Raw genomic sequence first — 71,850 nt, 5'->3', positions numbered from 1 at the left:
GGAAGTGACATTTGAGCTAGACCTGACTGAAGAATCCTGCTAGGTAAACAGAAGGAGAGGAGAGCTTTCCAGAAAGGGCGAAACAGCCAGCGCACATGCCCTGAGGGGGAAAGAACTTGGCACTTTTGAAGAAACAAGTCCTGGTGTCTGGAGCCGCCGAGAGTGGTGGGAGATGAAGCTGGGGAGATGTCTGGGCCTGAGCAAAAGTGAGTCGGGAGCCAAGTGAGGAGGTTGGATCTGGTTCCACGTGTGGCAGGAGGCACTGAAGGATTCCCAGCAGTGGGATGAAGTGATCAGATTCAAGTGTTTAAAAGATTGCCCTGAATTCTGTGTAGGAAAGCAGGAAAGGAAGCAGGGAGACAAATAAGAGGCTGTTGCATTGTCCGAGCCTGTTAGGGGCTGCAGTGTGTTCCCCCAAAATTCATATCTTGAAGTCCTAATCCCCAGGACCTCAGAATGTGACTGTACAGAAATAGGGTCATGGCAGATGTAATTAGTTAAGTTTAGATGACGTCACACTGGAGCAGGGTGGGCCCTAATCCAACAAGAGTGATGTCCTTCAAAGGGGAAATTTGGACACAGACGTGCACACAGGGAGAATGCCATCTGAAGAAGGTAGACGTTGGGCTGATGCTTCTACAAGTGAAGGCATGCCAAAGACTGTCAGAAAACCACCCTGAGCAAGGGGACAGCCATGAACAGATCCTCCCATACAGCCCTCAGAGGGCACCAACCCTGCCAACACCTTGATCTCAGACTTCTAGCCTCCAGACTGCGAGACTACATTTCTGTTGCTTAAGCCACCCATTTTGTGGTTCTTTGTTACAGCAGCCCCAGAAAATTAATACAAGGCCAGAGACAAGGGTGACTTGGACTGGGGTGATGGCATTGGGATGGTAAAAAAAGCAGATAAATTCAAGATACATTTTTGAAGATGGAAATGACATGTAAATATCCTATTGGGTTAGACATAGATTAAAATGGAAAGAGAGGCATCAAAGAGGAAATCATTGAAATTGTGTATCAAGCACTCCGTCCAATGCTTTCCCCGGTTATTGCCCCATTTCATCTCCGCGATAAGTCCCGTGGGTCCATCGGGTCCCCTGGGCAGCAGACCTGAGATGGAATTAGGCATACAAGAGGTTTATTGGGGGCTGATGCCTGTGAAAGATAAAAAGGGAGGGAAGCAGGATTGACAGGGAAAGGACTTGGATACAGATCTGACAGTGTTCAGCCAACCCAGCCCAGCCCGATGCGCAGCTCCAGAGCGAAGATTCCCCGTCATAAGAGTCCTGCCCTGGACAGAAACAGACTGGCCCAAGTATTCCCACCGTGCTTGGTCCTTGGCTGAGGGCTACCTAGAAAGAGCGAGGCCTCTGTTCGCAAGTGAAGGCAGATCCTGAGGCTCTAACAGCTCAGGGCTGCCAGCCACATTCACTCCCTGCAGTGAAACAGCAAATTCTTGAAGGGAGACCCAAGCAGTGCACCGTGCCCTGTAAGGTAGGATTTTTAGCCATATCTTACAAACTAGGAAACAGAGGCTCAAAAATCATACTTTGAAACTTTGCTTTGAATGAGACAGTGTAGACTCTGGCTCCCATCCTCTGATGGCATGGTCTCCGTCAGGTTCAGGTTAGTACTTGGGGCAGACAAGTACTCGTGGCTCACTCAGCATGCTCCTAGCTTCCTCTCTGTGCTGTAGTGGATGAAGAGCTAACAACTGCATTTCTCAGAGTCCTTTGCAGCTGGGGCACAAGTGTGTGACCTGGTTCAGCCCGTCTGATAAGTCTAGACTTGGAGGTGGCAGTGTTCAGAGGGAGGTGGGCTGCTGATGGATGAGGGAGGGCTCTGTGGCAGAGGCTTCCGGTCCCCACCACCACAGTGTTTTTTCTAGAACAATCCTTGATCTGACTGATTGTTTCTCCCAACTGTGTTTTTTCTTTTCCCAAGTCTGGATCTCCAAACCCCCTGGAGGTTTGCAAACTATCTAATATCCCTTAACAAATCCCCTTCTGTTTAATGAGGAAGAGGGGCCTCTGTTGACGGCAACTGAGAATCTCCAGTGAGGTGGTGCTGGAGGGCACAGTAGGCTATAAGGGCACAGAGGCCCCTCTCAGCAGGGAAATGGAACTTAGATCCAAACACATTTTCCAAGCCCTGGCACACTTGAGTGTGGCATTTCTCCCAAATGAATTAAATACATTTTGGCCTTTGCAGCAGATAAACATATCTAAAAAATCAAATACACACCTGGCAGGCAGTGTCTTGGTTAAGAGTCTAAATACTTTCAGATCTGCCAGAAATTGCCTTGACAGAGCCAGGATTTTTTTCCAGCTCTGTGGAAATTAACTTCAACATCTCTTAACAAAGCAAAATAATAGTTTGCTATTATTTTGAGTGACTTAGCTACAATACAGAAAAGCTGCACACAAGATATTTTTTATTCAAGACCCTTTAACAAACATCCCTTTTCAGTCTTTGATGTAAATCAGAGAACATGTATGATATTCTCCTCCCTACCTGTCCACCAAAAGCAAATCCCAGGTAATTTTCCTTAAGTGATTTTCCAACCTATGTAGCAGCCGGGAGCATCAAGGACGGACCTGCGAGCCGAGCCCGTCACAGCGAGGACTTCTTCCTGTGCAGGTGCAGATGCTGTGTGGAACAGTGATAAAGCAACGAGAGGGCAAGACACGCTGAGTGGGAGAACCCGGGCTGCCACCCATCGCTGAGCCTCTACGGCCTCCTCTCCAACACCCCCTCACAGGGTCATTGTCAGGACTCCACTGAAAAACTGACAAAGGAGGAAGCTAAGACGAGACAGTCTGGAAGGCCACCAAATTGAGGCCAAGAGGAGGTTCAGAGGCCATGCCTTCCTGCAGCAGCCATCCGAGCAGAACCAGGCCCAGCACACCTGTAGGACCACACCACCCCCAGGGCGTCCTGAGGACATCCCGGGAACAAAAGTGCTACCCCTGAGGCCTCGTGATGAAAAGTCCCACTCCAGTGGGGCTATAGCAGTAACATTTCCTGCCTCCCCAGAAGCTGGTCTCAAAATCCTATCTGCTCATTTGATGAAAAACTGCAGCATATTAGCACAATGGAAGGCTACTCAGCAATAATAAGGATGAAAGACTCATACGTGCAGCACGTGGGTGGAGCTCACATGCATTGTGTTGAGCCAAAGAAGCCAGACACAAAAGACTAATATATATGACCCCATTTATTTGACATTCTAGAAGAGGCTAAACTAATTTATAGTTACAGAAAGTAGGTTAGTGTTGTCAGGGGTGAGGACTTCCTGCAAAGGGGTGCAAAGGAAAATTTTAAGGGCAACGGAAGCTTTCTATATCTTGATTGTGGTGGTAGATACACAGGTGTACACATTTGTCAAAGGTCAATGAGCGACACAACTTCCCGTGAGCTGTGTATTTTATTTTTTATAAATTATTCCTCAATCAAGTCAACCCAAAATCCCTATCAGGATGACTGGGACATTCTTTGTGAAAACTTCTTTTTTATTTGTTCCTCCCAAATACATGCCCCTTCACCTCTCTGAGGGTATAGATAGTTCTGCTGCCAACGAAATCTGAATTATAGTTATCCTTACCACAAAATGTTGGGTTAATCTTTTTCTGAAAAAATATGTAGGTTCTGCCATTTACTTTCTGTGTGACATTAAGCACAACGTTTCACTTCTCTGAGACTCAGTTTCCACGTGTGTGACATGGAAACAGTGTTACAGATAGGGTTATACAGCACAGCTTACATGAACATGCTTAGCCCAGAGCTGGGCATATGATGTGTGCTCAATATATTGGTTTTCTTTCCCCATTCCATCAGCTAGGATTCTTCTGATTGCAAATAACAGACAATCTGGCTCAACTTACTTAAGCAAAGGGGAGTTCGTTGGCTGGATAGCTGAAGAGGACGGAGCTTGCAATGGCTTTAGGGAAGGCTGGACCCAGAGGCGTGGGGTCCATACCAAGCCCTAGACTTCCCTCCTTCCATCTCCTCTGCCGCATCAGCCCCCTCCTCTGTCTCCACGCGGTCCACCCCCCAGCACTCCGGTCACTCCCGTTGTGCCTCCAGAGCCCTACAGCTCACGGTCTCACATCCATCCTCCCAGACGCACTCTCTCTGCCCCAAACTGGGACACACGCCTAACCCCCAGCCGAGAACTGCAGCGGGGGGATGCAACATGCCGCTAGGTTTAGGCCAAGCCTAAACCTGGAGATGAAATCTGGCTCAACCCCTCCTGAACCAAATGACTGCTACAAGATTGGGTAGAGGTAACTGCTCCAAGTCAGAGTGCTCTCTGCAGAGGAAGGGGCATAATGGATGTTGAGAAGCTATTGAGAAACGTCCACTGAATGCATTCTGTCAGTCAGGGTCTCAATCAGGAAAACAGAAACTACACACGTTATTTTAACAGAGAGTATTTAATCTAAGGAATTGTTCAAACAGGTATTAGAACACTGGAATGACAAAAGGGGACACTAAGCCATCCAGGTGTAGTGACTGCAGGAACTAGCTACCACCCCTGATGCCTGGGGAATGAGGGAAGTGGCTGGTTCATTAAGTCGTAGAGACTTGGGGAAGAGAGTGCTCCTTGGCAGGTGTGAGAGTCTCAGGGAGAGGGCTCATGGGTCTCGGACCCAGAACTCTGAGGAGGAGCACCCCGTCTGCCAGTACTGGTGTCTCTGAAGGGTGCAGTGAGGCTGAGTCTGGGAGTGTGGAAAAACTTGGCTCTTGGGATGAAGAAGCAAGGCTGGGGTGATGCCGTAAAGAATAGGAAGCAAACTGGAAGGGACATGTCCCTCCTTCCTCCATCAGTCTCCCACCTCCCCCTAAGCCTCCACTGGCAGAGCCTATGTTAGAGCCAGCTGGCAATGCAGAGATGTGGTTTGCAGAGGCCTAGAATCATAGAGTGTGGAAAATTGGGTTTAGTGCAGACAGACAATTACTCAATAACTAGCACGCAAACCATTCACTTGATCAGGGTATCAGTGGGGACACTTTGGCTGAAAGCAATAGAAAGTTCCAACTTAATTAAGCTAATTAAGTTGCTTGGTTAAACAATGAGAAAATTTTCTTACTCACCAAAAAAGAAATTCCCAGGAAGAACAGCTCTAGGGTTGTTTAATTCAACTGTTCAATATTGCCATCAAGAACAAAGGTTCTTTCAATCTTTCCTCTCTGCCATCTTTAGAACACAGCTTTATCGTCAGCTAGTTCTCCTCATGACAACAAGATGGCTGCCACAATTCCAGACATTACACAGCCATTACAAATCCAGACATAGAAAAAAGTACTCTGTGAAAAATCTCTTTTTAGAACAAGAAAACTTTTCACAGAAGCCTCCCAGCAGATTTCCTCTCATATCTCGTTGGCCAGAACAGGGTTACATGGCCATATGAAACCAACCATTGACAAGGAAACAAACTGAAACAGCAAATATTGGCTTGGAGTAGTCAAAACCTATTCCTGGGTGATGTGTGGGGAGAGTAGATAGTTAAATAAAATTGACACTTGAGCCAGAGGTGTGGGTTAAATGTTTAACAACTAGTGGTCTGAAAAAAAAAAAAAAATATATATATATATATATGATAAGTTTATTATAAATATACTGATACAAAGGATGTGTAGAACAAAATTTACAAACAACAATAAATTATACAACACTCTTTATTATCAGTTTCCTATAGGCAACTGATTCTCATAAGATGCTTCATTGATTTTCACCGAACTCTTGTATTCTTAGCCAAACTATGATTGCAATTGATCAACAAGTTTAGTTCTGACACAATATATAGGGTAACACAAAAGTGAAATCACAAAGAAGTACGTTTGAACTTCACTCAGCCAATAACGTGAGCAACTTCCATAACTGAACTAAGCCTCTATCTCAAGCTCCTATTTCACTGAGGTGGTTGAAAGTTTATCTTGGTTAGTTAAAAGTTCACCTACTTTTCCATTTTCTTGGGGTTGCATCTAAGTTCCGAGCCACGGTGGGAGGGCCCATTGATCCTTCGTTAATTCAAAGAGGTTGCTATTTACACATTCACATATCCCTATGTAAATATCAATGTTCACATATCCCCCATTCCTATCTGCCAGGACATGTTGGGTCTACCAGCTCTGTTTCCATAACCCATACTTGAGAGCCTGAGAACCTCAATGAAGCTAAGACCCCATCTCTCTAGACTCATTATAGAGTCTGCCAGGGAAGCAGGAGAAAGGCTCTCTCTTCCTGGAACATATTAATATCTGGATTTTGAACACTTTCTCCCTTCTCTCCTCTTCCTTCAGCCTGATGAAATCATTCCCAGTCTGAGGAAGGAGAAAATCCCTACACCCTTAAACCCCTGACCCACAGTTCAGTAGATAGCGTAGTGAAAACTGGCTCACTCTTCGGAGAAAAATTAAGTTGAATCCCTATCTCACACCATATACAAAAGTAGATTCTAGATGAATTAAATGCCTAAATATGAAGCATAAACTACACAAATAAAGAATTAAATATTGGAGAATGTCTTTACAATCTAGCATTGGGGCAGACCTTCTGAAACAAGATAGACCTTCTGAAACGAGACAGACCTTCCGAAACAAAAGCTCAAAAGATAAGGCAACAACTTGATGGCTTTAATTACAGCAACAATAAAGATTTCTGTTCAGCAAAACACACTGTAGACAAAGTTAACAGAAAGAGAACAGGTTAGAAGAAGATATTTGCAATGTTTACAACAGACATGGAATACTCACAAAGTAACAAAGACAGGAAACCCAATTTTTTTAAAAAAACAAGCAATGAATATGATCCAGCAAGTGCTAATAAATAGATGAGAAGATTCTCCGATTCATTAATAAACAAATAAACAGAAATTAAAACAAAAAGGTGGCACTTTATTCCCATCAGATTGGCAAAGACCAGAGAGAAGAATAGCACCAATTCTTGGTGAGATGTGGAGGAACAGGAACGTTTTTTGCACACTGCTGGTGAGTATGTAGACATTGCCACCATTCTGCAGAGTCCTCTGGCAGTGTTATCTAAATTAAGTGTGCTCGTGTGTGCAGAAATCTCACCCCTCGGTCTCTCCCCAGAGTCTTCATTAACAGGACCATAACTGAGGTATAGGAAGGTGTTCATCACAGAGTTGTTTATAGCATTGAGAAGTGGAAGGCATCCCGGGTGTCATCCTGGGTGGTGGACAAGGAAAATACGGCGGCTCTACTCCAAGGAATTTTTCAGCGGTTAGAAAGAACAAACTAGATATGTACAAAACAATACAAGCAGATCCCAATATTCTATTGGTGAGTGAAAAAGTAAGAAACCAAATCAGAAACCAAACAGCAGAACATCATTTCTGTAATTTAAAAACCATGCACTCAAACCACATCACATGTTCTGCAAAGATACAGAGTAACATGTGAGAGCTGTTGCCTAAGGAGGGGAGGAAAACAAATGGAGAATGAGCATAAAGTGAATAAATAAATATAACGGGATATTTCTTTCAAACATATTATCTCCACTCAACGTCTCTCATCGCCGTAAGGACTCAGATTTGCTGAAGACCAGAGTCTAGAAACCTCCCTCTGTCCTGTAGCAACTTTCCACTGAGGAAACTGGCCCAGAACAGCTTGGTCACTTGAAGGGGAAGGAGGGGAGCAGCAAAAGGAGTTGGGAGAGGAGATCAGTTAACCAGCTAAACAGCTAATCTCTCAGAATATTATCCTACCACAACTGTTTCAGGCTTTTTGGTGAGAGTTTTCAAACCTACAAAAAACAACGAAAAAAAGAAAGTCTATTCCATCGTGCCAGTTTCCTGGGAATTAGATGAGTCTGTTTTAAATGAACCTCAGTGAGGGATGCTACACACAGTTGTACAGTCTGTGCACTGCACAAAAATGCCCCTGGCCAAGGAAGTGAGAGGGAGCTAGAATCCAGCGGGGGCTCTGCTTACAAGCTGGGTCGGTCTCTTTGTGACTCATCTAGCAGAGAGGGTGACCTTTTGTAATCCCTACAAAGGCACTGTACATGCCAGCTGGAGCCCTGAGTCTCAGTCTGATCAACATTCTTACCAGAAACTCACATACCAACTCAAAGGTTCCTCTGCAGCCTCAGCTTTTAGGAGAATCCTGAGGCTGTTTTGTCTGCCTTCCCCTCTACCTGGAATGCTCTTCCCCAAACCTCTGCATGGCTCCTTGCCTCCCTTCATTCAGGTCTCTGCTCCAACGTCACCTCCGTGGAGAGGGCTTCCCTGAACACCCCCTGTAAAATAGCCCGCCATCATCGCCTTGCTCTGTCCTCTTACCCAGCTTTCGTCACTCCACTTCTCACTCCCTGAGACCTTGTACGTCTTGGTTTGTTGTCCGTCTCCACCCTTGGAACGTAAGCCCCATGAGGGGAGGACTCAGTCTCTCGCCCTGATACCCGTCCAGTGCGGGCACAGAGTAGGTCTTCCGTAAATTCATGCTGGATGGATGAATGATCGGACCTGAGGAGCAAGCAGGGCATTGTGTTCTTCTCGGAAGAGTTCAAGTCAGGGAACAGCAAGTGCCTAACCAGAGCAAAAAGAAATGTGAAGTATTATTCCTTCCTCATTTCTGCCCTATTGTGTTAAGATTAATTTGACTAATGAACCAGTTCCTTAAAACCCATAATGGAGTGACTCAGCTTTCTTGGAATAATCAACACTGTATTTAGCCTCCAGGACCCATTTAAGACATAATTGGCTTCCAAGTGATATGTAGCGTTGCTTTATTTTTAAACAAACAGCCAATTCACGATGTGTTTTTCAGATGCCTTGTGCATGAGACACACTGGGCTTTTGCTCCCAAACAAGGATACTTTTAGGATCATTGTCTGCATATCAGAGGAACAGGAGTCCAGGGCCATCTACACGCTGACCGCCACTAAGGGGCGGAGGGCTGGCAACTCCGCAGTCACCGCTGAGATCCTGAGGGAAACCCCTGCGCCTGAGGCCGGGAGGGGCGGCTCTGAGTCAACTGCAGGCGATTCTGATTCTGTCATTTCCTTGGTGTTCGGTCCAGCCCTTTATTGCAGTGGTTCCATCCCTGGCTGCACAGTGAAGCTTTAAAAATCCAGATTCCAGGTCCCACCTTTTAAGTTTCTGGTATAATTTGTCTGCGGTGTGGCCTGGGAAATTGGAAAAAAATGGGAGCTTTTCAAAGCTCCCCAGGTGACATAAGCTGCAGCCTGGGTTGCGAGTCGCTGTTTCACAAGGTCCCTCATAGGACTTGGGCAGAGCAGCAGGAAATCGCACGGGCACCTGCACTCTGCCTGCAGAAGTGCCCTTGGTGTCCCTCTTTGTCCACTTTGCCACTTCAGCCTCTCTGCTTTGCTGGCCCCGGGCCCTGGCCCCGTTCTCTCCCCAACCTCTTCAGTGAAGGAGCCGTGAGAATGCTCCCTCCACCCACCCCTCTCCCAGGCAGAATTCCTGCATGCCCTCTAGCTTTACACCCCCACGCCGTCTGGGTGGGAGAGGGCTGCACCTGCCCCTTCTCCGCCCATCCCCACCCCCTAAGATCTACTGCCAGGACAACCCCCTGCCCATCGCTCCCCACACGGGCCCCAGCTTCTCCACTCACACCCAACTGGTCAGGTGTGACCGACCACATACTGTCACACATACTGTTTCCTCTGCAAAGAATGTCATTTCCAGCCTCTGCATCTCACTTTCTCCTCCTTGTCCCTTGAGCCCTGGTCCATCTATCACCTCTGCCGAGAGCTCTTCTCTGACACAGACCCAGAAGGAGCCCATCGGTCCTTCCTCTGGGCTCCATGACTGCTGCTTAGCCCTCCCGGCCCCTGCCCACGTTGTGCCCTCTGCCTCATGGGACCCTGAGTGTCCTGCTGGCAGGACTGTGTCTAACTCGCCTCAGGGCCTGAGGGACCCTCATGGGCCCCCACCCCACACAGCACCAGAGGACCCGCTGAGTGAGCAAAAAAACGGTTGGGAGAGCAGGGAGGTCTGGAGGTTTGCCTTGCGTTACAGGTGAATCCGTGTTCCGGCTATAAGCAGTAATTTATCATTTTCATTTTTAACCTTCCAAAGTGAAAAATATCAGAATGCAGGTTTTGCATGACAAAGCTTTATGTGCAAGGAGCAAATTAAGGAACAGTGGCCTGAATCCAGACCACAGACATCTTTTGATTGCCTTACCTTGTGTTTAAAGTAATAACTTAGTTATCAGCAGGCAAAAATTAGGAAGTTCTACATATTTTACAAATTTCTGGCTTCTCTCGAAACAAATCAGAAGATGTGGTCACAGAAGCCCACAGTCCCATGGCAACAACTCGCTGGGCTGGGCAGACCCTGCCCCTCTGGTGGGTGCGCCCTCTCCACTTGGCTCAGCCCCACGCCCTCTGCTGCTCCCACCACCACGGCCTGGCTGACCCTTGATGGCCTCTGAGCGCCAACCCCGGGGGCACCAAGCTTGTGCATGGCAATGAACACACACTCCACCATGCCCTGTGGTGTTCAGAGCGTTCAACTCGGAGTCAGTCACAGCAGCTGTGTGGCATTAGGCGCATTACTTCACAACTCTGAGCCTCCTTCCCTGCCTTCCAGCAGCTCCCAGACAAGAAGAGGAGACAGACCAAGATCGCAGAAATATATGTGGTGAAATCAGTGCTTTAACAACATTAATACCAAAGCATGATTAATACCAAAATGTGCACCCAATGGAAGGTACAAGAAAGTGCCCGGGAAATGGAAGGACAGCTTCCAGGAGGAGGTGTCTTTTGAGCCAGGCTTTGAAGGATGTGTAGCAGTTTGTCCAGGAATCAAGACTCTCTGGGGAAAGGCATTCTAGGCAAAGTTTGTGCAAACGCAAAAGAGGAGCAAACAGTGTGACACACTCTGGAAGCAGTGAGCGGCAGATGCGCCTGCAGCGGGGTGTAGGGCAGGAGGGGAAACTGAGTGGAGGTTGAGATCCATACCAAAGAGCCTTGAATGCCATCCCAGGGAGGCTGCACTTTATCGGGAGGGTAAGAAGGGGGTCTCAGGTGGGAGGGACTGAGCTTCCTGTCTGGAAAGATCACTCTGGGGCAGAGCTTATGGGGCAGAGCACATCCACCAAACACTGAGAACTAAGTGCAAAGAAATAACTGCTCTTCTATCCATAAAGAGTTTGTATATGAATGTTCATAGCAGCTTTGCTCATAATAACAGAAGACTGGAAACACCAAATGTCCATCAACTGAGAAATGAACACGAAAAGTTGAGGTCTATTCATATAAAGCAGAATTCTACACAACGAGGAAATCCAACTACAACTAAATCCAACAACATAGATAAATCTCAAAAACATGCTGAAAGAAGCCAGACACACATGCAAAAGTGTCTCCTGCAGGATTCCATTTAGAGGAAGCTCCAGAACAGACAAAACTAATTCGTGAGAGAAATCATAGAAAGCAGGTGATAGAAATCAGGGTAACGTTTGGAGTGGGAGTGTATCGACTGAGAAAGGGCATTCTGGAACTTTCTGGGGTGACTTGGTTCTCCATTATCTGTATGTGCGGGGGGCAGAGCTCATGCCCTCTACAGAAAAGGCCAGATGTCGCCCTGGCACGTGACCTTGGCTCAGCCAATCAGACGCGCCTTCCCGGAGAGTGGGGAATCCATTCTGGTGGCAGCTGCAGCCAGCAGTTCCAGAGCAGGAGTGACTCCTGGGCAAGCCACAGTGTCTGATGGTCAGGGGTGGAGGCCACAGGGTCCTCACCACAGCAGTGCTATGACCCATAACAGGCCATAGCACTGCTGGACCTTCCTGGTAAAGAACTCCCAGTAAACCCATATGTCTCGTTCACTGTCTCCGGGTCTTTTCTTCTGTCTCTCAGCAGGGGTAACTGTGGCAGGCACTGTTCAAGGAGCTGAGAATTCAGTGGAAGATAAGTCAGACAGGATCCTTGCCCTTATAGCTGAAGAGAGAGAGAAAAAACAATTCAACAAATAAATAAACCAGGTAACTTTGGATAGTGACAGTGCAGTAAAAGAGTGATGAATGATAAGGTCCAATATGAGTGGGAGGGGCTACTCCAAACAGGTGGTCAAGGAAAGCTTCTCTGAGGAGGTGACATTTGACCTGACAGGATTCCAGGTACAGGAAATAGCATATGGAAAGGCCCTGAGGTAGGAATAAGTTGGCCTATTCAGGAGTCAGAAAGTTTGGTGATATTAACACGAACAAGGGGGAGAGCAGCATATGGTGAAACTGGAGAAACAGGACAGGACAGGTCATGAGGGTGCATAGGCCATGAGGAAGAGTTCAAACTTTATTCTAAGTAAAACTGGGAGCTGTAGGGGCACTAGCCGGTGGTGCCCCTTTAAGCCACGTGTCCTTTGAGGCTCCTTTCTGGGCTACACTCCAGCACTCATGGTGATAACAGTCCTGGGCTTGGCTAAACCAGGTGTTTCCTCGTGGGAGAGTTACACAGAGAACCTCGTGGTCTGAGGGAACACAGGGGGCCTCCAGGGGGCTCTGGTCCTTGGGGTGCAGGTTATACAGGGACAGTCCCCCTCGGCAAACATGCAGCCTTTGTTCCTCTGCCTACTTAAGCAAGCTTCTCTCAGGGGACAGTTGCGGGTGCACTTCTCCCATCCAGCCGGCCGCCACTGGACCTTCCCTGTAAGGAACTCCCAGTAAAGCCATAAGTCTCGTTCACTGTCTCTGGGTCTTTTCTTCGCCTCTCAGCAGGCTGATCTGTGCACTGCTCGCCCAGCTGGGCTGGTGGCGGAACAGGAGCCATTGAGGATTTTAAAGCAGGGATGACATGATCTGATTCACACCTTCAAAAGATCGGGGATGGATTGTTAGAGACAAGAGTGACAGTGGAGATGTAAAGTGAAGTAGGAGCAGTGAGATGTTTGGTCTTATGTGTCAACTGGGCTAGGCTAGAGGCCCAGTTATTCAATCAAACGCTAGGTGCTGCTGTGAAGGTGTTTTGTTGACGTGGTTAACATCTACAATCAGTTGATTTTACATAAAGAAGACTGTCCTTGATAATGTAGTGGGCCTCATCCAATCAGTTGAAGGCCTTAAGAGCAAAAACTGATTTTCCTGAAGAATTCAGCCTCTCGAGACTGCAGCCTTAACTCCTGTCTGAGTTTCTAGCCTGCTGGCCAGCCCTACAAATTTCAGGCTTGCCAGGCCCCACAATCATGTGAGCCAATTCCTTACCAGAAATCTCTCAATAGATAGATAGATGATAGATAGGTAGGTAGGTAGATAGATAGATAGATAGATAGATAGATAGATAGATAGGTGGGTGGATGGATTGATGGATGGGTGGGTGGATGGATAGAGAGAGAGAGGATAGAGAGAGAGAGATGGATAGAGAGAAAGATAGATGATAGATAGATAGATAGATAGATAGATAGATAGATAGATAGATAGATAGATTAAAGATAGATAGATGGATAGATAGACAAATAGGGATAGAGACAAAGACATATTCTATTGGTTCTGTTTCTTTAGTGAACCCTGATGGATATAAGTAGCTAACCCCTCAGGGTTTCTGTGAGGACTAGAGAAGATGTTTGTGAGAGTGACTACTCTGTGCCCAGTTCACAGTGGGCACTCAATTATTACTACTCCCCTACCTTCCTTCTATAAGGTTCTGCTGAGTTGCTGGACCCAGAATCTCCAGATCTTCCCCTCTCCTGAGAAAAACACAAATCAAATGCACCTGAGTGGATAGTGGGAAAAGAGTCCCCTCACCAGGTTGAGTGGACGATGATACGGCCACTCAACGGAAAGTTCTACAGTCATTCAAATGACAAAGGACCCTCCCCCCGTGGTCTGCCCCCACCACGCTCCCCGCCACTCGCCCTGCTTTGTTTATGGATAGGGTTTACCACCACCATGTGCAGTCCTCATTCACTGTTTATTGTCTGTCACCCCCTCCTAGAATGTCAGTTGCACGAGGGCAGGGGTTAAATTTGTTCCTTTCAGTGTAGAATCCCCAGCACCTGCAACAATTACCAATGTATAATTGGTGTCCAATAAGCATTTATTGAATAAAAGCATGAATGAATGAATAATGAAGATTATAATGCAACCCGAGAAAATGTTTATGAAATATAACTTCAACTGAAGAAAGCAGATCATAAAATATGTGCATCATGATTCTAACCACATATTCAGCAAAAAAATATCCTAACTCCACCACATGTCCTGCATCGTGCTGGACACTGGGGATAGAAAGTTGAAGATCAAGTTTCTTATTTTAAAGGGTTCACGGTATAGAGAAAAGACAGGTCAGTAAAACTATGGTTAAATGCCATGAGGGAAGTGCCCGCAGAGATTTATGAAGCGCTGTGGGAGCCGCCACGCTGGAACCCTAATGACAACAGCTCAATCATCAAGGCTCGCAGTGGGACAGGCGCCCTGCCTGTCCTGGCAAATATCTCATCTCGGTCATCTTCACAACAGCCCCGGGGGCAGGCGGTAGCCTTTTCCCTACTTGAGAGAGAGAGAACCCAGGCACAGAGAGGTTAAGGGACTCATTGTTTAGAGACTTACAGCAAATCAGGGCAGAGGTGGGGTCAGAGCCAGGTTGGTCCCTCCGGAGCCCGTGCTCTAAGCACTGGGCCCCATGCTGCCAGGTCTTCCTTACCGAGAGCTGCAGCTGCAACTCACCACAGGACGAACAAAGTTTTGATGGGTTAGAAAAGAAGAGGAAACACTGGAAGGAAGCATGCTAAAAATCGAACAGGAATGTTGCTGTGGAGTGGCGTGGAGTGTGAACATGAACTTTTCTGTACTTTTCAAATTCACATGATTACGTATTTTTTTTACCACTAAAAATAACTTTGTGAATATAATCTGAAATTTAACGATTTCACTAAAAGGTTCATTTAAAAAAATTGATTCTCACTGAATGCCCTGTTCTACCACGAGGAAACCTTCATCTTATGATATATTCAGCAAGATCTTTCTTCAGCTCACTGAACGTGGACTGTGCTCAGAAATGTTCCCCATCTTTGCTGACTTAAGCATTGGTTTGTTTTTGCTGTGCCCTGAAGGGCTCAAAGTCCATATTAAAATGCAAGGGTTTTGCAACCTTTGTCAGTGCAAGCCTAGCAAGAATTCCCAAGCACTCAGTTTTCTTATCAACAAAGCTGAAAAATACTGAAAGATGTTTGTTTAAACCAGTGGTGGGAACACATGCAGACACTTGCTTTTTATTCTTCAATCCTCAGCTCCTTTCTTCTTCCTTTATCTGCCTCTTCTTCCTACTTTTTCAAATTTAGCTGTACTCAACTCAGAAGTCACCACCTCTGTGAACCTCCACAGCCAGTCAGGGGTAGAAATCTAACTCGCAAGAGCTTATACTTAAAAAAAAAAAAAGTGTATGTGGGTGGATTTATTGGCTCCCATAACTGGAAGCCCAGGGACAGATCTCGCTTCAGGACTGGCTGAGCCCAGGGCCTGAAATGATGTCATCCTAACTCTGTCTCTCTTGCATCTTTCAGCTTTGTTTCACTTCTGCAGACTGGGGAAAAGAGCAGCCTGGCAGCCCCTGATCTACCTTCTCCCAGTTTAGCAATCCCAATGGGGGTAGGGGAGGGGATGACTTCTCTTTCTCAGTGTCTACATATAAATTCAGGGCTGGATTCTGTTTGGCCCAGCTTGGGTCACAGACCCACCCCTGTGGCAGGCATGAGAAGATCAAGGCCCATGACAGACCATCTGACCAGCATCAAATGCTGTAAGGGAGGGGAGCACTCCTAAAGAAATTGGAATGCTTGGCAAAAAAAACATAGGTGACAGAATTTTTGAAAAATGATGTCCCCAATTCTTGACCTGTCTGTATATCTACACCTATTTACAATGTCACTATGTAGCTCCTCCCATCAAGAGATAAAGTCTATTTTTCCCTGAATCTGGGCTGGTCTTGTGACTTGGTTTGACCAATAGGATGGAGTAGAAGTGAAAGTATGCCAGTTCCAAGCCTTGGCCTCAAGAGACCTTGAGTCTTTCTGTCTCTCTCTGTCTCTGTGTGTGTCTCTCTCTCACATCTCTCTCCCTCCCACCCCCCTGCCTTTGCCATGTGAACATGTCCAGGTTCACCTGCTGGAGGAATGAGACACGAAACAGAGCCAAGTAGGTCCATTTATCCCAGCTGAGGCCCCAGGCACGTGAGAGAGCTCTACCAAGATCCACAAAGCCACCCATAGCCCACAACTGACCACAGACACGTGAGTAAGCCTTTGTGGGAGATCAAGATTTGGCCACCCTGAAATCTATCTCTTTACCTTGGTTGTTTTCTCTAGAGACATTTGACCTCCCCCACTAACTGCCTAAAGAATTTGACATGGTGGCTCCTTTCTGGAACAGATCTATCACGATGGCTATAAAGATAACGTAGGGTAAATGTTACAATAGGAAAGGCACCAACAAGCCCCTCTTATCAGAAGTTCTGTCTCTCTGGCCACATTCTCTGGATGACCCTGCAAAGAGTTGCCAGACAATCATTTACATTTATAAGGGAAATCTCCATTTGTAAAGGTATCTCCCTCTCTGTTTGGAGAAGAGAGGGGGATGAGCTCATTTCTAGTGACTTGTCAACGTGGAAGGTGAGGCCTTGAGCTACATAATAAACCTTACTCTTGTTTACTGTGCTTTAGTGGTAATCTCCTGTTACTGACTCCCCCCACCGCCAAAATCCTCCTTTGTCATTGGCTGAAAAAGATATTTAAGACGAGAATTTCTGCTATTGTGTTGAGAAACGCAGTGTCCCTGCTTTCTCCCATGTATACATGTTATTAAACTTGGTATTATTTTCTCCTGCTAACCTGTCTTGTTGATTATTTGGCCAGTGGGAAGAACCTTAAGGGAAAGGGCAGGGGGGATTCTCCCTCTTCCCCCGACACCTTGCAGAGCCCAGCTCAGATCGGCAGAACTGCCAGCCAACCTATAGACCCGGGAACAAAAATAAGTGTTTATTGTTGTATACTCCTGGGGTTTTGTGGTTGTGCTGTAGCATTATTGTGGCAGCAGATCACTGATACACTGTCTATCTACTACATGTTTCTTGCATCCCCATTCTGCAGGCAGAGTTTGTTAACCCCTGCTCTCATAACACTTAGTATATAGCTCATATTATACTGTTGCGATTTTTATATTGAATTGTAATCATTTGTTTACATGTCTATCTCCTTGCCAATAAGCTCTTTGAGAAAGGAAACTTTTTTAAATGCTTTTAAGCCAACACTTTGCACAGGGTGTGGCACAGAGCAGGAACTGGTTAACATTCACAGGAGGTCTGAGCACGAGGAGTGCCGCAAAACTGTGAAACCTCTGCTGAGTGCCTAAATTACTAGCCAGGTTCAATATCTTTTCTTACGTACTGGGGCCATTTGTTTTTCCTTCTCGGTGAATTCCCTGTATTCATATTTTTTCTATTGGTTTGTTTCTCTTTCTTATAATTTTTAAATTTCTTTTCTAAGTCCTTATTCTCAGGGAGTTTACTTTTTTATTTCTCCCCATAGGCCCAGTACAGAGTTGTATATTTTAGTTGTAAGTCCTAGTTCTTCTCCGTGAGCCACCGCCACAGCACGGCTACTGACAGATGGGTGGTGTGGTTCCACACCCAGGAACTGAACCCGGGCTGCCAAAGCAGAGCACGCTGAACTTAAACCCATAGGCCACCAGGGCTGGCTCTGTAAATGTTTTTTATATTGTCTGGATATGTTTTCTTTACCAGATACATGTGTTGAAAACATTTCCTCCCAGTCTGTGAATTCTTTCACTTCTATTATGATGTCATTGATGAGCAGGAATTTTTGAGTTTTACTGAGGCTTAACTTTTCAATCTTTCCTTTATATTTTGTACTTTTTGTGTTTATTAAAGAAATGCCTCCTTATTTCAGGGCCGTAAACATACCCTCCTGTATTGTCTGATAAAAATTTGGGAATTTTGTTTTTCATATTTGGGTCTTTAATCCAACTGGAGTTGAGTTTGTGGTATAAGGCAGGGATTCAATGGCCCCAGGATCATTTAATGAATAGTGAACCTTCTCCCTGACCTGGGATGCCAGCTCACAGCAGGTTTTTCTGTGTGCAGGGGCCCTGTCCGGTGTCTCTCTTTGGCTGTACTAAGCTATTTGTTGATCCCTGTACGAAGCACTGCCTCTCATAACAAGTTTTATATTTATAGGGCGAGTCAGTCCACTTTGCTCTTTTTCTTCACAATTGTTTTGGCTATTTCTGGCTCTTTATTTTTCCATATACATTTTACAGTCACCTTGTCAAGTTACATGCACACAGTCTTATACACACTAGAGTTTGTCAGAATTTTGTTTGGAGTTGCATTAAATTTATAGGTTAATTTAGGGAGAATTTACAACTTTAAAAATGGAGTCTTCCTATCCATGAACATAATGTAATTCACCATTAATTAGATTTCATCTGCCTTCACAATATGCCCAGAGGCCAATAGTTCTCACCCCCTCCACTGTTACAAATCTGTGCAGACATCCATCGTCTCTCCTCTGATTGGTTAACCCCGCCTCTTTCCGCCTCCACGTCATCTCCCCTATAGCCTGTTCTCCCCACAGCAGCCAGTGATTCTTTTTAAGACATAAATCGGGTCGTGGCGCTTGTACCACCTAAAATCGTCTTGTAGCGCCAGTGGTGCGCAAGTCCACACTTTGGGAAACTCTGGTTTAAATGAATAAATGAGTGAGTGAGTGAGTGAGTGAGTGAATATGCTGTCTGCATGCAAGCCCCTGGGAAGAAAGAAATGATGAAGGAAGGGGTAGTTCCCTCGGGGAAACCAGAATGGAACACAGCGGCCTTGGCCTGGCCAGAGCCCCGCACCGTGAGCGTGAACTGGGGAGTTCACGACGCAGACGCGGAGCGGGCGAGGAGCCACAAGCCAACGCGCGGGCCCGGGGGCGCGCCGGACAGAGGGGAGGCCGGGCCGGGAGCTCGGCGACGCGCGCCCGCCCAGCCCCGCCGCGCGGCTCCCTGCGCACGGGGGCGCGCTCCGAGGGCGCGCTCCGGGCGGCGGCGCGCGGGGCCGCCGTGGCGGGAGAGGGGCTTCCGGTGGCGGCCGGGGCGGCGCTGAGCGGGGCTGCGAGCGGCGCGGCGGCGGCCGGGGAGCGGTGAGTCGCGGCTGGCGGGCCCGGGAGACGCGCGGGGTCCTGGCGGAGGGCGCGGGCGGGAGCGCGCCGCGGGCGGGCTGCAGGGACACGGGGGCTCAGCGGCCGGAAGCCCCATCGCCACGCCCGGGCCGCCCCGGGCCAGGGGTGCCTGCACGCTGGGCCCCCTGCCGTGCCGCTGCCTGACAGCCCCCCACCTGCGGCGGCCTGACCCCCCCTTCCCTAAGCCCCCGCGGTGGGGTGAGTCTCGGCCCCGACGGGAGGGGGTCGCCCATCCACGCCCCCGCGTGCCCGGCCTTGGTGTCCCCGGTGGCCGCGTGATGAAACTCGCCGCGGGGAGGGCACCCAAGATGGCTGCCGCGGGGACAGGCCACCGCGCGGACGGGCGCGAGCGATTGCTAGGTGGCCAGGTGGCACCGACCCCCAAGGCCCTCACACTCAGCTCTTGTCTTCTCTCAGAGCCCCTGCCCTAGAACTCGCAATCTAAGAGAGAGGCAAGTAATCAGACCTTGCATTTCCGTGCTGTCTTCCTTATCTTGCCCACGTGTCACAAGTCTCTAACCTTCCAGAATGACAATAACCACTATATCTACTAAGTGTGGGCAGGTGATTTAGATCCATTTACTTTTACATTCTTCCAGCCTTGTGAAGTACATGGTTTTGCCTTCCTAATCCTGATGAGAAAGCTGAGGCTCAGAGAGGCTGAGTAACCTGCACAAGGTCACACAGCTGGCCTCTGTAGAGTAAGGCCATCTGAGTCTCAGCTTCCTCAAAGATGTTTTTCTTTCACTGTGTTGTCTAAAGTTGCCCCCCTCACTCACATGTGGTTTGTTACCTTACTCCTGTGTGTTTTCTTTAATACCATTTGTCACCAGTTGAAATTGACTGTGTTTACTTGCTTGTTTTATTCTCTCCTTGTGATCAGGGCCTGTTGGGCTTGCTCGCCTCTCTCTCCTCTGCACCCAGCATGTGCCTGCACCAGGTGGACCCTCAATAAATGATGGTTGAGCGCCTGGATGAAAAAGCCCGGCTCTGAGTGCTGTCAGAGCTTGGGCACGTAACCCCTCCACAGGCCACTGCCTTCTGAACCGCTACGGCACTTTGTACTTTTCCCAAAGCCGTCATCTCGCTTCTGCCTCACCTTTAAGTTTTGACTTGAGTCCCTCTAGACTTTCTCTCCTGCCCATCCCCGGTTCACTGAGCTTCTTGCCTGTTCCGGGCATTGTAATAGATGCAGAGGGGGCATGCAGTGGATAAGGAGGCTTTTGCAGCTCTCACGATGCTGGACTCAGACCTGACATATAAGATATATGAGATGAAGGGGAACTCTTTAGGAGGACGAGTGGATGCTCCGCCAAGAAGTTCTGGGACCTCAAGGAGGTCCTTTCTCCCCTCAGGACTGCAGGTGTCTTGCTTGTAAAAATGGTGGTGTTTGGCGTGGAGGATCTGTCAGTTCCTATCCAGCTCTAATATAAAATGCTCTAAGTATGTATTCGGGGGTTAGATTGAGTGCACAGGCTTTTAAGTCCCACGGGCCTTTAGGAAAGGAGCGATATCCGTGGTTGCAGTTGTCGGAGAGGAACTTGTATAGCAAGGGCTGGCCGTAATTCAGCATCAGCAAAATATTTAGAATGCTCTTAATAGTCTGTAAAAGTTTAATGAAATCCACGTGGATGGGTATAGAAAGGTGTCAACTGGGAGGGAACATCCTGTCTCCCTCCTTGCTTCCTGCAAGAAAGCTGAGAGGCCGATCAAAGCAGCAGTGAGCGTTAGAGCAAGTCCACCATCCAACTTCTTTGCTCTCTGATGGCTTAGAATGAAATAGGCATCGACATCCTGCGATGCAAGCCATTGTAGATGCATTCAGTTGGACTGTAATCATGGGTGGAACCAACCTTCTGCTCGAGGTTAAAGGTAAGAAGTCAGTGGCAGTAATTAGTAGTCATTTAAGAAAAGGAAAAGAAAAGGTTGTTTTAAAAAAAGGTTGTTGTCTAGAAAGTGAAAAATTGTTGTATATTACACTTAATTATACAAAGTTCAAAGTTAAGTTTTTAGTTAACTACTATTAACTTGTAAAATATTTGCATAGACAGTATATCTAATCTTTAGGTCGATTCTTTAAAGTGGTGGTAAAATATTCAACTGAAGATGTCCAAAATACTAGTTTGGTAGTATATGGTCATTTCTACAGGCAGATGCCACCATCTCAAGTGGAAGCCATAGAATTTTTTTAAAAAATGAATAAGGGGCCGGCACAGTGGCTCAAGCGGTTAAGTGCGCGCGCTCCGCTGTGGCAGCCCGGGGTTCGCCGGTTCGGATCCCCGGCGCGCACCAACGCACTGCTTGGCAAGCCATGCTGTGGTGGCATCCCATGTAGAGTGGAGGAAGATGGGCACGGATGTTAGCCCAGGGCCAGTCTTCCTCAGCAAAACAAAAAAAAAGGGGGAGGATTGGCAGATGTTAGCACAGGGCTGATCTCCTCACAAAAAAAAAAAAAAAAAAAAATGAATAAGAACTTTACCCATCCTAAGAAATTGATTAAGAAACGCAAAGTTGATCTTAAGGACTGGAATACGAACAATGATTGTATTGTCAGCTGAGTGTTTTAACGTTAATGGAAGAGTGGGCTCTGCATTGTGGGGTGGGAGATGGGGGTGGGGAGGATGGTGGCAGCAAGACAGGCAGAAGGCACTACTTCCCCACGTCCTCCTGATTCTACACAGGCCCCCTGGAATAGAGGAGGGTGTGCAACAGGGAGCCGTTGCTGAGTGGGAATGCCCTTTGAAAGAATCTAGTTCTCTGCACAGGATTCAGCTTTCTGATTTATCGTTTGAGCTCCTGTGTGGCCAAGCCCATAGGAAAGGAATGCTGAGTGTGCAGGAGCAGCCGAAAGGAGTAAATGCGCGGTGTATGGTGCTGGCCCTTGGCACACACGTCCCCTCTGGCCTCCCCAGGGTCAGCAGTGTGAAATAAAGTGAGGCCCAAACACCCCTTCCAGGCTGTGTCATCTTGGGCGAGGCACTTGATTCTCTGAGCAACTACAAAATAGGGGGCATTTTCTTGGAGGGCTGAAGTGAGGATTTAGCAGTCTGATAATGTACGGAAAGCCCAGCGTCTGGTGCATGATGGGCACTCATTCATGTCCCTCGTCAGTGACTTTGACAGGGTGTTTCACAGCCTGGCCCTGACTAAACAAACCAGGGCAGCCAGGCTCTTAACTCTTTCAAACTGCAGTGGTTTTCATCACCAGCAAGTTTCCAGTTTAGTAACTTAATTCTCATTGTTCATCTTTAGCCAGGGTTAAAGATCTTTGTTACTAGGGTCCTGATAAAGCACATTTTCTGCTAACTTGTTGGAAATTTTGGCAAATTCTTTTTTTCCAATAGTTAAGCATTTCCTTGGCATGTATCTAAAAGTTTGAAATTAAGTTTGTCTTGGAGGAAAGTTATTTTTCTTAGACATTTCTGATCATCCTCTTTGGGGAGCTCTGGCAGCCACGCTCCATTCCCTTCCTCCGCCCAGCCCCTACTCCCACCAGCAATGCCTGCACTTACTCGCAGGACTTCAGCCAGTGAGGACGGGACCTTCCACTCACCGAGAACTGGCTTATTAGTAGCAGTCATTACCTTTGTTTAGCATTTCACAATTAATAAAGGGTAAAAAGCCCTCTTGTACACCTCAGCTTGCTCATCCTGCCAGCTCCTTGAGCCAGCTCTTATCTCCATCTTCCAGATGAGAAAATTGAGGCTCAGAGATGTGAAGTGACTTACCCATCGACGTGCCTAGAAAGGAGGTGACAGAGTCAGGACTCCCGTCCAGATTGCATTTGTTAAGGTCCAGTTCTGATTTCATAGGCTGTCAGGGTACGTACTCAGGGACCAGGCCACAGGGCCAGGAGCCTCCCCCGACAGGAACCACCCAGAAGGAACAGGCCCAGCAACCAGCGAGGATGGCCAAGGAGTCATCTCAATATTTATACTGCCCCCCAGGAGGATAAGCATCGTCCCTTAACTGGTAGGGCCTTTGGTTATTATTTAGTTATAATTTTTATATTCTTTCCAACGTAGTGTTTCCCAAACTCACCTAATCGTGGGCTACCGCTGGTGTACTTCCTCAATATCTGATTCCTGGGCCCCGACACAGCTCTCCTGAATCCGAACCTCCAGGGCAGTGCCTTCCAGGTCACAGCCACCTCTCTGGGCAGTGGGGTTCTGGAGCCAGACGACTCTGCTTCCATTCTGGCGCCATCACTTACTGGAGCAAGGTAGCTGACTGCGCTTGTGAACCGAACTGTTAGGAGGGGTAGATGAGATAATGTAAGGAAAGCTCTGAGAATAAGTGGTTGTTATTAAGTAATATCCTAATTTTGTTGATAAAGATAGAGAAATTTGGAGCAGTGGGCTAATGTCTACAAGGCCACAGAGTCATTTGTGGAGCTGGGATTTGAACTCAGATCTGCTCCCTCCACAAACAGTCTCCCAACCTATGCTCACCCCTTGCCTCGTCCCTCCCGTCCAGAGATTCCCAGTCTCAGGACAGTTCAGGAGGTGCAGCCTGGAGCCAGGAATTCAAGTTCAGCTAACCAGCTGGTTCAGGGAACTTATGTGGAAACTATGCTGATCACCATTGCCTAATTGAAGCAGACTGTTAACCAGCCATGAAGGCTTGTGTGTGGTGGGAGGTGGTCCTGGGCCTAGGAGTCAGGGGATGGGCCTTGTCCTTGCATAGCTGTGCACTGTGTGACATTTAACCGACAGGAAGGCAGTGTTGCCCTCCCGGAATTGTTTATGAAGATTGTGCTGTAATTTAAATAATGACTTGACAAAGATGGAGTTAACTAATATTTCCAATAGGCTGATAGTATTTTGCTTTGTTTGTTTTTTTTTAATTTTATTTATTTATTTTTTTTCCCCAAAGCCCCAGTAGATAGTTGTATGTCATAGATGCACATCCTTCTAGTTGCTGTATGTGGGACGCGGCCTCAGCATGGCCGGAGAAGCGGTGCGTCGGTGCGCGCCCGGGATCCGAACCCGGGCCGCCAGCAGCGGACCGTGCGCACTTAACCGCTAAGCCATGGGGCCGGCCCAGGCTGATAGTATTTTGAATAGAGAATCTGTCGTGGCACTCACTTTGGCTTTAAAAGCTTCTAAATTCTGTGACTGAGTTATTATGAATTTCAAAGCAGGTTACTTCATTGAAATAATGGGTATTTTGACAAGTGTGTACAGATTTGGATACCAGAGTCGTTCATGTCACAGTCTTCAATAAGATTTACCTGGGTCAGTAATCTGATAACTCAGTTGAAGACTTCATCAGCAGAGTTGGGTGACGTCCATGCATAATCTCTGTATAGGAAGGGTGTCTTTAAATGTGTTGGGGGAAAGTTAGGCTGTATGCATTAGAATGTGTTTGTTTTTTAACTTACTGTTTACTGTATGTTGGTTCTTTCCAAACCAGGGCCACGCCAGTGTTGTGTACAGGAAAGGCTTTCTTCAGTGGATATTGAATGCGTAAATTAATCTTGTGTGTGGATGAATGAATAACAAGACTTGGAGAAATTTATTTTGATGAGGCGCCATGTTACTATATTTACCCAAAACCTCCAAGAGATTCAATTATAAGTTTTTCTTTCCTTTCTGTCCCCTTTTATAATGTATCAACGTATATAATATGTAAAATAATCTCTTTAGGAATGACTCATTTAAATGCAGTCTAAGGCTGTAATTAATCATGGTCCCAGATAGCTGACATCCTTAGTAAGTGATTTTGTCTTTAAGTGACAAAGCCTTGACTTTGTTTCTTAGCATAAGTGGTGTCAGTCAAACACAGGAAAAAAACATTTTTTAATCCTACTTTTTTCTCACACCAAAAATATATTTTAATACCTTTAAAAGCTAAGTTTTTCTTTAAAATCATTCATGAAAAAGATTCTTAAGTCAGAATTAACACCTCAATTGGTCAAGCTTTAGGAAGCTACATTATGCTATTTAAATATACAAAGAGACATCTTCTCACCAAGTCATTTCTGCCTCAAGTCTCTGTTGCAGAATCTTACAGCCTCCTTTGCTTCTCTACACCCCCATTCCATCATTTCTTCAGATCATGGAAACTGAATTTGTTGATCATCAGAAATCTGCTGATATGATGTTGTGTAAACCATAACATTTTGCTGTTGACCATATGCAATTATTAAACCAGCTGGTAACTGGTTAGTAAATTCCCCCTCGGGAAGTTCTTCACTTAGGCCCTCTGTGGCTGTCATGTTCCACCATTCCTGTCTCCTTTCATAGCCTCTCTCAATTTCTGAAGAAACTTCACAGGTCCCGCATAACTGTCAAAGCCTCAGACAGACATGGCAAAGAGAAGATCCTCCCCACTGATGTCTTCCGACCCTCTCGATGGCATCTTTCACTTGCTCCGGGTGTTATAAAGCTGATGAACTCACACATTCTTGAACACATTCTTTGCCGTCCTGTGTGGTCTGCCCCTTTGAGGTAGGACGCTGTTCCTTATCCTGCCACACCTGCGATGGGAAGATGTAAAGCTTGTTCTCTGAAACTTGTTTTTGAACCATTGTGGCTTCATGATCATCTGTGCCGTCCCCAGGGTCGTCATGAAACTGTACAACATAATGACTTCCTCCAGTGTACTCTGCAGAAATTCCTAGTTGAGAAGCACTTGTTGTAAATTAGTCACCATCCATCCTCATGAAATACTGTCGGAACTGCGTGGTCAGGGGTGCTTAAGAACGCCTCTCTCAAAAGATGTCTGATCTTGACTGATTTCAACCTTGGTGGGGAGAGGGGGGCAAGTCCAGAGACCGCAAGCCGCCAGATGGCTGTGCTGTTTCCACATAAAGCAGACCGCGGGAAGGCCAAATCCATTCCCTCCCTCCCACCCCAGAGACTTGGCTTCCTTTCCAGGAAGGTGCCTGGGAGGCCCTGGCTCCCCAGCTCGGCTCACTGGTCAGTACTGAGTGTGCGGGCGGACGCCCCCAGAGCGCAGATCCCCGGGAGGCTGCAGGCCCCGCCAAGCCCCGGGCGGGGGGCAGTGTGGAAAGGGACATGCCCTGGGGACCCCCAAGTGGCGGCCAAGGCCATGCGGGTGTCTTCGCCCTGGAGGCCACTGCGGGGTTGGGGCCTTGAGCTGTGACCCTCTCCCTTGGCCGGCTCCCAGTGTGAAATGGAGTGGTCCCAGGGAACTGATGAGAGGGGTCCCTGGCAGCGCCTCAGCACCCGTCGGCTTGCAGCCGCCTGCGCCCTAGCCTGGTGAGCAAAGAGCGGCTCCCTGCCCGCAACCCAGGCGGCCAGGCCCAGGCCAGGCGGGGGGCAGGGAGGGAGGCGAGTGCCCAGGACAGCGTCGGGCACAACGCCTGGCCCCACTGTTTTTAGTGTGGAATAGGACATAAGTTTTTTTTTGTTTTTTTTTTGTGAGGATGATCAGCCCTGAGCTAACATCTGCCAATCCTCCTCTTTTTGCTGAGGAAGACTGGCCCTGGGCTAACACCCCTGCCCATCTTCCTCTGCTTTATATGGGATGCCGCCACAGCATGGCTTGCCAAGCAGTGCGTCAGTGCACGCCCGGGATCCAAACTGGCGAACCCCGGGCCGCCGCAGCGGAGCATGCGCACTTAACTGCTTGCACCACCGGGCCTGCCCCATAAGTTTTGTTTTTTTTTTAAAGTGAGACTGCTTATTATAGAAACTGGTTGACTTATTTGGAGTGGAAAAAGGGAAAAATCTTCGTGCGCCTGAAGGTTCATGTGTGAAAACGCATGTCTAATTGAAACAGGGGAGTCGTGGTTAATAATTAGAACATTCCCTGGTTTGTGATCAGCTGCCTGGGTGAGCATGTTAACATGGCATTCGTGATAACCTTTCTGTTTGTGGAATTGGGGGGAGCTGGGGCGGGGTACCAAGTCTCCTTGGTGTTTCTTATGCCAGCATATGCAGTGCTGTTTGAAATCCCTGAGTAGGGAAAATAGTGCTGTATTAGTTTCCTGTTGCTGCTGTAACAAATTACCACACATTTAGTAACTTAAAGCAACACAGTATCTTATGGTTCTGGGGGTCAGAAGTGTAAAATGGTTCAGTGTTGCTTCTGGAGGCTCTAAGGGGGAATCTGTTTTGTGCTGTTTCCAGCTTCCAGAGGCTGCCCACATCCCTTGGCCCATGTGGCCCTGGGTCATTCCATCCTCTGCTTGTCCTCACACCTACTTCTCTGACTCTGCCTCTCCTACCTGCCTCTTTCTCTTATAGGGACCCTTGTGTTTCCATCAGGCCCACCCTCACAATCCAGGGCAGTTTTCAGTCTCAAGATCTTTAACTTCATCACATCAGCAAAGTGCCTTTGCCCTGTGAGGTAACACATTTACAGTGTGTGGGGATTAAGTTGTGGACATCTCGGGGGGGCCCATCCTTCTCTCTGCCGCATACAAGCCAATCCATATGAGCTTCCAGTGTTGGGGTTTCGGTGGGCGTGGCCTGGAGTCTGAAAATAAGCCGGCTTCCTCCCTTGCTGGGTAAATAAGGGCTGGCTGTGAGTGACATCTCAGAATCTTACTTTCCTCTTCTGTAAAATGTGTGTAGTGTGCATAAAGCACACCGGTGTGAAAACTGAGATAGAATATTCTGCCACTGGCACATAGTAGGAGCTTGCACTCGTAGACAACCATCTAGCCCAATTCCTTGTATCTGATAGAAACTCCAAAAATGTTGTGGTTCCTTTCCCCATCTCTCTTCTCTTTCTCTGCCTGTTAAACAAGAGTCTTCGTGAGGCCTCCACACCATTCTCCTTGCTCACGTGCGCTGCAGAGTCACTGCAGGGTTATCGTGGTCAGAATTCACAGTGTGAGTAGACTTGTTTTTATTAAAAGGAAAAAAGGAGGGCCTCAAAGAGACCAATTCTATACAGCTATTTATTGATATCCTTTGGGGAAAAAAGCCAGCTAAAAGAGAGTAGTCGAGTAGAAAGTGTGACCTGGCAGGTCTGGGAGTCCAGTCCCACTATGGGTCCCCCCAGACTTGCACAGTCACACAGCCTTTCACTTCCCTGTCTGGGCCTCAGTTTCCTCATCTGTGTGGTGAGGTTTAAAATGGTGGCTCATTTTTAAGGTCCTATCCAGCTCTTATGCAGTTAGAACATTTTTATTTTATAAAGTAATCGTATTTTAAAACTAGATCATGTTTGCCATAACTTGAGCTAAATGTTGCTTTATGTTTAACACATTGGAGATAGTTTGTTATTAAAAACTAGAATTCTATGAAAGCTACATTTTAATTTTTTAAAATTATATGCGTTAAGTGTAAAGGAGAGATAGTGATAGTGAGAATTATACTTGAAAGGGAAGGAAGATTACTTGGTGCTCAATTTTGTGAGAAGAGTCGGCCTCTGATGTCCACGGGGAGCAGCGTGGATTGCTCAGGCCTGAGGGGAGGCACGGGCAGTGCAGAGGAAGATGCAGGCAGGGAACAGCTCCCGCTCTCGTGTATTGCCACAGCCCGGTGCCCGGAGAGCTGGAGGGCCAGGCCCAGAGCGCCTGCACAATCGCATGCCCAGCCTTATGCTAGACCTACTGGACGCGACTCTCTAGAAGGGGGCTAGTATTTGTCTTTGTCGGAAGTTCTCCTAGTGATGCTGGTGTGTTCCGTGGGTTAGGAACCACCAGTCTCTGCCAGGCTTTGCAGGAATAAACGGTTCCCCGAGAAGGGGCACTTAACGGGCTGTGCAGTCTCTCCCTACTTGCTGCCGTCAGTGCTTAGAATTGTTAGAATTTGCAAAGATGGCTATCTTTGTAGTGTTCCCACCCCTAGGCCAGCCCCTTGGGAGTTATATTCTGCTCTCTTCACTAGCCCAAAATGGGACTCACCACCTACCAAGGTGTTCTTCCTTTTGGCCAACGAAACTACGATAGACTCCCCTCACCTGCCTTCCGAGACACCACACTCTGCTGATTTCCCACCCCCGGTCGGCCCCTTTGCTCTGACTTAGTCTTTTCTGACCTCTGAACATCAGAGTTCTTGGATCTCTTCTCTGTTTACATTCCCCGCCTCGGTGATCACCCCACCCCATGGCATGGCTTTAGATACAGTTTCTGAGCTGACAACGCCCAGAAGTCTGTGTCCTGATTGACCCTCTCCCCTGAACCTCAGACTCACGTATCCGGCCACCTCCTGGGCGCCTCCACTTGGACGTCTCCTGGACATCTCAGACTTCCTCCGTCCTAACCTGACTCCTGCTTTCTCCCTGAGACTTGCTCCTCCTCCAGTCCACCTCCTGCCACCTCCTTCCTACTGTCCCGGCCTGCGCCACCATCAGCTCTCTCCTGGACTACAGCAGGAGCCTCGCAGTCGCTCTCTCTGCGTCCACTCTCATCTCCCCACTGTATTCTCCACACAGCAGCCAGAGAGATCCTTTTAAATTCTAGTCTTCTGTTCAGAACCTTCCAGTGACTGCCGTTTCCCTCAGAGTAAGATGCAAAGGCCTTACAGCGGCCGCAAGGCCCCAAACAGTCTGACTCCGGCTTAACTCCACCAGTACCTCTCTGACCGCCTCCTCTCCCGTCTCTCTCGCCCTCACTCCACTCCAGCTGTATGCCTTCTTGCTCCTCTTTGAAGATACCAGACACTTTCCTGCCTTAGGATCTTTGCAATATCTGTTCCTTCTGCCTGGAAGGCTCTTCCCCCAGATGCCCATGTGATTCCGCCCCTCACTTCCTTCTGAGCTTGCCCCACTGTTATTTTCTCATGGAGGCCTACCCTGACTACCCCATTTAAAAATGCAATCCGTACTCGTACCTTTCTTATCCTGTTCTGTTATTTTCCCCAAACCATTTATTGCCTTCTAATATAATCAACAGTTGGCTTACCTTTGATGTCTTTCGTTATTGTCTGTCTCCTCCTGCATCCCCAGCATCCCAGTGTCATCTCCACTAGGGCAGGAATTTTTATCTTTGTTCACTGATATAGCCCAAGAATCTGTCACATGGTGGGTGCCCAATAGGTGAGTACTAAAGGGAGCAGCATTTTCTAGACCTGAAAGGAAAAACAAAGCTAAAAGATTTGTCCTGCTAAGAATTTCTTCTATTCTGTGTTCAAACTGTGGTCTACTAGAGGGTATGAATTATATCTTTTATTCGCCCATTCAGAAATGGGAGGGAGTAAGACCAGATTATCTGCATGATTAAATGTAGCATTTATTTGGTGACATTAAGTATAGAAACAAATTGTGAACTGTACACATAAGTGTAAATTCAAGTTATGACCCGTGGACAAGGCCAGTGGGAACCGTTTGTTACAGGTTCACATTGAGATAGGTACAGAAATTGAAAGGAAGCATTTAGAAACTTTCTTAACAATATGATAGAGTCGTATTATATCTGCTGAATCTAATAATAAAAAATCGGGGCTTTTATTTTATATCTAATTTTTTATTTCACTTTTCTCAAAATTCATTTTTAATATATTTTACAAAAATATTGCTTCATGATAGGGATTGGAAATTAGAAAAATCAAAGCAGGTTCTTCACCACGCATAGTCTGAGAAGCGCTAGTCAAATGGACACCAGGGTCGACTTATGAAGTTGGAGTGAAAAAAAGATTGAAAAATTATGAGACCTTCTAAAACTTTATGAGTCGTCTCATAGATTTGCAGATTGTCTTCTCCTGTAGTGGTTTTCAACTTTTTCTTTTCTTTTTTTTTTTTCAAGCAGCAGAACTCTGTCTTCAAATGATCATTGCCACAAAACAGATGTAGATGGCAAATAAAAGCAGACCTGCTCTAGCTGAGTACAAGCTTAGGGGCTCAGAGCCCGCCTACCTGAATCCCCACCCCTCCTGGAGCTCACTGAGAAGCCTCAGCAGAGCCCTAGATCTCTGCTGAATGTCTGAAAATACTGCTCTCCGGGTATGAACTGGAGTTTTGTTTGGCGTTTTGTATGTTTTATAAATAATACATGTGATGGCTTCTCATTTGGAATTTAGACATTTCTCCATACGATGACACAGCTCTTTGATGTACCTTCTATTTATTGTATCCCTGGACTTATTTAACATGCATGATTTTGATGTGTTCTAATTTGAAGTTTAGACGTTTCTCTTATCATAGCCCAATCAACCAAAAACCAGCTGGGACAAACCTATAGTCCAACGAGGTTGTTTATTGGTTTATTGCAACGAGAGAGACCACACGCCAGAGGAACCGGGGGTGTCTCAGCGACAAAGGGGGAGCAGATGGGTCTTTTAGAGCACCTTGGGGAAAGGTGGAGTTCAGGTGAAGTTTAATGAAGCAGTATTTCGATAGACTCGCAGCAGGGCTGGGTGTAAAGGTCTGGACTGTGAGGTGGACCCACAGCCCTGTTTCCTTGGAAACTACAAAATTAAGAAAAATGTGGAATGTTGTGTCCAGAAACTCCCTAATCTGAAACTCCACCCCTGGGTGGGAAGTCCAGGCTCCTCCTCTATGTTAAGAGTGGGATGTTTGCTTCTTTCTGTTCTGGTTTCAAACAGCAAAGTTTCCAACAGTCTGTGATTAGAGACAACAAGGTTTCTCTGAGATAAGAAAGCAGTGGTCACTCACAGAAGGGGTTGTTGTGACACTCCGTAGCTGCATTGTGACCTTGGGAAAAGCGTGGTTTCCCGTTAACTTTGCACCTGGCTTTCTCCATGTGTGTGAGCCCAGCCTGCTTCATGTGTAGTGGGGCTGAGTTTGCCTTGCTCACGCTCACTGACCAGCTGTTTCTCATACACTAGATTCCTCACATCCGTGGGCCCAACATGCTCAATGTTTTTGTGGTTTTGATCAGGTACAAATGACAGGAGTGGCTAGCTCCTGCACCCGACATCTCACCGTTCCTAAGAACTCCTGAAGCACTGAAAAATAACTTAGTGAAACATGACCTGGGAAAGAAAGCTGCTATGAGAACTGGTATTAGAAATGCAGGAAAGGGCAACAGGAAGGAGACAGTGATGGTTTGAAGCCTTCTTGGTGGTCAGATCCTCTGACCTGCTGACACCGTGCAGAGAGATCTGGTCTAAGGCAGTCTCCAGCTATGAGGGGCTGACTCGTAAAGATATAGTGTTACTTATCATGGTGAAAACTGAAAATAACATAAACACTAGAGGTGTTGTATGCCCAAAATGAGAGCTTGGTGCCGTGGGGAATGTTCGTGAAATAGGTGCAAAAAATATCAGGATATTATAGAGCATGGCATCAACTTTATTTTTTTTATTGTATGATAATATGTATAGGAAATGTCTGCAAGGAAATGTACCAAAACATCAACAGTGGTTATTTCAGCATGGCTAAATTATAGAAGATTTTGTTTTTCTTTAGTCTTTATTTCCTATAATCAGCTTATATTATTCAGAATGCTACAATAAGCATGTATTACAACAATACAATGCAGTTCTAAAAATAAGCATGTATTACTCAGAGAAAGAAATCAGTTACTTTTGGAAAAAAGTAAGGGTTCTTAGCTAGAAAATAGGTATTTTATGAGGGAAATTATATGCTGCAGTGTTATTCCTATTCAGGGGATTGTCAGAATGTGTTTTTCCCATTATGTCCCTGTTAGCTTGAAGAACATAATTTTTCATTTTTGATTGGCACTTTATATGCTGAACAAGGCTGAATGAGTCTTTTTTAATTGTAGAATTTTTAGCATTTAAGCCTTTGTTTGCACAATTACTCGCTTCTACTGGTAGAAATAACAAATTTAGTAAACCAGAATGCGGTAGTAGTTTGACGTTGTTTGTTTCACCCAGAAAAGGGGTTTCAAACTTCAGACCTGTTACTGTTGATGTATTTTTAACTTTTTATATTTCTGTTTTTTCTAGAATATTTCTAGATTTCCAAAAGTAAGGAATGATAAAATACTGAGTACTTACAGAGAGAAATATTTGGGAAATTATTGAAATTTGGTTAAGATCAATTGAGATTTATGGACAAAATTCAATTTGGATTTAGATTGTCTTTCTGCCGTTTATAGCAAAATTATTTTTGTAAATAGAAGTGTACATAAATCTTTACTTGAAGATTAGTGTGACTATCAAGTTTCTAACTGTGTAGCAACATGGTAAGTCTTAACTAGACTTGTCTTTTTGACCCTCTCTAGACTGGGACGATGTCTGGAGAACTTCCTCTAAACATTAACATCAAGGAGCCTCGATGGGATCAAAGCACTTTTGTTGGACGAGCCAATCATTTCTTCACTGTAACTGATCCCAGGAATATTTTGTTAACCAACGAGCAACTAGAGAATGCAAGAAGAATAGTACATAACTACAGGTGATGTTAGTGACTCTGCTTTTTGGCTTACGATATTAATAGACTGTCGTGTTAGCCCATTATCTTGAAGCTTTCACTTAGCGATTTCACAACTTTTTTTGCAATGGAATCCTTTTTTACCAAAAAAAAATAAAAAGTAGGAAATAGGAAGACATGTGTTATCCCCCATTGCTGACCATTATTACAGATGTCGAGAATTCGTATAACCTGAAAATGCGCCATCCTTCCATCTCCTAGGTGCTAATCTGTGAGGTCCCCTTTTCCCAACACCCTGCCTCTTACTCCACTGCAACCGCCCCCTGCATCCACAGGCACCGCGGGCATCTTTCTGTCTCTGGATGGAGACAGCATCATACAAAAAGCAAGTTGCTGGGGCTGGCCTGGTGGTGTAGTGGGTAAGTTCGCACGCTCCACTTTGGTGGCCTGGGGTTCAGGGGTTCGGATCCCATGCGTGGACCTACACACCGCTCCTCAAGCCATGCTGTGGCGGCATCCCACATACCAAATAGAGGAAGATTGGCACAGATATTAGCTTATGGACAATCTTCCTCATGAACAAAAAAAAGCAAGTTGCCAAGAATTAGGGTAGGTTGATTGCTTCTGACATAAAGCCCCAATGAATAAACCCCACGGGTAAGAGCTCAGATGGGAAGGATGTTAGTGGTGGTGCCTGTACAGATTTGTAGGTTTAGGACGTGCTCCGTCAGTCAGAGGGCCAGGCGTGAGGTAGGAGAAGAGAGGGACTCTAAGGCAGTGGTCACAAATTTCTAAATCAAAGAATATATAAGAAATATTTCAGGCTTTGTGGACCACAAACAGTTTCTGTCGCATACGCAGTTTTTTGTTTTTGTTTTACAATCCTTCAAAAATGTGAAACCACCCTTAGCTAGTGGGACCTCCGGGCCATAGACAGTAGTGCGCTGGCTCCTGCTCCGGGGGAAGGCCAGCCAGAAGCTGAGAGCTGGGTTAGTGGGAGCTCTGTGCCCAAAAGAGCCGCGACCAATACATGCGAGGCACGTGCTTGACGGCCACGTGGGTAGTTAGGGCGGAACCACGGGCAGTTTGTAAACTCTGTTGTGGAACACTGAGTCTGGCCGATGTGCCTGAAGAGGGAATGCCTGAACAGAACAACAGAACATCAAGGAGCCTTAGGAGAAGGCGCTGAGAACAAGGCAAAGGCAGACAGCAGAGGCCCATGTCCGGAGATCCGGAGAGTAACATCTGTGAATCTGGAACAAAAGCCATAAAAAGAGGAGAGGTTGAGAAGACGACATGAAGAAGATTGCAAAGAACCTAAATCTGTAAGAGCAAAACTAAAATCTTCGCTGGAGGCAATGGGAGAAACTAACTGATGACAGGACTCATCCGGGAGGAAGTGGAAACAGAGGCAAGAATGAGCCGGAGACGCTCTCCGAGGATGACGATCAGAGGTCGGCAAGCTTCCTGCAAAGGGCTGGCTGGTAAATATTTCAGGCCTTACAGGCCATACAGTCTCTATTGTATATTCTTTTCTGTTTTGTTGTTGGCTTTTTTTTTTTTTACAACACTTTAAAAAACATAAAAACCCTTCTTAGTTCACAGGCCATTCAGAAGCAGGCCGTGAGCTGTAGTTTGTGATCTCATGGTACAGATGAAGAGGTGACAGGTGTGAAAAGGTTATATTTAAGGGGACTGGAGAATGCAGAATGCAGCTATAACTGATTGATGCTTCTAAAGGAGAAACTAGGAAAATGCAAAAGAAGCAATATTAAGTAAAGAAAGAAAGAAATTTTCCTTTGGTGAGTAAAAACTTGTCTACAGATTAAAGAGACTCACCCTGTTTCAAGCAAAGAGACCCACACATGCAATTTTTTTTAATTTTCTTTTTTCTACAAAGAAACTTTTAAAAATTTCATAAGCATCCAAGAACAGGAAAAAAGTTACTAAAAAGACCAACCACAGAGAGGCTCAATCTTTTCATCTATACACTGAATGCCAGAAGACAGTGAGGCAATGTGTGCAAAGTTTTCAGGAGAAAGCACTATAGCCCAGGAATTTTATACCAGCTGGTCTTTATTTACACTGGCAACAGAGAAATATGCAACAACATCAAAAATAAACTCTTCGTAAATCCTTCTCGAGAGGTCAGGTGGTGAAGCAAAATTGAGTTCAAAAATAAGAAATCCATAGTATATGGTGATTTCTCAAACAATTAAAAATAGAATTACCATGTGACTCAGCAATTGTACTTCTAGGTACACATCCAAAAGAATTGAGAGCAGGGTCTTGAACAGATATTTGTACACACATGTTCATAGCAGCATTATTCACAATAGCCAAAAGGTGGAAGCAACCCAGTGTCCAGGGATGGATGAATTGATAAATAAAATGTGGTCAGTGGAATACTGTTCAGCCTTTAAAAAGGAAGAAATTCTGACACATGCCAAAACATGGATAGACCTTGAAGACATCTCGCTAAGTGAAATAAGCCCGTCACATAAGGACAAATTATTGTAAGATTCCACTTATACAAGGTCCCTAGAGTAGTCAAATTCATAGAGACAGAAAATAGAATGGTGGTTGCTAGGAGCTAAGGGGCAGAGAATGGAGAGTTAGTGTTTAATGGGTATAGTCTCAGTTGGGGAAGATGAAAAAGTTGTAGAGATGGATGGTGGTGATGGTTGTACAATAATGTGAATGTACTTAATGCCACAGAACTGTACACTTAAAAATGGTTAAGTTGGTAAATTTTATATCATTTGTATTTTACCACAATAAAAGAAAGAAAAAATAAGAAAGCCGTAATATAAATAGACTAGTGATGAATACTGAAAGCTGTTAAAATAGAAACAATTGTTGTATTTCTAGTTATAAAACATTGTAAAGGCAAAAAGCAATAAAAAAATGTTTGTAGGGGCCGGCCTGGTGGCGCAGCGGTTAGGAGCGCGCACTCTGCTTCAGCAGCTGGAGTTCGCAGGTTCGGATCCCAGGCGCACACTGACGCACCACTTGTCAAGCCATGCTGTGGCAGCGTCCTATATAAAGTAGAGGAAGATAGGCACGGATGTTAGCCCAGGGCCAGTCTTCCTCAGCAAAAAGGAGGAGGATTGGCATAGGATGTTAGCTCAGGGCTGGTCTTCCTCACAAAACAAACAAACAAACAAAAAAAGTTTGTAAAAAATAGTAGTATTTATCTGAATCTAAAGCCCTACATTGTAATATCAAAAAACAAGAAGAAAGTAGAGGAATTAAAAGTATACGAAATATCTTGTCTTAAATAGGAGGTAAATTCAAAAATATATGTGGTTTTGCTCTTTACTGTGTTAGAGAAATGCATTATAGAATGGTTTTGAGAATCTTAATGGTAACTACTAGTCAAGTTAAACCTTAGTTTATATCTTCTAAAACCCTAGAGGCATAAAAGCAAAGACAATGTAATCAATGTAACTAAAACTGAAACCAAAGAACGGACATAGTAGCCTTAAATGTAACATAAAACAAGATGGAGAAGGCCAGAGAGCTTAGTAATAACAATATATGTAAAAAGGATTAAAATCCCCTGTTAAAATCAAAGACTTTAAAATTGAGTAAAACACTTAAAAACCTCAGTAATGACGTGGCATCTCAGAATGAGTGAGGGCTGCAGCTACGTGACTAATTATATGTGTGAGGTCATTGCTCGTGGAAAAATGCAATGCAGTCTTCCAAGAATCTGTGAGTGCCTCACCTTCTTCTCTCTTCTTTTAAGGCATGTAAATCCCTAAAGTCTGTGTGGTAACTTACCCAGGCCTGCTCCAACTGGGCGTTATGGGTATTTGTTGTGGTTCTATGCTGCTTTTGTATGTGTCTGCTTTTGTATATACATATGTTATCCATATTATATAATATATATATAATATTTTATATATAATAAAAATAAATGAAATAATAATATATATTCGTCAGTAAAACCAATTGTTGAATTAATGGGTAAGAAATACCTCCGAGTTCCCCTCCTCCCCACCAAGAGACAAATCAGCCGTGAACTTTCAGGGGAGAATAGCTCAGTGTTAGCTGGGGTCAAAAAGATACTGTGTCATAGCGCACCTTCAGGAATATGTATACTGATCTGTAGTTCCAGCGGGATACCAGCAATGCTATTCTAATATGAACCCAAAAGGAGGCAATAACAATAGCTACATGACAAAGCAAGACTAAGGTAACTGCAAATAAAAAAGAAGCTGTATGAAAATCAGACAAAGTACAATTCAGAGCAAATAGATCAAAAAATTTTGATCTTGATAAAGTGAACATTGAACAGACAGCATTCATGAACGAGTTAATATTGCATCAAAGTAGACAAAGAAAAGACTGTTAGAAACATAAATAGAACATGATTAAACACAATAGTAGCAGGAAATTCTAACATACCTTTCTCAGTCTTTGCTAGATCATCTAATCACGTTAGAATTTTTAAATACTTTCCTGTAACTGTACAAAAAGAAAACCAAAGGTAGAATTGCAAAGTAAAAACAATGAGGAAATTAATATGAAAACTTAAGTGATTGTGCCAAAATTGTACTCTGAGGGAAAGTTTATAGTTTTACATGTCTCTATTATTAAACAAGAAAGACTGACAATAAATGAACTGAGAATTCAGCTTAAGAAATTAAAGAACAACAGAAAATAGCAGACACTGCTGGTACGTACTGTGTGCTAGTACTGCTTAAAGCACTTTACGTTCATTAATTTAACCCACACCACAGCCCTTGAGGGTAGATACCGTTGTTATCCCCATTTTTCAGATGGAAGAACTAAGGCATACAAGTTTCACTTGCTCAGGGTCCTGCCACTAGTAATGGTGGAGCCAGGATAGGAACCCAGACAGTCTGACTCCAGAGCTCATGTTATTAACCACTGTATATACTGCTTTTTAAGGAAAGCGGAGAAGAATTAATATTTTTTAAAAGTCAGAAATTAACTAATAGAATTGAAAAATAAACGTAAGAACTTGTTCTTTGATAAACCCAGTAAACAGTAAGCCTCTGACACTCTTAATATGAAATAAATAAATAAAACTGAAAATATATAACAAGAGGAATAAGAAAGTTACCTAAAAGAGAAACAGAAATATAAAAATAAAGATGACTATGTAGTTTTTTTGGAAATCTTGGTGAAACATATCAGCTTCTATGAATATATAAATTCCCAAAATTGACTCAGTCCAGAAGAAGGCAAGGAAGGAGAAAAAAGGAACAAGGAAGAGAGGAGACAAATAGAAAACAAGTAGCAAGATGGTAAAAAAAGCTTTCCCACAAAAATCTCCAAGGCCAGTTGGCTTCACAGGTGAAAGAAATAATTTCTTCACAGGAAGAAATAATACCAGTTCTATCACAAACTCTCTCAGAAAATAGAAGAGAGGGGAACACTTCCCCATTTATTTTATGAGACCACAAATACCTGGATAATAAAACCAGACAAAGAGACTACAAGAAAAAAATTACAGACCAATATCCCTCATAAACATAAACACAAAAGTCCTCAACAAAATTTAAAAAAGATAATACTCAAAATAAACAGAATCCAAGTGAGGTTCATTACAGGAATGCAAGATTGTTTAACACTTGAAAATCACTGTGTCAGTAGACTAAAACAGAAAACCATATGATCATCTCAATAGATGCAGAAAAACAGACAAAATCCAACATCCATTCATGATAAAACTCTCAGCAGACTAGGAATAGAAGGGATATAGTACATCTACAAAAAACCTACAAGGAACATCCAACTTAATGGTGAAAAAATGAAAACTTTTCTCCTAAGGTCAGGAACAAGCCAAGGATTTCTGCTCTCACTACTTTTATTCAGCATTGTGCTGGGGGTCCTAGGTAGTGCAATAAGAGAAAAGAGCAAAAACAGTACAAGATAAACAGATAGGAAAGGAAGAACTAAAACTCTCTTCATTCACAGAATACGTGATAGACTGTCATGCATCACTTAACAATGGGGGTACGCTCTGAGAAATGCATTGTTAGACGATTTTGTGGTTGCTGGAACATCATAGAGTGTACTTACACAAGCCTAGATGGTAGAGCCTGCTACATACCTAGACTATAGGGTGCTGATCTTATGGGACTGCATCACATATGTGGTTCGTCATTGACTGAAACATCGTTATGCAGCACATGAATGTATTTAGAAAGAATCTACCCCCCCCAAAAAATGCAACTAGAATAAGTGTGTTTAGCATAGTTACACCATATAAGATCAACATACAGAAATCAATTATGTATCTATATAGTAACATTTAACAACTAAAAATTGAAATTTTAAAAATAATACCATTTTTAGCAGGAACAAAAATATTAAATACTGGGAGATCACTTTAACAAAAACATAAAATACACCAAAACACACACACACGAAATTACAGAGAGAAATCAGAGAAGATGATAAATGAACTGAGAATTCTGCTTAAGAAATTAAAGAACGACACAAAATAATAAAAAGAAAATATGAATGCTGCCTAGCGCTTACTGTGTGCTGGTACTGCTTGAAGCAATTTAAATGGAGAAACATAACTATGTTCATGGATTGGAAGACTCAATGTTAAGATGTCACCTCTTCCCAAATTGATCTGGAGATGCAGTGTAATTACCTAAATCCCAGGAGGTTTTTTGTAGAAATTTACAAGCTAATCCTAAAATTTAAATGGAAATACAAGAGACCTAGAATATTCAAAACAGTTTTGAAGAAGAGCAAGTTGAGATACTCATACTACCTGATTTCGAGACTTAGTATAAAGCTCTAGTAATCAAGACAGCATAGCATTGCTGTAAGGATATAGATCAATGGAACAGAATGGAGAATCCTGAGATAGACTCAAACATAAAAAGTCAGTTGATTTTATAAAAGGTGCCAAGATAATTCAATGGAGAAAGGATATTCTGTTCAATGAATGGTTCTGGCAAAATTGGATAGTCATATAAAAAATGAAGGTCCATCCTCACCTCACACCATAAGCGAAACATACCTCAAAATGAATGACCTAAGTATACAAACTTCTAGAAGAAAACAAGAGAAAATCCGTATGACTTTGGGATAGGCCAAGATATCTTAGAAAGGACATAAGCATGAACAATAAAGGAAAAAATATGTCTTTTCACTTCAGAAGACACTATTTAGAAAACAGAAATGCAATTCATAGACTAGAAGAAAATATTTGTAAACTTATGTCTCATAAAGACTGTGTCCAAGAAGATATAAAGAACTATTTTAATTCCAACCTAATTTTTTTAAATGGTCAAAAGATTTGAGTAGACTGACAACACCAAAGACAATATAGGAATAGCAAGTAAGTGTATGAAAAGATGCTCAACATCATTAATTGCTTAGTGGATACCACTTCATACCTACTAGAATAGCTAAAAAGAGAATTGATAAATAACTATAGTTCATTGATCGAATGGAATACTACTCAGTGATTAACCAACTACTGATACAACAACCAAGATGCATCTCAAAGCATTATGCAAATTGGAAGAAGCCAGACACAAAATAGTACTCACTGTGTGATTCCATTTATGTGAAAGTCTCAGAGGCAATACCGTAGTACTAGAAAGCAGATCAATGGTTGCCAGGAAGTGGGAGAATGACTCTAAAGGGGCCTGAGGGAACTTTTGGGGAGATGAAATAATCTATACCATGCTTCTGGAGGTGGTTACACCACTGTGTACATTTTTCAAAGCTCATCAAATGGCACACTTAAAATAGGTGACTTTTTTAATATTTCAATTATATCTTAATAAGGCTGATTTATTTATTTTAAATGTTATGGGAGCATAGAAAAAAAGGAGATGCTTCCCAATTCATTTGCAACCCTGATACTATAAATGACAAAAGTACACTGAAAGAAATAATGATCCATCTTATAAATTAATAATGCAAAAATCCAAAATAAAATACTAGCACATCAAATCCAACCTTATGTTAAAACATGAATGAGTAGGATTTATTCCACAAATAAAAAGGTGATTTAATTTTAGGACATCTATCAATGTAATTTATCACGTCAAAGCAGAAAAGCCACATCTTAATAGATGCCCAAAAGAAGGTAAAATTATACATCTATTTCTCAGAAAATAATCATCTGGGAATAATGTACAGTACTTCTTTAGTGTGATAAAGAATACATATCCCACGTTAGCAGCTAGCAGACACTAAATAATGAAACTTCCTAAAAAGAGTTCTGCAGAAAAGTAATCCTATGGAATACTTACCCGAAAAAAAGAAGGTGGTTCTAGTAGTGAAGTTTGGGAAAGTTTACATCCCATTCTTGAGGATGTCATATCTCATTAACTTTTTTTAAGATTCCAAGAAGTCCTGGAGTAAAGACAGCTGTTTAATCTGTTTTCCCAGACTTAGATATGGGCCCTTTCTTTTTTCCCGTAACATCTATTAATATTCAAGATAACACTCCCCTAGAAATGTTGCCCTACGAGGCTTTCTCATTAAAGTCAGAAGCAAGTCAGAGATGCCTTTACCTTCACTGTTATATAACATTGTTCTGGAAGCCCTAACCAATTCAGTAAGACAGAAAAAGAAATGAGATATAGAGATATTGAAAAGATGAGACAGTTTTTTTTTTGTTTTTGCAAATGATGATATTCTTAACTATCAACTGGAAAACAAATGAAACAAGTAAGGGACTGTGAGAGGACTGCTTGTAATATACACAAAAACTCAGTAGTTTCCTATACACCAGCAATAATCAGACAATATTTTTTAATCTCATTCATAAAAACAAAATGTATATGTATAAAATATCTGGGAATAAACTTACCCAGATGTGTGAGGCAATTACAAGACTACTGGGGTCATTAAAAGGAGCCTCTGAGTAACTGGAGAAATGCAGTACGCCTGAATAAAAAGTCTTAATTCGTAGAGATGTCAGTTCTCTCCAGATTAATAGTTTCCATCAAAATAGAATTGTGATCACCCATGAAATTGACAAAATGATTCTAAAGTTTATCTGGAAAAATAAATTAATGAGTGTAACTAAGGCATTTTTGAAAAAGAAAGAGTAATGGAGTGAGAGGCCGTTCCCCTACCAGATACTAAAATGAACTGTCAAATTAAAATGGTGGGTGTTGGCAACCGGAAGATGCAGATAATGGGAACACTATAGAAAATCCAGAAATCCAACCTAGCATTCACAAAATCTCAAGTGACGATGAATATAGCATTTAAATCTTAGTATTGGAGTGGCAGACCAGCAAAGTGGAAAGAAAAGTTAAGCAAGTGTCACATTTTCATATTTTAAGATACATTCCAAGTAGATTAAAAAGTTAAGTGACAAAAAAACTATTTTGAAAATGTGAGAAGTAGAGGTGAACATTTGTGTAATCTTTGAAATGAGTCAGGCCTTTCTAGACAGAAACTTCATTTGTTCCTACCTGACTAGATAAAAATAAAAATTTCCAGGACAACTGATAACACTAACAAAATTATCTGCAGTGTATAAAGTATATATACAAGTTACCTGAACAGTAATGATGTTGCTGCTGATGATGATAAAAAAGACATACTCAAGTAGAGAAAAAGGATAAAAGACGTATTTACAGTTTTAATATTTTATGCAGCTTTTATCTCAGCAAATGTACTCATTTCTTTCTAGATAATCTTGGATGTGGGGAAAGATTTATTTATGAGGATGTTTACTTTCTCATCATTTACAATCAGAAAAGATTAGAAGCAATTAAAGTGTCTAACAGTAGGGAACTGGTATAATATATTAATTAAGTCATACAGTGGAATACTGTGCAGCATTTGAAAGGATGATATATTAATTTCCTAAGGCTGCCAGAACAAATTACTATAAACTACGTGGCTTAAAACAATAGAAATTTCTTCTTTCACAGTTCCAGAGGCTGGAAGTCGACATCAAGGTGTGGGCAGGGCCATGCTCCCTCTGACGGCTCTAGGGGAGAGTCCTTCCTTGCCTCTTCCGAGTTCTGGAGGCTCTAGGCATTCTTTGGCTTGTAGCTACATCACTCCAGTCTCTGCCTCTGTTGTCACGTGGCCTTCTTTGCGTGGCTGCACATGGCCATCTTATAAGGACAGCAGTTGTTGCATTTAGGGCACATCCTAATCCAGCATGACCTCATCTTAACTAGTTACATCTGCAGAGACCCTATTTCCAGATAAGGTCATATTCTGAGGTTCCAGGTGGATGTGAATTTTGGGGGGACACTATTCAACCCAGTATAGATGATACAGAAAAATAGCTAAATATGTAGAGAAATGTTTACAAAATATTATTGAATAAAAAAATGGTTATAAAGCGGCAGGTTTGGTGCAATACCTTTATTTTTTTTTTTCCTTTTTTTTTTTTTTGTGAGGAAGATCAGCCCTGAGCTAACATCCGTGCCAATTCTCCTCTTTTTGCTGAGGAAGACTGGCCCTGAGCTAACATCCGTGCCCATCTCCCTCCAATTTATGTGGGATGCTGCCTCAGCATGGCCTGACAAGCGGAGCATTGGTGTGCGCCTGGGATCCGAGCCCCAGCCGCGAGCAGCGGAGCACACGCACTTAACCACTATGCCACGGGGCCGGCCCTGTGCGATACCTTTAAATGAGCACATCGTGTATATAGATCATAGCAGGGAGTCACGGTGTATTCCCCAGAGCATTTCCAGTGCTGATGAGGAGGTCATGGCTTGAATGACTTTAATTGCTCTAATGAATTTCTGTATTTTCTAAATTTCTAGCAATGAATATGTGTTTCTTTGATAAGGAGAAAAAATTATAATGAGCCTTTCTAATCTAGGTTTTCAAACTATAATTTTAAAAATGAATTAATGTTCTTGATTGTCACAGCTTTTGTCAAATCAGTTAAAAATATTTTAGAATTTGCAAAGTTCAAAATACATTTTTAAATGTTATTTAAAACAAAGAATATTTCAAAGTTGAATACTTCCCTATTATATGTTTTTGTTTTTCCAATTTATAGCTAATTTGAGATATGTAGGTTTGAAATATTCATTTTAAGTGTTTATTGTCCTTTTTGTTATTAAAATTTCACGGACTTTATGTAATGTTAGATTTGTCCTGCATCCGGGCACAGTTGTCTTAGGTAAGTGTAAACCTGAGAACTTCTAGCTGTGTGTCTCTAGAAAACTGGTGAGATATTTGAAATGAACAACTGCCATGTTTGTTGTTGTTATTGTCCTAGACAAGGAATTGTTCCTCCAGGTCTCACAGAGAATGAGTTATGGAGGGCAAAGTACATCTATGATTCCGCTTTTCATCCTGACACTGGGGAAAAGATGATTTTGATAGGAAGAATGTCAGCCCAGGTTCCCATGAACATGACCATCACGGGCTGTATGATGACATTCTATAGGTAAGTTATGGAGATGTGGCAACAATTTGTTCATTTTATATTACAGAAGCTTAAAGGACATTTTTATATGTAAATAGCTCTATGTAAATAAATGTCATTTCATGTTGAGTCCCATTTGGTATAAATGTTATAACTCTCAGGGCTTGTTTACCGTTTCCCTCTGCTGAATAGTATTCTCTTTCTTATTCAAAAGGAGGTTGAATTTTCCCTTAAATCTTAGACCCAAAAGAAAATGAGATGGAGAAAGAAAATAAAAGGAGTCTGTAAGTAAATTCTCTTTTTAATCCATTCAGATGCTATAGGTGTAAGTGTAGGTGCAGGTGTAGACATAGACAGGTACACTTATACATGCAGTGAGGGGGGATCAGGACTATTTAGCCTGCAAATGGCTTCTTTTTCCCCCAAGAGAAGGGACCTGGCATTTATTGAGTGCTTACTCTATGTCGGGCTTTGTACCAATTTAAGATAAAATTTGAGTAAGAGAACTTCGTCCTCACCGTAACCCTCCAAGCTTGGTGTTACCCACATCTAACAAATGAGGAAACACAATCACAAGGATGAAAACCTTTCTAGCCACACGGATCCTGAGCCTTTGACCCGGAACGCACAGTCTGTGGCAGCGTTCTCCCCTCTGCAGCCCTCTCCTGGTTCCTGGTGTTCACGTGTTCTGTTCCACGCAGCCGCCGGGTCACAAGCGAAGGTGGGTGTGTGACGGGTCGCTCTGTTTCAGGACCACGCCGGCCGTGCTCTTCTGGCAGTGGATTAACCAGTCCTTCAATGCCGTGGTCAATTACACCAACAGAAGTGGAGACGCACCCCTCACTGTAAAGTAAGGCTGTGAGATGTACCCGCCCTCTTCGCTTCTCCAGGGTTCATTTGATTCAGTGATGATCTTCTCCTGTTTAAAAAAGTATACTTGGACAAATGGTTTATATTGTTCAGACTATTATGGAGCATATTTTAGTGCCTCTTTTCCTCCCTATCAAGATAACTGTTTTTTCCAGCCTACCTTCTCGGACACGACTCGTGCTGTTGGTGGCGCTGGTGGGAGGATGGCTCTGCCACACCTCGGGCTCCTTCCTCTGCAGAACACACAGCAGGCAGCTCCGGGCTGGCCTATGGTGAACGATCACCCTGCGTGTGCAGAGGGACACCAAGTCAAACTGCAGGGTCTGCAGTGTGGTCTCCGCAGAGATCAAGGGGACTTGTTTATATCTGATTTGTCTTTAAAAGAGGTCATCTTTGGAGCTGAAAAGGAAGTAAAATGGGCTTAATATTTTGCCTTCTGTAAAAAAATTTTTAGACAGGCTTAAGTGATTAGTTAACCGAAGCTTTCAGCACAACTTGTGTAACACTTGAGAGTGTTTTCTTTTTTGTGTTATCACTTGAAATTGTTTTTGACCGCCCATGTTCTTCTACTGTCATCAAATGGAACAAAGGAGTTGCAAATCTGCAACCAGCAGTGTTTATCACACCTTCCTTTCGTCCAATTCTTGAATTAAAATTTACTTTAAAATAAGAGAGAATTGGTTGGGCTTAATTGTATTTCGAAGATGAGACTTTTAGAATTTTTATACACTAAAATTGATATTTTGAGAAGTATTTTTTATTTAAGCCAATATACTACAAACATTTAGTCCAATATGCATTTCCCTACGTTTGTAGCTTTCTGCACACTCCCAGCTCCCTCCTTCCTCACCCCCACACACATGTTCTCTGTGTCTGGTTGTTTGGGGTTTAATCAGGTTACATGTGAAGAATGACATTTGTTGTGGGTCTGCTTGCTTTTTCTCTGGACTTCTCTACCTGTAAAGTGATAGTGAATGTTGTTGTGTGGAATCTCCATTCTTAGTCATGCTCTTTCACATTTTCCCCTCATTTCTTCAAAAAACGTTGTCCTGAGTTTGCTGACACGCACTCGTTGTTTATGCTCTGTGCTCTTTCTTTTCAGTGAACTGGGAACAGCTTATGTTTCTGCAACAACTGGTGCTGTAGCAACAGCTCTAGGACTCAATGCATTAACCAAGGTACTCAAATTTTTCTTTCTGTGGTAAAGCTCCTTAATTTGTTCCCACCTGACTGGGTCTAAGTGTGTCTATTATTTCTCAAAATAGTTCAAGTCCCGTTACTTTCTAAATATAATCATTATCTTCAACTGCATGTTTTAATTATATCTTCCAATAAGCTTGGGAAGGGGTGTCACCAATACCATGCGCTAAGACCCTGGTCTGTGCCTGACGGTGTGTTTTAAGTGCTAAATTAAATGCTAAATGCTCACCCTCAGGCCCCGCCTCTGGAGAGGTGGGGGAGCCAGCATCTAAACTCAAGACTTCAGGACTCCAGAGCCCCTCCCCCATCAGCCACGCTAAGCTGTCAGAATGTCCTAGACATCAACGTGGCCCCAGTATGCCCATGCTGGCAATATAAAAATACTGCTAAGAAACAAGTTTTGAAAGTACTCTTGGCCTGAGTTTCTGTACAAATAGGACTCTGCATTTTTAGCAGTTTTTAAGAAGAAACAAGTGTTTCAATTCAGTACTACAGGAAAAGTCAAATAATGCCTTTGGGATCTCTTTTCTGCAGCACGTCTCACCTCTCATAGGACGTTTTGTTCCCTTCGCGGCCGTCGCTGCTGCTAATTGCATCAATATCCCATTAATGAGGCAAAGGTAAGATTAATATGTGCTCTTGGAAAGGACTTGTGCTGGACAGTAGAGTCTCTTGTAATAATTAGCTTTGTTGAAACTTTTTAAAATTTATCTTATTATTTACAGATGAAATTATATGAGATCTGGATTTTACTTCAAAATAATCTGCCGTTGAGGGTGAGGATGGGTCCATTATGGAAAAAGCTTAGCCAGGAGTTGCTACTTATTGAAGCAGGCTGATGAGTACATGAGGGTTTAGAATACTCTTTCTACTTCTGTATAATAAAAAGTTAAAAAAAAATATCTCACACTTACATTTAGTTGTGCAGGGCTAGGCAAAGAAGGTCTATGCAAAGCAAGCTTATTCTCTAAAAAAGGTTCTTTTTCCCCCTAGAATTTTTTTGGGGGGGGTTAAAATAATATTAATCTATATCTTTGAAAGTATTTGTTTAGAACTGTCGAAAATTAAAGGAGAAGAAAGAATGAGAAAACGTATTTTGGAATGGATAGCGAAAGACAGGCTGACAATGGGAGCTTTTAATTATAGTGTTAGTGACTGTGGTTAACACACATCCAGTCATGCCGTGTGCTAGTGACCTCTGTGTCAGAAGAGCCAGTTTACTTGGTAATGCTCCATACTAGAGCTAGCTCTCCTTTGAAGAGTTGTTCAAATTTGCGCATGAGCATAGAAATTAGCCTTTTCTTTAAGTTAGCATTCACCCTTTGAGTCATATTTCTATTAAAAATACTATACCCTTTTTTACAAAGTTTACTAGTGTTATTTTACTTTTGTGTCTATCATATGAGGATAACCTTGTCCATGGCATTTAAAGTAGACTTCTTAGTGCCAAAAATGACACTTGAGTGGGTTTTTGGGTCAGTAGGGACTTGCCCTTTCACAGCGTAGGCACAGTTTCCAGCCGTTGCACGCAGGCATCTGTGGACTTCTTTGTTTGTTTTGCTCTGTAGGGAACTCAAAGTTGGCATTCCTGTCACTGATGAAAATGGGAACCGCCTGGGCGAGTCGGCAAATGCTGCCAAACAAGCCATCACACAAGTAGTCATCTCCAGGATTCTCATGGCAGCCCCAGGCATGGGTTAGTAGAACTTTCCATGCATTCATGTATTCAATAAATATAGATTGAACAAGTGTTTCTGCATCAGTGAACTGAAAAAAAAATCATTCCCCTTGGTGGAATTGACTTTCTAGTGGAGGAGGCAGAGAATCAACAAAATAAGTAAGTAAAATATGTAATATGTGAGATGGTGCTAAAGCCTAAGGGGAAAAGGATGGTTGGGGATCTCGGGCTGGAAGTAGACAGGACCGCCAGGGAAGAGCACTGGGCGGAGGTGAGGGAGTGAGCCAAGTGGGTGTGGGGGTGAATGTTCTGGGCAGACGGAACAGCAGGAGAGGGAGGTGCTTACCTGATGTGTCAGAAGCATCGCAAGGTGGCAGGTGTAGCTGGAGTAGAGAGGGAGATGGGAACAGGAGAATGGAATGAGTGAGGCCCCAGAGCGCAGAAGGTGGGCAGCCGGCAGGCCTTTCCAGCCCCGGCTTTTAATCTGAGGGGTAGGAAGCCACAGAGGGTTTTGAAGGAGAGTGGCGTGATTCATGCATCCATGACTGTGTGACTCCGGGATGGTTGGAGACTGGTCAGGAAGCTGTCACAGTACTCCAGGCGAACGATGGTGGCAGGGTGGACCAGGGCAGTGACAGGAGAGGTGATGAGAACTTGAAGGGAAGGAATTGATCTTTGTAAATCTTACAAAGAAACTTCCGGAAGTTCTTGACTAGGAATAATTTCTACTGAAGATTTATTTGTATCAATTGGACACCCTTGGAACACAGACCAAGTTGGGTTGAGTAGAGCAGCTATTAATAAGATGTGTGCCAAGTTCCTGCTCAGTTTGGTCCCTAGGGCTTGGAGTTAGCATGACCAATAGCAGAAAATCTACATTGTACTTTTTCCTCTGAGAATCTCTCGTTCACTCCCAAGGCTTCTTAGAGCTGCCCTCAGACAGGAAGCCTAGAGAAGATTCTGAGACTAACTCAGGACCCAGAGGGCCTGGGAGTTACAGTGCTCTTTGCAGAAAAAATAGAAATTAGTGTGTTTAATTTCTTCATCTAAACTGAATGCAAACAACACTTGGCTGTTGACTAAGCTCTCAAAGAAACAGTATTTAATCAGCTGCTCTCAAGTTTTCCCGCAATTTTTTGTTGTCTTTAAATTCCTTTTGTCACTGTGAGTGTTCATAGGAGGCGGGTAGGAGTGGGCAGCAAAGCTGAAGAAAAGGGCATCAAGGAAAAGTTTGAGGAGCATTATACTCGCATTCCAGCTAATTGGGATTGTCTAATTGAACCACCCTTAACTGATTTAACAAAGGAGCTCCTCAGCAGCCTCATGAGACAGTGGGGTGCCCTGTGGGGGTGGGTACACTGTGGAAACCACAGTCCTGAAACGTAGGCCGAGAGTCCCCTGAGTCGGGCAGCACCCCTCACTAACCTACCAGGAGGCTGGGGGCCTGCCCGACATGCCTGCAGAGCCCAGATTTCCAGATTTGCCAAAATCCAGCTTCTGCCCTGGGCTTGCTTTTGGTTTTGTACTTTCCCGTTTTGAAGTCTGAGTCTCCTCTTTGGAGTTCAGCCAGCCCAACAAATCCGTTTCCAGTGGCTTAGTTGTTTTAAACCTTATCTAGTCCCCAGAGAAAGAATGCAGTCTCTCTATTCCAGTGAAATCTGTAAAGGTAGTTGACATATTGGAGCCGTGAATGTGACCGTTTAGTCTGATAAAAACTGTGAGTAAATGCACTAACGCTGCCTGACGTTTTCCGGGCATTATTACATCTAATCATCCCGGCCAGTTTGTTATAATTCTCTCCATTTATAGATGAGGAAAACACAAAACTGAGGTCAGAAAAGTGAGGTAACTTTTCCAGGATCACCCAGCTAGCAAGTGGTCTGCCTGACTCAAGGCGGCGGTCTGTATGCTGTACACGTGGAATGGACGCCCGGGGAAGGTTGTGTTTGTTTTATTAGTACAGGGGGAAAAGGTCCTGATGTTTGTCCTGTTGTGTACTTAATATTAAATGTAAAGTCTCTTCAAGATTATAAAATTTTCTGCCTGGCAAAGAGCATTACATTATTTTTCAAAAATCTAGAAAATGGGCACAGTGGATTTTTTCTTAAATACTGAAGTATTTTAAAGCATTATTGCAATTAGCTTCACTCTGCTAGTGTGAAAATAGCCTAAAAGTGATATAAGTCTTTTCTGAAATTGTTGAAAAAAAATGTGAGCTGAAAATAGATACTAAATGAAGATTTAAGTGGATCTATTTTTACTTCCAGCCATCCCTCCATTTATCATGAACACTTTGGAAAAGAAAGCCTTTCTAAAGGTAAGCCGCAGTTCTAGTCATCGTATCTCAATCCTGTCAATTCATTTTCAGACTTCAAACTATACAGTATATTTCCTCCTACATAAGTAGTGAGTAAAGAATTCGGACAGTGACACTTCGACATTTACGTAAATAAAAAAAATACTTGCAGGACCATTTTATTTCTAATCTCAGATATTTGAAAAAGCTCTCATAAATGCAGACTGCTGCCCACTTCTGTTGAGAGGTTACAACTCAGTTACACACTTATCTTGGTCATCGACTGGGTGCCTTGCTAGGTAATGATGAACAGGTGGTGTGAATTTGGAATTATATGTTTGTAACTCTCTATACAAACTATCAGAAATGGAGAAATAATTTGGAGTTGCAGCTTCGTGGCACACTGAATTTAGTGCCGCAATGTATTTTTCTTTGGTGATCATATTTAATAATTCATTAATTATTAGCTGCCTCCCTCAAGGTCTGAAAATATTACAGGATGAAATGGTAACCAAGAAATCTCGGTGCACTATATGCATTCTCTCTACATTGCTTTCTGTGGCGTCCATGATTTAATGCAATAGTATTTATGCTTCACTTTAGTTTTCCAATTCTTGTAACAAGTAGGAGACGATGGGATAGGGTGACTCACTTGGCTCCTGCTGTTGGGAAAGTGACACCGTTAGATCTGCCAGGAGAAACAGGTGAGGCTCCTCACTGGAGGAGCAGGTGTATTGAGGAAAAGACTGAAGTTCTCTTGGGGTAAATTGTTTTGGGTCTTAGAAACAGAATGGTAACATCAAGGGGACACTATAAAGCTTTGAAAAAAGGACATAGTTCACAGATAAAACACTTCCTGAATGATTTCAGTGATTAGGAGAATTCTGAATATCCATCAGGTATGTTCATTGACCTGTGATATTACCTGTGGGCCCCAGATGGAAAACTAAGGCCAACACTAAGTGAACCCTTCATAAACACTTTCAGTACAATCACATCTTTAGAAAAACTAAGCTAAGAAGTTTGCTATGAAGAAACAGTAATGTCCAGCGCCTCATTTGACCCACACAGCCAGGTTGTTACATGTCGATACACCAACCCCATGCGAGGGAAAGGGGACCTTCTCTTCAGCACCCCTTCATATTCTCTCTTGGAAGCCTTGGGGATGTGGAAGAATTATATTCCCTGAACTTCCTCCTCGAGCAATCTTCCACATCGATGTGAAGTGTTAGTGTCACAGTGGCTCTGCAGTGACTGAACGGTCCCACTGCTCCTTGGAGCATTCCCAGGAGGAATCCACTGACCCCTGGGCCACCCCAGGAAGCCCTCTGAGTCCTCATCCATCTCCCTTGTGGGTTTCTGACAGCCTTCATTGTAAGATTAAACAAAAATACAAAACAGTTACATGTATTTAAGCAGTAAAGCTATTAGTGTAAGCCAACATGTAACTGTGGCCTCATTTAACAGTTTACCTATTTCAGTAACTCTTATTTTGGAGATTAATGAAAAAGTTTTGCCAAAATCACTTTCTGGCACAACATTTAGAAAATAAAAACTCTAAAGCTGCTAAGGGATTAGTTTATGTACTGGACCAGTGACTATATCTTAAAACTATCAAGCTGTGTAAACACTTGAGGATTTTCAGAAAATCTGAAAAAAATTGATGTGCTTTCCTCTATCCCTCCCTGCTTTACTTGTGGGCGGGGATTTGGTCTGTGAGGGAGAAAGCCTGTCAAATGAATTTAGAAGGGGGGCCATCAACATCATTCTCCAGGATGCTAGTAGTAAGTGGCCCATCCACTGGGTCCATAACTTTGCGGACATTGAATGGATGCCCTGTGTTCTTCTCTGCTGGCTCTTGATCTGATCAGTCATTAGGATTATAGTGTTTCCACAGGGGCGTATGTTGACCCACGCAACCTTTTGACTTGCCTGGGTGTTAATTCTTAGGTATTGGCATGCCAACTTCAGGAGCAACAGTGAATCAAAAAATGTATTTAATAAACCTAACCTCCCCCTCCTGCTGAATTTAAGCAAAATCAGGTTTTTAAAGCAAGATCAGATTTCTAGGTGGAGACAAGGCTTGGAAATTGTCATCTTATCAGGTTAGTTTGTCTGACATAAAAGTGACAGCTTTTGCAAAAGAGGAGTAATGAATGCGGATCATTCCACCAATAGGATAACAGGGTTGTGGTTGCCGTGAATTTGCAGGTGACTGTGAAAGCGGTTCAGAGGCCACCTTCAGTGGCGACATCCCCCCTATTGAAGCTTTCCCATTCCTTTCTCTCTGCCTCTCAGATGCCACCCAACCCCCAGTTAGCAGAGGGTCTTAGCAGCGTGGCTCTGGAGTAGAGGCTCTGAATCTTGGTGTTTGCCTCTTCTGGTGGGACATTATTCTGTGGTGTCTGGCTCCAGCCTGTGGACATTGGGCACACTCTGGCTGCTAACTTGTATGTTGATCATGGCTTGGGCTTCCAGAAATTCTATAAGAAAGTCTGCATTTGGACCTACGTTAATGCTGAAAAGATAGGTCACCAGGGAAAACATATGAAATGAAGTTGGTACTTGATTCTCGCAATTCAGGCATGCCTTTGAACTCCTGGGGTCTCAGTGTTGTTGGAATAGTTGCCACAGTTACTCTAATCTCTCAGTGACAAACACTGGACAGAAGACAGAGTTAGCATATTGCATAATTTTCTTGCTGGGACAGATGGAAATTGCTATTGACACAGCCTGGCATTTTCTTACCTGAAGGAACCAGCAAATGATACAAGCAGTTAGCCTACCATTGCCCCACTGTCCTAGGCTTTTTCTCAATAATAAGTGATTAAATATTTTGTTTTCCTCCCTCATGTTAGTTTCTGGTTTTTAGCTTTGCTTGATACCATATCCTTCAATAATAATTTGGAGATGTGCCACTTCCTTACCCTTCCCAAAGAAGCCCTCTGCCTGCCCCATCCCATCTGGTGCCGGAGGGGCCTCTGGCTTCAGAACCCCTGTCACGAGGTTGAGAGAGATGATCAGAGTAGCTCACGGATCGGTCCGAGCACCTCACTAGCTCCAGGGCGTCTGGTTGGAGCTGTACTCCAGAGCTCAGTGGAGGACGTTGCTTTGAAAAAGTAGTGGCTAAATGTTGTTGAGCCACTCACACACACGTACCACTCTCAAGGTTGAGGTTGCTGTTTCACTGAAATACTGCATTTTGTCCACGTGGGCAGAAGACCATAGGACTTAACTGATAGTATAGCCATTACTAAAACGTAGGCAGAGGTGGCTTATATTAACATCCGTATGTTTCCATCTCCAAAGCACTTTCACATGCTGTTTTGAAAGGCAGGCTTTACTGAGCTTCTCTACCAAGTTCCCAGAGATCATTTCCTCTGCACCTCAGAATGTCCATGTGGGTAGCGTCTGCCTCGGTCGGCCCTCTCATTGTTCCCACGGCTCCAGCGGCCAGATGTGCCTCTCTGCAAGGGTGTACTTATCTGGGCTTTAAGCTTGGACATGACCAAACTCTTCTGCAAACATGAAACAAATTGAACATTCTTGGCTTTTTTAAACAGTGAGCTTGGGGAGCATTCAACATGACTCATCCTTCCCCCTGCGCCTTATCTTTGCCCTAGTGGATTGCTGGAAAAAAGCGTCAGCTGTGGGCAGGTGACTCACAGAAATCTTTGCAGTAAACCAAAAAATTCACTGCCTAAAATCTGGTGCTTCAAAAACGGCTTTCTTGAAGAAGAGCTCCTGTGGTCCCTTTACCTCGCTGGCTCTTTCATCGGGAACAAAATTGATATGGTTTGGGTGAGATAATAGTTCCACTTCCTCAAGTTCTAGTTCTATATTCCTGTAATAAAGGTGGACTGCTCTGTCTACTCAGATTTCCAGAATCGTCTGCTAATTGAATGTGAAAGTAGCATTTCTTTGTTCATTCATTCGTTTATTCAGCAGCCCTGTGCTGAATGCCTGTTGCATGCCAAGCAGCCTGCTAGTGCTAGAGTCATAGAACAGGGCCTGAGCCCTGCTCTCGGGGACCGTATAGCACAGTGATGGGAAGAGGCACAGGGCAGCGGTTCCAACATGTGGTGACTACAGAACGGGGCTCAGAGGGAGTAGAGAAGGTATCTCCCCCAACTGCAGTAGGTGGGCAGAGACGTGAAGAGGACTGGCCAATGGCCATGCTCTACAGAAGCTCAGAGAGGACACAGAGCATGGCCCGTGGGGAGACTTGTGGATGGTCACATCCTGGGATGTGGGTCATATGTAGGGAATTGACTGTACCATACATAAAAGTTAATTCCTAATGATTCATAAACTCTAAATGTAAAAACCTACAACTGTCAGACTTCTAGAAGAAAATATAATAGAACATCTTTGAGACCTAGAGTTAGGCAAAGATTTCTTAGACACAACACCAAAAGCATAGTCCATAAAAGAAAAATTGATAAATTGGACTTCATCAAAATGTTAAAATTCTGTTTTTTGAAAACTACAAAGAGAATGAAAAGACAAGAAACAGATTGGGAAAAAATTTATGCAAAGCATGTATCTGATAAAGGACTTGTGTCCAGAATATAAAAGAACCCTCAATACTCGTTCAAAAAAAAACTCAATAAGAAGATGGGCAAAATATTTGAACAGACATTTCACCAAATATATACAGATATCAAATAAGCACGTGAAACGATGCTCTGTGTCTTTAGTCATTGGGGAAATTCACATTAAAACCAGATTAGCTACCACTAAACCTGTTGAAATGGCTAAAATTAAAAAGACTGACTATAACATGTGTTGTTAAGGATGTGGAGGAACTGAAACTCTCATCTGCTGGTGGGAATGTAAAATGGTACAACCACTTTGGAAAATAGTTTGGCAGTTCTTTAAAAAGTTAAACATACGCTTACCATATGATCTGGCCATTTCACTCCTAGGTATTTACCTAGGAGAAATGAGAGCATAGGTCCATAAAAGACAAATGTTCACAGCAGCTTTATGGAAACAACCCAGATGTTCATCACAAGAGGATGGCTTATCAAATTGTGATGTATCCATGCAGTGGAACACCTAACTCAGCAATAAAAAGTAATGAGCTGTTGATACATGCAGCAACATGAATGAGTCTCAAAATAATTACACAAAAGAGGAGATACTGTATATAAAATCCTAGAAAATACGAACTAATTTATAATAACAGAAAAGACATCAGAGGTTGCCAGGGAACAGGGTGCAGAGTTTAGGGAAGAGGGAGGAGTTGCCGAGGGCACAAGGAACAAAGAAAGCATTAGGGGGATGGATATGTTCATTAGCTTGATTGTGGTGATGGCTTCACAGCTGAATACATATGTCAAAACTTATACTGTACACATTAAGTATGTGCAATTTATCATAAATCAAAGCTATTGGAAAAAAGATCATTGGGAGGAGAAAGAATTTAGAGTCATATTAACTTTTTAAGCTTTTACCTCATTGAATATCTTTTTAACATGTGATTACTGTCTTTAATTCATTTAAACTTTTATTTAAAATACTCTCTGTTTGCACAGTTCTGTGCTGCGTAAGACATGTCCTTACCCCAAGGAGTTCTATGAGTATGTAGGGGAAGACCAGACATTCACAGCTCGCTAATTCTGTCTCAGACTAAGTTCTGTTGAAGAAGTAGGGGTGAATTAGGCAGGATGGGGTGCTGGAGAGGAGTCAGGAGAAGGGATGACATCCAGGTTGGGTTCCGTGGGATCAGTCAGAATTCTCCAGGGTCCTTGTCATTACCGAGAGCCTTTCCAACAAAACCGTCCGTGCCAGCCACAGTCAGCCTTTAGTCTGCGCGCATCCTGCTTTGAGATTGCACGCAGCGGCTGCCTGGGATAACAGGTGAGCCCCGTCTGCTGCAGACAAGAATCCACTTGAAGTGAGGAGGCTGCTCTCATGGGCTCAAGGTCATCCTTCCACAAGATCTCCTTCAGTGTCTAGTTTGCCTTCCCAGCACCAAGTCTGTGTACCAGCACAGACGTCACACGTTGGGAATGTGCTGGGGTGAGGATTTACCATCTCCTTGGGAAAATCCTTGGTCATCACATGGAGCTAGCCGCCCAAGAGACAGTCTTTTCTTCTCTTGCTCTCTGAGGGCTGGGCCCTCTGTGTGAGCTCTGTGAATCGGCCTCCTCTTGACCACATTTCTCCCTTCCTCTCCAGTCCACGCTTCTCTCCCCCCACGTTAACCCGTGTGATGTACCTTCTCACCAGAGGAGTCTTCTCGGGGACCAGGGTACGCCTCTCAGGCAAGCCACTTTGGGACCATGCTCCTTTAACAGCTTGTGTTGACTCTGAACTAAGTTGGCTGATTTCTTTACACCAACTCACGAGTTGGTTGCAGCTGTTTCAGTGGCCTTTTGTATGTAACTGTATATTTCACTGCCCTTTATCTTGTGTATTTTGGTACCACTCCTTTTTGAAAACTAAAAATCTAACAGCACTTACTCTCCAAAAGACCACCCAACTTATCCATTTGCATTAAAAAAAACAAGTGGCAGTCAAAAATTGTTTATGCCAGCAGTAGTCTTAACCATACTGACAGCAACGAAAACCAAGAAAGGAAAGATGCATGGGAGGAGGGGGGAATGTTTGCTGGGTTTCTGCTACGTCCCGCCTTGTACTTTGTGAATGTTGTCTGGTGTGTCTTCACCCACATGCCTTTAGGAAGCTGCTGTGATCCACATCAGCAGGGAGGGAAACCAAAGCTTACAGAGGTAGGGCTCTGCCCTTTCCCCTGCCCCTTGGGCAGAGACCTGAGCGCAGGTTTGTTTGTCTTCCAGCCTGGGCCGCAGGCTATCCTGCCTCCCCAGCCAGGAGATAAATTATAACTAAATGATAGCAATTTCTCCACCTCCTGTGTACAGCCAAGTGTCACTCAGATTATATGTGCAAGGGGGAAAAACGAGAAGCCACTTGGTCTTTGCATGTGCATTCCTTGGCAGATCAAGGGGGGGCTGCAGGAAGTCAGAACTAACACGCTTGTTGCAGTGTTAACCCCAGACGTCAGTCACTAATCACCTTCCATCTGGATCTTGTAACGTGGAGAGGTTCCTTCCAGTTAACCAGCGGAAGACATTGTCTCGAAGAGCCTGTGTGGAAAGTATTCAAATAATTTATTTCTCAATACAGAGGTTCCCGTGGATGAGCGCGCCTATTCAAGTTGGGCTAGTTGGCTTCTGGTGAGTAGAATTACTTTGATATAATTAATGTCTTTTTTAAAGATACATAGCATATGAAAGGTGAGGGAAAGGGTGGATAATACGGGACACACGTTTTGAAAATGAGACCTTCCCAGAACCTCTGGAACTTATGGTCCCAATAATTAGCTAGAAGTAAACTGTCATTTGGGGAAACTTCATTTGGGCTATTTGCATGGTTCTTTTTTAAACTCCTATATCTCTTTGATTTTTAAAAAAAATTATTTTGGGAGTCTTTGGTAATAAAATTACACAAACAGGACATGTTTTTGTGAGGCATATAATGCTCGAAAGAAAGAGGATTGTTATAAAAGTAAAATGGAAAAAGAATCCAAAAAGTCGACCATTTCAAAATGCTCTGATTTGTCTTTTTTTTTTTTTTTAAGTTTGGTATTTGCTACACCTCTGTGTTGTGCTCTGTTTCCTCAGAAAAGGTATGTATTTGTTATTCTTCAGAATGATCATGAGTTTTAATCCTAAAGACCAGTTGAAGACGCAGGGGCTGTCATCCCATTTCACTGGTGGGGAAGTCGAGACTCAAAAGGTCTCTAAAAGGGAGAGAGAGGCAGAAATCAGACCCACATCTATTTAATCAAAACTCTCTTTCCCCAGCTCCTTTCTACCTGCCACTGTTACATTTGAAAACACTTCATTCTTTTGTAGGAGTCAGGTTAACTCTGGTGCAAATTTGCTTTTATAAAAATTTAAATGTGGTTCATTGTCGTCCAACCCATTGGCAAATGCATCTACAATACCGACATATTAGAATTGAAGTTCGACCCCAGGGCAGCAATTATACACACGCAGCTTAGGGGGTTAGAATATTTGGTTCCCTTCTGCCTACTTAGTTTTTAGCCTTAAAAGCCTTATCGTGCATGTGTCTTTCATTCCAAGCTGCCCTTGAATCCTGCTTTTGATGTAAGACCTAGATTGACAGGCGTGAGACCAGCGTCGTATTAATCTAGGTCTCAGCCTCCTCCTGACGGAACATCAAGACGCAGAGAGGCGGCATTTTGTTGTTTGCTTTTGTTTGTGTCACCAGGCTCCTGCCTTCGTCATACCCTGCACGGGCCAACAGGTCCCAGACACATGGGCTTTAATGCCTTAGGCTTTCAAAGTAGGTGCGGGATGAGGTGTGCTGTTCCAGAGCTGACTTGCTCAGGGCCCTCCAGCTGATGACAACTCCAGCTTTTGTCTGCTCTGCCCCTCTGTCTTTGACCCCCACTGCTCTTAAGGAGTGAGTTAAATCTAAAGGGGGGAGTTGATGCCTGTAGCCAAGCCCCCCTTGGAGAGGGCAGGCCCTTCAGGACCTGTTCTCTAAGTCCAGCACAGATGCATTTCCTCACCTCGAAGAGGAACACTCATGCTGTTGAATTGTACAAACCCCAGAATCTCGGGCTTCGCATAAGAAGAGTTTATTTCTCTAGTGCATGGCACCGGGATACCAGTGTCCAGCGGGTGACCCTGCACTCAGAGATTTAGTGTATGTGGAATGCTGAGGACTGTGCCTGAGGCCAAGGAAACTCGTAATAAATGTAGCTGTTATGGTTTTGAGATTAAAAGGATTTGAAAATCCATAAAGAAGCTTCCTACATAGACCTAGATTTTAAGTGTTATGAGAAAAACAGTATGTTCATTCTAACGTTTGTTTTTATTATGAATTTAAACTCTAGTTACAGAAATTAAAATTAGTTTTCTATAACTACTGGTGCCATGAGGTCACATACCCTTGGAGAGCACATGGTTTTACATTTGGGAGGCCGAGAACACTTTTTTATCCTCCTCTATTTAAAAGTGAAGCTTATTAGTCTGGTTTTTTGACATATAGATTTGTTTGTGTGTTTGTTTTTATTTTTGTTTCTTCCTCGTCAGTTGCATAGAATAGGATTAATCCTATTTCTTGGTTCATAACACACTGTCCTCGTTGGTCCAAGGGTGACCTTATTTTATTTTATCAAAATAGATAAAATAAATCAAATAATTAAAATAAAAGATATAATGAACATCCATGAATCCACTGCCCCACCCATGAGTAAAATTACTATCCATAAGTTACATCTATCTGTGGCTTCCTCCCAGCCCGTCTCCCTGCCTCCCCTGCAGATTTAACCACTGTGAATTTCATGTTTATCGTGAAATTACATTTTAAAATTTTCATCATATATATGTATGTCTAATGTTGCTGTTTCATTTTGTCCCTTTGGGGACTTTTTAGACAAGGGTGTTATTCTATATATAGTCTTCTGGTACTTGTTCTTTTTATTCAACATCATATAATTAAAATTCATCCACATTATTGCATGTAGCTGTAGGTCATTTCATTTTTTACTGCTATATAATAGTCCATTGTATACATACACCACAATTATCCATTCTCCTGCATGAATGAGAGGTAATGAAAACACTCCTTATCAAAATTTGTGAGGAACAGCAAAAGTGCTGCTTTGGGAGAAATTGATAGCTTTAAATGTTTATATTAGAAATGAAGAATACCTGAAAATCAATGCACTAAATGTCTAACTTAAGTTTAAAAAAGAACAAAAGAATAAACTCCCGAGAAAGAAAAAGGAAAAAGATAAGACCAGAAATAAATAAAATAGATAACAAGGAAAAAAATAGAGGATCCACAAAGTCAAAAGTTAGTTCTTTGAAAATAGTAACAAAGTAGACAATTGTCTTGTGATATCAATCAAAACAAAAGGCACAAATAATATTATGAATGAAAAAGAGGCATAATTATAGATTCAACAGAGCTTAATATAAGAGAATAGTACCAACTTATTATATCAATAGATTTAAAAACAAGCAAGACAGACAAATTCCTAGAAAAATATTAACAATGCTGAAAAATTAGAAAGTCTGAATTGGTTTATAGCCATTAAGGAAGTTGAAGTATTACTTAAACTTCTTCCTACAAAGAAAACACGAGAACCAGGTGGTTTTATAGGTGAATTTTACTCAACTGTCAAGAAACAGATTATTTCAATTTTAAAAAACTCCCCTAGAATATAAAAAAGGATATTCCCCATCATCCAGTAAAGCTTGAATAACCTTAATTCCAAAATTGGATTCGGCATTTAAAATATATTAATAGTAATTATAGATACTTATAGATGGATGGAAAAACAGAAGGACCAAGAGGCAGTATAGCCTAATGGTTAGGAGCATGGCTTTTGGGTCGAGAAAGACCTGGCTTCAAATCTCAATTGCATCTCTGGTTTCCTTAATTGTAAAATGAGGATAATACCCGACTTTCAGGGTTTTCATAACGATTAAAATGCGTAATGTCTGGCAAAAAAATGGTCAATAAGTCATAGCCATTATCATTATCATCAGCAACATCGTTTTAAAAGTACCCGAAATCCCACTACATAGAAAATAGCCACTGTATTTTTTGTATATTCATAATTTTTATTTTTTTTTTTGCATATCTCTATGAATCTATATCTTACCTTTTTTACCCCATATTTTACCACATCTCCACTATAGTAAAGACCAAATCTTTTTAAAAGAGTAAACATCAAAATGTTAACAGTTTTTCCGGTAGTAAGCATTCTGGACAATTTGTCTTCATACTTTTATGTGATAAGTGTACGTTTATAACAAAAAGATAAGTTTTAATATGTATATACATATAATACATTCAAGACATTTTTTAAATGCATAAAGCAAAGACAAACAGTGATCACCTCTCAGTGGTGGGACTACTGGGGATGCTTTTCTCATACATTGTAGTGTTTTCTAAAAGCTTTAGAGTACGCATGTAATATAATACAATGGATAAAAGCACATAGTGCAAATGAGTTTTTAGCGTTAAAAATTCCACTGAGAGCATCTTTTTTCCTTAGTGGTGAACATTTATACGGTTTTCCTTGGGAAGTGGCGTTGCCACAAATTGTTTTCCAATGCCAGCAGGGTCTGAGAGTGCCATTGCCACACATCCTTGCCAGCGATGAGTGCTTTTTTAGCTTTTAGTAATTGTTGGGTTCTTAAGGTGCGTTTCTTTGATTATTAGTGACCGTGGATTTTCTGAAAGGAACAGGATACTTGTTTTCTAGGCACATGAAGCATTTTTCAAACAGGACTCTGTTTTACTGCACAGTCCTGGGGGAGGCGGGGTGGTCCTCTCTCTGCCCTCTCCAGGTTCTAGGTCTCGCCTCTGCCCATGTAATAACCCTGTCATGTCTCCCTTATCCCAGTTCCATGTCTGTGACAAGCTTGGAGGCTGAGTTGCAAGCCAAGATCCGAGAGACCTCTCCTGAATTACGACGCGTGTACTTTAATAAGGGATTGTAACGTGGGGACAGAGACCACGACGGCTTACCCCGCCAACTGCACACCTGGGGGTGCCGTGTAGGTGAGGAAGATCCTGCTGCACCTGGGTTCTTCCAGTTATAGAAACCTTTCAAAGACCCCCTGGACCCTTTTCGAGTCAAGCTGCTCCTGATAGCATAGCGCCTGGTGTGGGCCAGGTGCCCGGCACCCGTTGGCTCCCTTACATTAGAATCACGGTATAATTTACAGAAATACCCTTTCTGTAGCTTTTATAGTAATTGTTTTTCAAACACAATATCCCAGTCCTCACCCAGAGTTTTAAAAAGCACGGCTAGGCATAGAGTAGATGTTCAGTATATGCTCAATAAATATTTATTGATTATCAGTCCGTGAAAAGGAAATCTGTTTAAAATAATGAATTTTTAATCCCATTCTTGTTTCAAATCACGGAGATCTCAGCAGTGATTTGGGAAAACACAAAAGTTCTGATGCTCAACAGTAAAAAATGACTCATAAATATTAGGGCAGTTTGCTTCCAGTTTGGGCGGTGGGCACCCCGAGGTAGATTGTGAGCCTTTTGGATCTGCAGGATAACAGCTCCTTCATATACCTCCCAAAAGTCAAGTGTGACGAGCCGTCCCCGCTGTCAGCAACTAGATGCTTTCATATTGCTGTTGGGGTTCTTTGGTTGACTTTTAAATTTATGTTTTACATTCTTATGAAGATGTTAATCCTGCCTTGCACTTGTTGACTTTACAGTCAATTATTTACATCAAGTAACTGAAATTTACAGATGTCAAATTTTGGAAGTATGTTCAAAACCAATGCAGTATGACTGAGTGGAATCTAGTTTGATTTTTTTTAGCAGTGAGAGCACAGTTCCAGCTAACTACATGTCTTTTCTTGTCGAGCTTATACATTTCTTTGGCTTTCATAAAGATACAGAAATAATGTGTATGTGAATCAGTAACTAAATGAATTTTACTTGAATGATGTATATTACATTCCAGCCTGTTTGAGAATAATGAATCCATGGACCACTGTTTACATCATCTGTAGTAGTTTCACATATAATATATTTAATGTAACAGATTATGTTTCAAGTCTGTAGATGTTCAAAGGCATACACAAGGTGGTTGTTGAGTGTAGACCACTCAATTCAATTTGTAATTCAGAGACTTGTGAGAAAAATGTAGAAACTAGTTTTGACAGATTTTTCCTGACAATGTGACCAAACTGAATTTCCTCATAAAGAAAACATAGCGTGCCTTGTGTCTGTGTTTCTCTTTTCTCTAAAAGGATCAATGGATATGAAGCTTGGGGCTTCTCTGAGCCTTCCTTTGTGCCACCAGAATTTTCTCATTTAGACTTTTCTGTCTTAAACCATTTTGAAGCAAAATAGCTTCCCAATGACATTCTGGCCTTGGATGTATTTTGTTGCCATCGATGCTTCTCTTTAAAAACTGGTAAAAAGCCTGAATTTCAAGGCAGATCTCCATGAGGTGCTTAAAGGGCGCTTTTAGTAAGAAACGAACGCACTTGAGGCCTACCCCACCCACCCCAGCTAACCTCAGAGTTCTTACCCCCGGTTAATCGGTAGCTCCATTTCAGAATCTTAACCTTCGTTGAAAAATTAATGACTGGTTGGAAGATTGACGAACTAACCGAAATTTTATATACACCAGGAAGATATGACCAAAGCGTCGGTATAAAAGGGATAATGAACATGGAGATGTGTCTTTTTAAACATTATTTATTGAAGCTTCCAACTCTTGATGCTTTTTATATAGAAATATTAACTGTATAGTTTAATCATGGTTTATAAAAAGGAACAAATGAACCAAGATTGGCAATCTTTGCTGATCTCTTAGAAATACCTTTTCTGGAGAAAAGTCCACATGGAGTGCAATAAGCCTGTAAAAGTAAATAGTTATTCATATTTCTATTAACGTAATATGAAGAATTATGATTGTACGTATTTACTGACTGGCAGTTTTTATTTCAGTATTAGCACGGTGTCTTGCCAGTGTGGGAATCAATGTATTATTTCAGTTCAACTGGATGAAATGTTAAATAAACTCAGAATGAAAATAAATCCTCTCTTTTATTTGTATGTAAAAGATAATGCAGTTTTTGTGTTACAGTTGATGGTACCTTCCATTCAAACTTAGTATCTGGCTACCATCAGTAATGCCTAAATGGAGAGATATTTTTGTATTATGCCTTTAACGGAAAATATATTTCTAGTTTTGGCTGCCAGTCTTCCACCTTCTTCAACACCATATGCATAGAGCCCCCCCACCCAAGCCCCACACAGTGTAATTCCAGAAACGTTCATTATGAGCACGGGGGCCTGTGATTCTGCCTTAGACCCTGGTGACTCACCCCCACTGCAGGTGGTGGTGAGGTCAGTTTGCTTCTATATTGTCAGATTCTAATGTGGAACTAACATTTGCCATCCTTCACAGAGAAAACCTAAATTAACCCAAGACTGGGGAGTGCCTTATTAACAGATGTAATAAAGAGCTGAGCATTCTAACCTCCTTGGTCGTGTCTCTGCATCTGTTCCGCTACCGTGACTCTGTTCGTCACTGAAATTATTTAAATGTATTCCCTAGCTCAGGTTTAAGAGGCAGAGCCGGTACAGCCTTGGTTGTACCCACTCTTAAAATATATGTGTTTGGGCTCCTGACGTTCTCTGTGACCCTCAGTTTTGTTTGTTTTGGTTGTTTGGAGAGGATAATTGAATCTGCCTCATAGAGTTGTTATGAAGATTAAACACGATAATCCCCACACAGCAGTGCATTCAGTGAAGGGGTGCCCATCGTATATCCATCTAGAGACACCGGACATGCATTCAGAATGCCACTATATCAATGTTAATGGTAAAATTTCAGAACCCCAGCACCTTCCCCAGAGATAACCCACAACCTAACTACAAATATCAGATTAAAATGGTCACATGGAGACACTTGAATCCATCCTTTTAAATGTCTAACAATTAAGGTTTTGCCTGAACGAGACGGAGGTGGGAAAAGTCTCTGCTCCCAGATGAGAAAGGTGGGGCTTCCAGGAGTGAAGTGCATGCTCAAGGCTGCCCCTAGTCACTTGAAATCTGTAGTGGGAGCTGAGATCTGACACCCAAACCTACATCCCTGTCCAAAATTGTAACAGCTAGAATACTCTAATAAAATTAGTTTTTCCTTTGTGTATTCAGAATTTCACTAAAAGCTGAAGATGAATAAGGTTACATTTGGTAGTGATGACATAAGATGTCACTTAAACCCTAGGTATTCAAAGAGTGGTCCAGAGACCAGCAACCTGTGAGCTTGTTGGAAAAGCAAGTTCCTGGGCCCCGCCCCAGACCTACTGAGCCAGAATCTGCAGGATAACAGGAGCCCCAAGATCCCTGCACACGTCACAGCTTGCGAACTTCCAGCTATAGCCACATCCCTGGGATTCCCAGAGATCTGAGCTTCATTGGGTCAATTTCAGACCAACTTACAATTTTCTATGAATTTGCGTATTTACCCCTCACCAGATTCCAAGAAAACATCCGAGTTCAATGTTGACGTACTTAGGGACACAGTATTAATAAGCTTACAAGGGCAGGGATTTCTGCTTTGTCCACTGCCATATCTCCAGCACCTGGAACAAGTGGCACCAGCCAAGGGTCCATGTGGTCATTGGGTTCAGCCTGGGCTCTTTCCAGGAATCTGAAAAGGTGTCTTCACAGTTTCAGTTGTGGAAAAGAATCCATTTTGTTTCACGGAGAGGTCATCACCAGGATGTGGAGGGAGCAGGGAATATGAGATTTTTCTGGAAACAGAGCTGGAAATGAACATTATCCCTGGGAATCTAGAGGGGAAATGGCTGCGAGCAACCAAGTTGTAACCATTGTTCCAGGACCAGCCCTTCTGTCTCTGAGGACACCACTGCCCCTGAAGCTTCTGGAGCACAAAGAGTGCTTGGGACAATACACATGGGGCTTGTTTAATCCTCAAGGAGCCCGTAATATCCCCAATTTTAAAGAGAAGGAATTCGAGGCTCAGAGAAGTGGCCTGACTTATCTAGTGTCACACGGTGCCCCAACCACCATCTCAGTCCCAGCCTGTCCAACTGTACTTCACAGCTTTTCCATCAGTAGGAATATTTATAACTAGCTTTGGAAGAGCATTTTATGATCTTCAAAGAGTTTTTTGTTTGTTTGTTTTTCCATGCATGCATGCATTACTCCTTGTAATTTTCCTAAGGGCTCCTCTGAGCATCATCTCCATAAAAAGGTGGGGGAACAGCCTTGAAGCGAACTTACTTGCCACAAACCTAACTTGGTGCATTCAAAGGACTATGAAAGATATATTCACATTCCCACATACACACAAACAAAAGGTTTGTAAAACATGTAGAGTTCAAATGAGCACCCAACCAAGGGCAAAGGTAGAGCAGCAAGGTCAGGTCCTGATAGGGTCCCATATTAGAGTAATAGAAGCAATGGTTCTCAAAGTGTGGTCCCTGGACCAGCAGCATCAGCATTCCTGGGAACTGGAGATGCATGTACTCAGGCCTTCTCCACAGGCTGAATCAGAAACTCTGAAGATGGGGCCCAGCCACCTTTTAACAAGCCCTCTGAGTGATTCTGATACGGTCAAGATTGAGAACACTGGGTGGATGTGAGAATGAATGCTGGCGTTGGAGTCAGTTCAGGTCTGTGAGTTGAGGCAGCCTAAGCTCTCTAAACCTCAGTTTCCTCATCTGTAAAGTGAAGATAATACCACTTTCCTCACCAGAATTCAGCTAGTATTAATAAACAGCACTTGGGGCCGGCCTGGAGGCGCAGCGGTTAAGTGCGCGCGCTCTGCTGCAGCGGCCCGGGGTTCGCAGGTTCAGATCCCAGGCGCGCACCAACGCACCGCTTGTTAAGCCATGCTGTGGCGGTGTCCCATATAAAGTGGAGGAAGATGGGCATGGATATTAGCCCAGGGCCAGTCTTCCTCAAGAAAGAAGTGGAGGATTGGCATCGAATGTTAGCTCAGGGCTAGTCCTCCTCACAAAATAAATAAATAAATAGACAACTTGGTGCTGGGCACTGGGCACACTCAGCACACTGTAGCTAAGCTTACTCTGTGTGATCCCAGGGGGCTGAAAGTTTGACAACACTCTGTTGGTGATCCCACTGGGAAACAGGCACTCACATGTCTGCTGGTGGGCGTGCAAATTGCTATGATTTCTCTGCAAGACAGTTTGGCAGTATCTATCAAAACTTATAACAGCACATGCCCTCTTTTAAGCAATTCCACTTCTAAGCATTAATCCCACAGATGAATACACTCAGGGTCACAGAAGGCCTGGCTACTCCCATGGGGGCCATATGGATGGAATGTGTTGGGGGAAGATTGGAGGATGTTTCTAGAGAAATTGCAGGCAGGAAAAAAAGAAAGTGTACACTACTGTGGGATAATCCAAGATATAAGAAAGAATGAATTTTCCCTTATGACATTTTTTTTAAATTTCTGACTTGAATTCTTGCAAGATAAATAGACATGGATAAATAACAGTTGATTGTCACAAGTATAAACTAAATTGAGAAAAAAGGCTGTCTCTGCTGGGATTATAAGTGATTTTAAAATTTTCTCCTTTATGCTTTTCTCATTTTCCAGATTGACTTCTATTTCTGAACTTAGGACATATTAAATGCTATTTTTTTTAAAAATGTCTAGATTATAGTCCCAATTTTGTAGTAATAAATGCATTGATATGTATAAAAAACAAATTAGAAGGATATTCACCAAAATGGTTAACAGTTGCTGCCTCTGGGTTGACAGGTAATATTTATTTTCTTTACAGTTTTCCGTTTCTTAGATTTTCTGGAATGCACCGATATGCATTTTAGACAGAAAAATGGCAAGTTCAGGCCACGGAGTAACGTCAGAGGTTGAGGCCGCTCCCACTTCTCGAGCCCCCCCAGGGGTGGGCAGTGACTCCGCTCAGGCTTCGAAGCGGGCACTCCCAGGGTGACTCGCAGGTCCCCACTCACAGCCCTGGGGGTACTGACCAATCACCGACCCTCCCCTCCATTCCAGCTCCGCGCCGGAGGCGATGGAGACGCTATCTGCTCGTAGACTGCTGGTCAGGCGGGAGCCGCCTCTGCGGCCGGAGCTCGGGGCGGGCGGGGAGGCAGCGCAGCGCGGAGGGGCCGCCAGGGCGCAGCATTGCCCGCAAGATCGCGGGCGGGAGCCGGGCGCTCCCCCGGGCTGACGGCAGGTGGCCCCAGGCAACCGACTTGGGCCCGCGAACTTGGATCTCTGAATTTCGGAGGCCAAGTCAGGAAGGGAGTCGAGGAAGCTAGGAGTAAAACATGATCTGACCAGCTGCGGCAAGCTGGAAAGATGCCCTGGTTCGGCGGCGGACAGGCAGGAGTGGATCATCCACTGGGGCTCCTTGTACAGGGCACCTGATTCCGGGTGGGTGGGGGCGGGGCGGAACGCGGTAGACCAGACCCAGTCCCTACCCTCAGGGCCGTCGGTGCTGTGACACAGGCCAATGACACCGGGAAGATGGACCCTGAACCCAGCGGGGAGGGGAGCTGGGAATCAGGGAGGGCTTTAAGGAGTGGCACCTCAGCCACACCTGGAACGTGAGTAGGAGTTACTCACTGGGAGGAGAAAAGGGGCAGGAACAAAACTAGCGCTTCTAGGTAGAGGGAACTGTCCATGAGAAGACCTGGGGACCAGAGAAGGCGTTAGAGTGTGCAAGGAAAGGAGCTTTGGGGACAATGCCACCAGGTTCTCAGGGGGCCCGGTCATGAGGGCACTTCAGTGCCCAGAGAAGGAGCATGGTCCTCATCCTGAAAGCCAGAGATCATTCTGAAGGGTTTTGTGCAGGCGAGGAACAGCAGTCAAACCCCAGCTCTGCCCCTGACTGTTTCCGTGATGTGGTCAAGCCAGTTCCCCTCTTTCAGCCTCAGTTTTCTCATCTGTAAAATGGAGACAATAAAATCCACCTTACGGTCTTGCTGTGACGATTTAAAGGGGTAAATGGAGAACCCTAGGTCGTGACTTTCCTTCCCTTGTCCTTTTATTTCTCTGCAATAACATCAAATGGAAACCACAGACCAGCAGGCCATTTCCAATGCAGGGCAGAGTCAGCCTGGCCACACTAGTAGGCCTGGGTGAGTCGTTCTGGCTTGTTTCCAGGGGTCAGAAAATCGTTCCATCAAGTGTGACTGCAATCAACAAGTTCTGCCCCTTTATTCCCGTTTCTAATGAAAATGTATTTGAATCACGATCTCCAGGAAAGATGATAACAAGAGAACAATTAAAAAAAGAAAAAAAAAGCTAAAAATAGAGATGAAAACATCGACTCTATTGAAATTCCAGAGGACACAACCTCAGGAGACAAACTCTGAATAACAATGTCGGTCCAGAATGTAGGCAGGAGGATGCCAGGAACCCATTCCCCACGGAGCTGTCAGGTGAGGCAGGAGAAGGTGTCGAGGGCTCGGCTGTCCCTCGGGGCCACTCAGGCTCATGTTCAGACGTGCTCGGGAAGCCCTGGAACCCAGCAGAGCGCCCTCAGCTGCCCCGGCCTCCTTGCCAGGGGGTGAGTCACACTGGAAAGTCCTGTGATGACGATCCCGTGAGGAGGAAGAGGATGCTGTCGCTGAGAGACAAGCTGGGACTGGATCCCCTTTCTCGGCAAATTTCTAGCTTCCCAGCACTCCTTTGAGAGGGAAAATCTGGACAATGGGGGGAGAACAACAAAGGAATCCCAAGCGACTAAGTAGAGCCTGACAGTAAACTGTGGAGAGGGCAAGGAGAGGAGGCGCAGGAAAGCCGTCAGGACCAAGTGTCCACAGCAGCTCTAAATCTGGGAGTTGAAAGTGGGGTTGAGAGGGTCTGGGGGACTCCATGCAGAGATGGGCAGCAATGGGGAGACGCCATCCCTAAAAGTTGCTGGGCATTAAGAGGATGCCCGTTTGCCCTAGAGCAGGATTTCTCACCCCTGGCTTCACTCCAGAATCACCTGTGGAGCATTTCACAGTTCTGTTGCTCAGGCCCCATCCAAACCATTTGCACCTCACCACCTGGAGGTGGCCTGGGAATGGGCATTTTAAGCTCCCCAGGCCATTCGGAGGTGCAGCCAGAGTTAAGAACTGCTGTTCTAGAGATCAAGGAGAGCTTCAAAGTAATTTCATGACTTTGGGGTGCTGGGTGGGGTTTTTAATGTCCCACAGTGATGTAAGTGCCGGCACTGAGCTGAGAGCATCGGCGTGTATCATGGTTTAAATCCACTCAACAGTAGGCCCCTGTTACAGACAGCCACTGCCAGCATTCACTGAGCAGTGACTTTGCCTCTCACCCCCTCATTTAGCCTCACAGCACCCGGTGAATAAGCACTCTAGGTCTCCGCACTGCGCAGATGTGATGGCCACACTCCAGGAGCTCGCCCAAGATCAGCCAGAGGCAGGACCGAACCCGGGCATCTGGCTATACATCTCCCAGCCGGTACACCAGCTGGCCCGCCTGTCCTACCCAGGGCCTCCCCACAGCCTGCCTTTCATCTGCCAGAGGGGACAGAGCCAGCCTCTGACCCCAAGGTATCCACAACCAAGACTCTGTTCAGATGGGCCTGGGAGAAGGAGCCTGGAACCACGCTGAAGGCAAACAGCAGATGTCCCCAAGACCGCAAGTCTTCGGTTCTGGAGAACGTGGCTCTGAAAAGATTCCAGTGTGAATGGAGTTTGCAGTTTGAAAGATGAAGTTTCTGGAGCCCTGTAGGGTGCTCGTTCTGGGGCAGTGCCTGCTTCCTCTGTTCATTCCCATCCCAGCTCCCATCCTGGCTCTGCCCGTGCACTGGTCCTCCTCGCTCTGCCTTCTGTGAAGCCTCAACCTGTCTGACCTAAAAAGCTCTTTATTTTTACTGCAAAAATAGTACATGCTCATAGGAATAAACTAAGCTAACATAGAAGTGTATAATGTGATAGATTCCTCTTCTCCTTTCCTAATCCCAGCCCCCAACACCACCATCTCCAGGGATGACTGCTGTGTAATTTGGTCTCTGTTCATCCAGACCTTGTACCTGCTCACGCAAACATATATGCTCACTGGTAAATGTATTTGATTTGGCTTTGTCTATAAAAATGAAATCCTGTTGGGGCCAGCCCTGTGGCCTAGTGGTTAAATTCGGCATGCTCCACTTCAATGGCCCATGTTTGGTTCCTGGGCACAGACCTACACCACTCATCGGTGGCCATGTTGTGGTGGCAGCCCATATACAAAATAGAGGAAGAATGGCACAGATGTTAGCTCAGGGTGAATCATCCTCAGCAAAAAATAAAATAAAATGAAATCCTATTATGTACATTATGCTACAATCTCATTTTTCCCCTTAAGAAATAAATCCTGTATATTTTTCAAGGCAATTAAGATTTATATATATAAATCTTCCTTGTTCTTGTTAAGAGCTTCATAGAATTCTGAAACATTAATCCCTATAATTTATTTATCATTCCCCTATTGATGGACGTTTTGGTTATTTCCACGTTT

General features: G+C 43.8%; 1 protein-coding gene and 1 pseudogene across 5 annotated transcripts; one reads left to right on the top strand and one right to left on the bottom strand.

Annotated features, from left to right (window-relative positions):
- The first annotated feature begins 16,209 nt into the window (after positions 1 to 16,209).
- SFXN1 (sideroflexin 1) lies at positions 16,210 to 63,572 on the top strand. 5 transcript variants are annotated; one of them, XM_087429399.1, is made up of 12 exons: positions 30,835 to 31,040; positions 33,250 to 33,422; positions 44,614 to 44,784; positions 45,515 to 45,613; positions 46,736 to 46,811; positions 47,368 to 47,453; positions 48,402 to 48,529; positions 50,779 to 50,828; positions 56,994 to 57,066; positions 57,963 to 58,012; positions 58,417 to 58,464; positions 62,230 to 63,572. In XM_087429399.1, the coding sequence occupies exons 1-12, from the start codon at positions 31,017 to 31,019 to the stop codon at positions 62,257 to 62,259; spliced, it is 1,008 nt and encodes a 335-aa protein (XP_087285525.1). In that variant the 5' UTR covers positions 30,835 to 31,016; the 3' UTR covers positions 62,260 to 63,572. The 5 variants fall into 5 exon arrangements, with proteins under 5 accessions (XP_087285523.1, XP_087285522.1, XP_087285525.1 ...); XM_087429397.1 differs by lacking the exons at positions 30,835 to 31,040; positions 56,994 to 57,066 and adding an exon at positions 16,210 to 16,229; XM_087429396.1 differs by lacking the exons at positions 30,835 to 31,040; positions 56,994 to 57,066 and adding an exon at positions 19,036 to 19,139.
- On the bottom strand, positions 25,232 to 25,845 carry LOC101392353 (nuclear transcription factor Y subunit beta pseudogene; annotated as a pseudogene).
- Positions 63,573 to 71,850: the final 8,278 nt, after the last annotated feature.

Source organism: Ceratotherium simum, chromosome 4, assembly GCF_057802395.1.
Source record: "Ceratotherium simum simum isolate JZ-2026a chromosome 4, ASM5780239v1, whole genome shotgun sequence".
Taxonomy (NCBI): domain Eukaryota; kingdom Metazoa; phylum Chordata; class Mammalia; order Perissodactyla; family Rhinocerotidae; genus Ceratotherium; species Ceratotherium simum.
The sequence above is the reverse complement of the archived record's forward strand: the minus strand, read 5'-3'. Positions and strand labels throughout refer to the sequence as shown.

Bases quoted from the DNA above. Each gene is read 5' to 3' on its own strand.
- SFXN1 (XM_087429399.1), top strand. From the start codon at position 31,017: ATGTCTGAAAATACTGCTCTCCGG. The intron at 46,812-47,367 runs GTACTCAAATTT...TCTTTTCTGCAG, and splicing joins GACTCAATGCATTAACCAAG to CACGTCTCACCTCTCATAGG. The intron at 57,067-57,962 runs GTACGCCTCTCA...TTCTCAATACAG, and splicing joins GAGTCTTCTCGGGGACCAGG to AGGTTCCCGTGGATGAGCGC.